This window comes from Panthera leo, chromosome D2, assembly GCF_018350215.1.
Source record: "Panthera leo isolate Ple1 chromosome D2, P.leo_Ple1_pat1.1, whole genome shotgun sequence".
NCBI classification, from domain to species: domain Eukaryota; kingdom Metazoa; phylum Chordata; class Mammalia; order Carnivora; family Felidae; genus Panthera; species Panthera leo.
In genome coordinates this window covers 78,321,086-78,391,524 of record NC_056689.1, presented here as the reverse complement: position 1 = coordinate 78,391,524, position 70,439 = coordinate 78,321,086, and the positions used below count along the sequence as shown (strand labels likewise).

General features: G+C 48.6%; 3 protein-coding genes across 7 annotated transcripts; all 3 read right to left on the bottom strand.

Moving 5' to 3' along the window:
• Positions 1–23,146: 23,146 nt before the first annotated feature.
• On the bottom strand, positions 23,147–34,359 carry BUB3 (BUB3 mitotic checkpoint protein). Of its 5 annotated transcripts, none has more exons than XM_042908590.1 (8): positions 34,180–34,274; positions 33,570–33,764; positions 32,890–32,959; positions 30,893–31,044; positions 28,113–28,271; positions 26,217–26,394; positions 25,716–25,932; positions 23,147–23,493 (listed from the first exon to the last, which is right to left on the bottom strand). In XM_042908590.1, exons 2-8 carry the CDS (start codon positions 33,762–33,764, stop codon positions 23,484–23,486), a joined length of 981 nt encoding a protein of 326 aa, XP_042764524.1. In that variant the 5' UTR covers positions 34,180–34,274; the 3' UTR covers positions 23,147–23,483. The 5 variants fall into 5 exon arrangements, with proteins under 5 accessions (XP_042764524.1, XP_042764526.1, XP_042764523.1 ...); XM_042908592.1 differs by lacking the exon at positions 23,147–23,493 and adding an exon at positions 24,663–24,737 and having other exon boundaries at positions 34,233–34,321; XM_042908589.1 differs by lacking the exon at positions 23,147–23,493 and adding an exon at positions 24,663–24,737.
• A 4,189-nt stretch (positions 34,360–38,548) lies between these two features.
• On the bottom strand, positions 38,549–40,300 carry HMX2 (H6 family homeobox 2). Its single transcript, XM_042909288.1, has 2 exons — positions 40,033–40,300; positions 38,549–39,102 (listed from the first exon to the last, which is right to left on the bottom strand). The coding sequence occupies exons 1-2, from the start codon at positions 40,298–40,300 to the stop codon at positions 38,549–38,551; spliced, it is 822 nt and encodes a 273-aa protein (XP_042765222.1).
• A 10,501-nt stretch (positions 40,301–50,801) lies between these two features.
• On the bottom strand, positions 50,802–52,502 carry HMX3 (H6 family homeobox 3). Its single transcript, XM_042909221.1, has 2 exons — positions 52,103–52,502; positions 50,802–51,475 (listed from the first exon to the last, which is right to left on the bottom strand). Exons 1-2 carry the CDS (start codon positions 52,500–52,502, stop codon positions 50,802–50,804), a joined length of 1,074 nt encoding a protein of 357 aa, XP_042765155.1.
• Positions 52,503–70,439: the final 17,937 nt, after the last annotated feature.

Sequence of the window (70,439 nt, the reverse complement as noted above, 5' to 3'; positions counted from 1 at the left end):
TGCTTTTCCTGGGAAGGGGTAATTATCCCCATGGAAAAAAAAAAAAGAGAAAAACTACGCCATCTCATATTAGGCTAAAGTCTCATCAAGAAGAGAAAAAGTGCCTCATTACACGTAATTACCAGGGAATTAGAAACATCATTTAACTAAATGAGCGAATAATGCTCAGGATATTGAAGAAACTTGCCTGCACTTCTGCAAAGCACTCTAAGTCCCATTACAAAAATTGCCCCTCTTTAATGGAATAATTTTAGGCCTTGTCTGCCTTGCTTTAAAAATAAAGAGGCTCCGAGAGGCAGAAAGAGGCCAAAGCTGCCATAAACAACTGTTGAAAGGGACTGAAGAGAAGGCGCTGTCTCTCTTGGAGACCGAGACTCAGAATGACTCATAATCTACCGTAATCATGAAAATTAAACCAGAGGGCTCAAAAAAAGGATTACCCCCTTTTTAATTGTGCTTCCTCCAGACTGCGACGTACTTGTGAGTGTGTATTAAGGGATGACGGATGAAAGATCTTCGGGTTCGGGTACAGCTTCCCTGCACCAATACAAAAGCAGTTACAGCCATTCCATGTTCTCTTAAAAAACAGAAAATTATAACATACCTGCAGATTGATGTCATTGTGGCTTAATACAGTGATTTTTCTAGGCTTTCAAAAGCCTCCAGGCTTGGGTTGGGGTCCCCTCCCCCTTTTCTGTTCACTTTTAATATTTGTCAAATTTTAGCATCGAAGCAGTGAATTTAGCGCAACTACAGCCCCCCCACACACCGCCGCCACTGCAATAACACCCGTTATTCACACAGGAACCAGGAGAGGAGGGGGCACTGATCCCGCTGCTTTGTCAGTTTCTTGACTTTAGAGCAAGTACAATCAGAAAGGAATCGGTACCGGTCAGATTCTTAGCAAATGGTCAGAAGAAGGAACTGGAAGAAGCCACTTTAAAGAAGAAACAGGAGTCAGGGCAGACTGCAGGATCATCCTGAGCGTCCTGCCCCAAGACCCATCCAGGGGCCATCCCCAACCTTGAGCGAGAACAAGTCCCCTTCCCTGGGAGAGGCACAGCCAGAGCAACAAAAGGTGCCATTCCCTTTGCCATGGACTTCCAGCCATTGGCAACTGCAACCCCCATTTCAGGGGTGAGGAAGCTAAACCCAGCCCAAGGCTACAGGGCTCCCTGTTCGGGTCCTTGGTGTCCAAGTCCAGGTTCTTACACATAAACCAGGTGCCTTTCAGTAGGGCAGGAACGCTGTTCCTGCTTACACACCATGTCTGAATTCCCTGTTGCCTCAGAGATCCTGTGGTCCACATGCATCCCTTCCTGGTGAACGACCTCAGAAGAGAACCGACAGAGGGCCGGCACTGTGGGTGTGCCCATCACAAGCGCCGGCCCTTGGAAAGCTTGCAGATGGCGAGCAAGGGAGGCAGGGGTGCTAGGGTGGGAAAGACCCAAGGCTGCTCTTCCCTCTACCTCCCAGAGCCCTTGGATATGGCCCTCTGGACCACTTTCAAGTTCTAGGTCCTGTACCCAAGAAATCAAAAAGTAATGAAAGGCAACCGGTTGGGGATGAGAAGAGTTTTGTACAGATAAAGCCCTGGAAAGAGAACCCACTTTGGGGGATGATAAAGGGCAAAATGCCCTGGGCTTCTTTAGTCCCCTCATTTAATTCCAACATGGAGCTTGGCACTACTGAAGTTTCCAGATGAGAGGAAACAAGAGAGAAGTTGGCCTCCCGTCCCAAGCCAATGGAGCAAAAGTCAAGGGGCACAGTGGTGACGGCTACTGCTTCTCTCGTGTAAGGAACAAGAGTCTGGTTAACTGATTCACCCACTAGGATCACACGGCTAATGAGGGTGGACCCGGAATCAGAACACAGATCCGTCCACCTGCTTCCAAAATCCTTCCCCTGGGCCACACCACACCATCTTCTCCAACGAGAACCGCCAAGGAGTATTAATAATACCACTCACTGTGGCAGAGGACTTCCCAATGTCTTTCGAAGGGCTTTCACACCTACGACCTCCAGTGAAGCAAGCCAGGACAGCGCAATATCCACGTCACGCCAAACCACAGGATGATCTGGAGAAAGTCATCTTGCCAGCAGGAACCAAGACAAGTGACACTTCCTCCTGACCTGGTGGTCGTATGGGTAGTGGTGGTAAAACGAATTCCAAGAGGAGATAACACCTGGCTTAAGATCTGTAAATCCAACTCCTTGGTTCAGCTCACCAACCAAAATTAACTCTCTCAAGGCAGACGATACCAGGAGACTGTAAACATCCGAACCACCACTTTTCTTTTTCTAATTGCTTCCAGTCAGTTCATCTATCGGGCGCAATCAAAGCAAAATGTTTAAAGCACACGAGCTAGCTGACTTGTCAAGAGGACACGTGCTGATTAGCCTCTGCTCCAGACATCCCAGAAACGATGGCTACATTATAAGACTCGAAAACATTTTGACTCTAAAACAAGAACTCCACATTCCTGTGGACGTGGACAACTGATCTCTGGGGCTGTGGCAGGGAGTTCGGTATCTGCTGGGTAAAAGGGGACTGCTGGCCAGCAAGAAGGAAGTGTCTAGAGAGAAAAACCCACGGTAACAACAAAGGACCAAAACTAAAGACCTGTACTCAGAATTCTGACGGGGGAAATCCTGTCACAATGTGTACATATACCAAATCATCTCATCATACGCTTTAAATATCTTACAATTTTATTTGCCAAGTATACCTCAATAGAGCTGGGGGAAAACAGGAAGCCTAAAAAGCAAAAGTTTAAGTCGGCCATCAAAATCAAATTGAAACATATATTTACACCAGATGACATTATTCTATAGCTCCATCAACCAAAGACTTTATTTAGGTCTAAAATGTCCAAGGAGGTAAAGGAAGGCGTGACTTCATTAAAAACACTTCAAGAGGGGCGCCTGGGTGGCTCAGCTGGTTAAGTGTCCGACTCTTGGTTTCAGCTCAGGTCATGATCTCACAGTTGGGGAGTTTAAGCCCCACATCAGACTCTGCGCTGACAGAGTGGAGCCTGCTTGGGATTCTCTGTCTCCCTCTTTCTCTGCCCCTTCCCTTCCCCTCAAAGATAAACATTTAAAAAAAATTTCAAGAAATTATGTCACAAAAATAGGCAACATATAAAACAAGAAGGGGCAGATATTTAAAAAAAATAGAAACCCTAGAAATAAAAAACATTTGCTGGGTGGAATAAATTCTCCACTAAATACAAAGAGAAAATTAGGATATTGGAAGAGAGTTCTGAGGAACTCACCCAGGACATAGCATGGAGAGAAAACACAACACCCATCATGCACAAGTGCCAGAACAAGGGACGTAACGGATTTGGGCAAGCAACAGTCACAAACATAAATGTTAAAAATCTTCAAGAATTTTAAATGTGCACACCTTGAGTACTAAGCAGGGATATATATGAAGATAAATTACAGTGAAACCACAGAATATAAACAGATGATCTTAACAGCTTCAGGAGTGTGACAGTTAATTTTATGTGTCACATTGGCTGGGCATGGTAGCCAGATACCTGGCCAAACATTTTCTGGATGTTTCTGTGAAGGTGTTTTTGGATGAGATTTACATTTAAATTGGTCGACATTCAGTAAAGCGGATTTCCCTCCATAAAGTGGGTGGACCTCACCCAATCAGTAGAAGGGCTGACTAGAACAAAAGGTTGACCTTCCCCAAGCAAGAGAGGATTCTACCAGCAGACCTCCTGCAGATTTCATGTGCAACATCAGCACTTTCTGACTCACCAGAAGACTGCCTTTGGATCTGAAGTGCATTCTCCTGAGCGTCCAGCCTGCCGGCCTCCCCTTACCGGATTTTACACTCACAAACCTCCACAAGCCCATGAGCCAATTCCTTAAAATAAGTCTCTTTATTTATACATATACACTTACTCTGTTTTTCTGGAGAACCCTGACTAACATACAGAAGAAAAAAAGATAATTCTATAAAGAAACAGTACTAAGACTCATAGCAGGCCTCTCAGCAGGAAAGTACACATGCTAACACAAAGAAGGCTAAGGGAAAAGTAACTGTCAACTTAGAATTTTATACACAGCTAAACCACACTTCAAGAGCAAGAACAAAATACAGACATTATCTATGAAACATTATCAAATACAGACATTTTCTAGAACACAAAGATATACTCGTTCTCACTATGGGCAAGGATTTTTTAAAAAGTTAATACACACTATTAACTGCTGAACTATAAAAACAAAATAACTAACTTTGATATTTTAAAACTGAATAAAACCAAAACTTAAACATCAGTTATAAGATAGTGGAAAGGAGTGTTCAGTGAACAGGTAATATGGGTGAGACCACTGTTGTTGGGAGGCGGCAGCATAACTATAGAGTTTTATACTTATTTATGAGTGTTTAAACTTTCGGGTTACCTATCAATCCATGGCGTTCATACCGGAAGTGAGGTGGGAGGGGGAGAGGAATACGAAAAACTTTATCAATCCAACAAAGAGCAGAGAAAGAGGAAAGAAAAAAACAAATAAATAAAAATAATCAATCAAATAATAGAAACTGTGGGAATGAACTCCTATAAATGCAATCATAATTTCAATCTTTTAATTGACGAGCTTAATCTATGATCATATAAACATCTAAATGGATTAAGCTCATCAATTAAAAGCCTGAAATTATAAGATTGCATTTGTAGTTTTTTAACATTTTTAAAATTTTTGTAATGTTTTACTTATTTTTGAGAGAGAGACAAAGTGTGAGTGGGGAAGGGGCAGCGAGAGAGGAGAGAAGACGACACAGAATCCAAAGCAGGCTCCAGGCTCCGAGCTGTCAGCACAGAGCCCGACGCGGGGCTTGAACTCACAAACTGTGAGATCATGACCTGAGCCGAAGTCTGATGCTTAACTGACGGGAGCCACCCAGGTACTCCTGTATTTGCATTTTTGATTTATTCAGTTTATGATGCTTACAATGAACATACATAAAACCCACAAGGCTGAAAATATTGAAATATAAATATATATCCCATGCAAATGCTAGCCAAAATAAGCCCACAGAGTAATCTTACATCAGATAAACTTAAAGGAAAAAAAAATGTATTCACAGGGATGAAGAGCCATGCTTTATAATAATCAAAGGGAAAAAATCCACCTAGAAAATATAAGAATTATAAACTTGTACATATATAATAACAAAGCCTCAAAATACTGTAATTCGTAAAACATATAAAAATATATAAAGAAAAAAATTACACAAAAGCAAAAACAGAATTACAAGCAGAACCTGACAAATCAACTTAGTGGGAGAGCTTAACACATCAGAAAATTGATAGCTAAAGTGGTTCAAAATTTAATAAGAACATAACAAATTCGAACAACAAAATTAACAATCTAATAAATATAAAAACTGAACTCTGCACCTGACAAACAGAACATTCTTTGCAGATGTACATGAGTCATTTATAAAACCAATTTGTGTCACAGTGGAAAACATAACAAATCACAAAACTGGTATCATTCAGACCACTCTCCTTGACTACACTGTCATTAACTAATAAATCAACAAATAGCCCACATGTTTGGAATTTAAAACATACATCTAAATAAGTCATGACTAGAAGAGGAAGTCTCAGTGGAAATTATAAAGTATGTGGAACAAAAAACTATGAAATAACTCCTTTCAAAACTGGTGAGATCTAGCCAAGATTGTACTTAACAGTAAATAGAATACAGCTTTATATTAATTTATTTTACAATCAGAAAGACTGCTTATTAGTGAGCTCTGTGTTCAACTCAAGGAGAAAGAAGGAGGACCAGGGAGAAAACCTACAGAAGATAGAAGAAAGGAGAAATTAATGGAAGAGGAGAGCAGCAGCGGGCAGGAGCAACGAAACCAAAAAATGTTCTTTGGTGAGAGGCAGGAATGAAACAGAGAATCTCCAATCAGGACTGGTCAATAAAAGTCACAACCAATATGAGGAATAATAAAATAGGCAGTAAAGATTTTTTACAAATCCTAAGAGAAGGCTGCAAATGATAAATGTGGAAATGTACACGAAACAAAGTGTGTGTGTATATATAACCAAAACTGACACAAGAAGAAACAGAAAACTGAATAAATCAAACTGAATTGCTAATCAAGTCTCCCCACCATCCCGAACACTTAAAACCGACAAGGTCCAGATGATTTTCTAGGCAGCTTTCACCAAATCTTTAGGGACCACGTAATCCTTATTTTACATTGTTTCAGAGACTAGAAAAACGGAAAGCTAGCCACTTTGTTTTTCAGGACGAACAATAAACTGCACGGTACAACTGGACAAGATCCGTGCGGAAAAGGAATCCCAGAGCACACAGGAACAGCACATTCTAGAATGGAGAGAAAGCACTGCCACCCAGCAGCACCAGAGCACCCCAACTCCAGGCCAGAGAGGCTACACCCTACCAGCTTCGAGAAAACTTCAAGTAGAAATCCGGCAGAGTGAAAATTCTTTTTTTTCCTCCCGTTCAATCTAGAAGCTGTGTTTTCTTGCTCTTCAGTACAACGGGGTGAATTCAGGTGGTTGTGAAATCAGCCAGACTCTACTCAGACACTACCTCTGGTCTCATGCACACCCAAAGGGCCTTTTTCATTTTCTAACAGCCAGCGTTTATTCAGACCTTGCGCTGGGCACTCAACAAAGACTTGTGTGTGGGGTGTGATTGTGGTAAAACACACATAAAATTTACTATTTTAGCCATCTGTAAGCATACAGGGCAGTGGCAGTAAGTACATTTTCCCGTAGTTGTGCAATCATCACCAGCATCTCCAGAACTCTTTTCATCTTCCCAAATTCAGCTTCCGGTAAACAACAGATCCCAAATGCCCCCTCCACCCAGCCCAGGCAACCGCCATTCTACTTTCTGTCTCTGTGTATCTGACCAGTCAAGGTGCTTCACATTAAGTAGAGTCACAGAGTACTTGTCCTTCTGTGCCTAGTATATTTCTCTTAGGATAAGTCTTCAAGCTTCATCCATGTTGAGCAGTGTCAGAACCTCCTTCCTTTTCGAGACGGAATAGTATTCCATTGTGTGAACTGACCACATTCTGTTTATCCTTTCACCCACTGATGGACGCTTAGCTGCTTCCACCTTCTGGCTGCTGTGAACACAAGTGTACAAATGTGTCTTCAAGTCTCTGCTCCCAACTCTTGTGGGTGGATACCCAGAAATCAGTTTGCTAGACCACGTGATAATGCTAGATTTCATTTTTTGAGGAACGAACCATACTGTTTCTCGCAGAGGCTGCACATTTTCCATTCTACTAGTAGTGCACGAGGGCTCCGACTTCTCCGCATCCTCATCAACACTTGTTATTTTCTGGGTCTTTTATAACTGCCATTCTACGGGCTGCGCAGCAGCATCGCACTGCGGTCAGAGAGATTTTAATTGCAACAGACAGCACGGCAGGCATCTGTGGAAGAGGGCTGCTGCTCCCCCAGTAACAGCTCAGACTTTAGAGCTCAATTTGTTTAAAAAAGACTGGGGAATAGGGCAGGGGTTGGGGGGGGGGGGGGCTGTAGTTATAAAATGCACTCCCTGAAATAAAAGTCCTTGTGGATCAGAAAGACTACTAGATTATTGAGTCCCATGAGAGTCTAACACTACAGAATGATACTCCTGTAGACCATAAACAAACGAATGAATGAATGAATGAATGAATGAATGGAATTTATTTTTGGCTTTGTTGGTCAAAGATCACCTTCAAAACATATATATTCTGGGAATGCAAGCTGGTGCAGCCATTCTGGAAAACAGTACGGAGGTTCCTCAAAAAACTAAAAATAGAACCGCCCTACGACCCAGCAATTGCACTACTAGGTATTTATCCACGGGATACAGGTGTGATCTTTCGAAGGGACACATGCACCCCCATATTTATAGCTATCAACAATACTATCAACTATCAACAATAGCCAAAGTATGGAAAGAGCCAAAAATGTTCATCGATGGATGAATGGATAAAGATGCGGTATCTATATACAATGGAGTATTACTCGGCAATCAAAAATAATGAAATCTTGCCATTTGCAACTACGTGGATGGAACTGGAGGGTATTATTATGCTAAGTGAAATTAGCCAGTCATAGAAAGACAAAGATCATAGGATTTCACTCACATGAGGACTTTAAGAGACAAAAGAGATGAACATAAGGGAAAAGAAACACAACTAATATAAAAACAGGGAGGGGGACAAAGCATAAGAGACTCACAAATATGGAGACCAAACTGAGGGTTACTAGAGGGAAGGTGGGAGGGGGGATGGGCTACATGGGTAAGGGGCATTAAGGAATCTACTCCTGAAATCATTGTTGCACTATTCGCTAACTAATTTGGATGTAAATTAAAAAAATAAAATAAAAAAACAAAAACAAAAAGCGTATACATTCAATCTAATAGCCAGTGTAACATAATATTTTCATTATCATATATTATGTAACAAATTAGCATATATAGCAAATATAGTTCTCACTATATTTCAGGCACTAGGCTAGGTAATTTTCCTACATTTTCATTTCATTCTCCTAACGACCACCTTTGCGGATGAGGCAGCTGAAGCCTGGGACCTAGGAAACTTACCCAGGATCACACAGCTAGTCATTTGCAAAGCCGGGATTTGAGTCACAGGCAGTCTGTTTAGAGTTTCCGAGTCCGTAAGTCATAAGACTTCAAGATCTTTTTCTACTGTTCCAATTTTCTCTCTTGTAAAATTTAAGTTGAAGCTCTGCTTTGCTCACCAAGTTAGCTCCCACGCACTTCAGAAAACGGGAGCTCCTCTGAAGAGGAAGGACTTCGATCCGCCACACTGCAGTTCTCACATGGCCTCGCTGCGCTTCCCAGTTATTGACAACGCTCTTTCCTCAGTGGACACTATGGACAGCAGGCACCCAACCGCTTCCCTTTGGATTGTGGCACACGTTAAACGCTGAAGGCTCAGGACTGGACTACCTTACAAACTCACAGGACAGCTGGATAGGGTCTGAAGCTCCAAAAGTAAAGCTCCCAATTTTGAAACGTAATAGCAGACATCTGGCAATCAATAGTCAACCGATTCACAACTACACTGCAGGACAGGAGAAAAGGCCTACATGTGGCCTTTGGAACTTCATCCCAGAGACCCCAACAAGAAAACCGAGAAATGCAACAGCAGACACAGCCTAGAGACCACTGCAAAAAAATACACCTAGACCCAATGTCTCAACGGAAGCCAGATCTCCATTTCTCAGGGGCTCCATGGTTCTGCTCCTCAACGTACATCTCTGCCTCTTTCTCCCCAACTTACTTGCCCGCTTGCACGTGCACCAGAAGGGGCTTTTTCCCAGCCATCAAACGAACAAGAGGCTCCATCCAGCTTCAGAGCCCACCACCAACTGGCCCGGTCTGGTTAGGGCCCCAGGAATGAATTCCAGTTGACCGGACTCCTCTTCCCTGAGCAGGACAATGGAAGTCTACGGTCGCCACCCTATCTCCAATCAGAAAACCTGATGCTCTTAGGTCAAGTAGCCTTCTCAAGCCCATTTAACTGTGCCAGGGAGGAGGGGGAGGCGGTGCATATAGTTCTGCGCCTTTAGATACCATCCTAAGGAAGGGGACTTGGTCCAGGACTGAAAGAGCAATTGTGCAGAAGATATGTTGGGGAGGTGGTAATTTGGGAGACTTTTTCTAACAATGATTATGACTATATATTTAAGTTTGTACGTATCCCCATGCTGCTTATCTACCTATACTACCGATATCTCTAGGCTTGAGAAAAAAAATACCTAATTCGTGCCTCCTTCCTCTTAGCCTCAAGCCACTTTGCTGGCTCAGGTGTCTGCCCCTGCCCCACCCCAGTAAACTGTAAGCTCCTTGAAGACAATGATTATATGTGATCCATATAATTGACTAATAATAGTTACATATCAATAAGGCTGGAAAAAATAACAGCAGTTGACAATGTGTACCATCAACATGCCATATACGGGTGGGAATCACTTTATACCCATTAGTTCATCTAATCCCTAGGCTGTTATCACCACATAGATTAAGGACACACAACTCAAGTTATTTAGCAACCATAGTTACTCATAGTTACTGAGGCCTAGCATCTGCATTCAAACCTGACAGGTCTACTGCAGAGCCCATCCTTCTAAACCCAATGCTATTTCCAAGGCAGGTCATTCAGAAGTGTTAAGATCGGGGATGGATGGATAGACGGATGAATGCACGCATGGATGGATAGATGGATGGATGAATAAGCAGGAGGGTGGGTGGATGAAAATGTTAGGAAAACAAAAACAGTGACCCACAAAGGGAATACTTTGGTGGCCAGTGGGCTTAGCAGCATTAAGGCATGTTCCCGAGTGAGGTTAAGGCCAGGGGCTTGCTGTATTCCTAGTCTTGCTAAAACCTAAAATCCCCACCACTGGTCCTAAAAGCGTAAGAGGTCATATGAGAAGGAAAGGATGAAGGACAGACATAAACATGTGAGTGTCTATTCTCTTTTATGAGCTTTCACAAATCTAAACTTGTCTGGATCAGCATGAACCCACCTTCACAAATGGTAGGGAGTCAGAAGGGTCATCTTCATATAAAAAAGGACATCTCATTATGTCCCAGAGACCATGGAAGCAAGGCAAAAAGGTTTTAGCACTTTTGTCCACCACTAAACACTTGCCCTGAACAACTTTAAAAGCAAGAGGCTTTGAAAGAATGAGAGCCCTTTTGAAAGAAAGATTTCACACTTGCTTCTAATTCTCTTACTTCTTGTGTTACTCAGGGTTCAGGCAGAGAGCAGAGACCCCACGAGAAAATGGAACGGGACTTTCTGGTAGGAATCGGACTGTATACATACAGTTAGGAGAGGAGCTGGGAGCGGGGTATGAAGATCCAAACGGGTGCTGGAAGATCAGCAGTCACCTGTCAATCAGAGAGGGCAGGCATGTCCAGCTACAAAAGGGACCACAAAGGGGAGCTGGACAAAGGCCTCTGCGTAGCTGCTGTCCTGTGGGTCTGCAGCCGCACAACTGGCGGTGGGTCTTGGGCTCTAGCTGGGCATCAGGGCTTCGGGGCTTCGGGTCAAGAAGAAACGCTGGATGCAGATGAGAAGACGGCAAGGATAAGCAGGGCACCCATTACACACTTCTGCAGCCATCCATCTCTGCACCTGACAGCCAACAAACCTTGAAGAATAATGGCCATGTTTCTGGTCTGTGTATATTCCTCTTTGGGCCAACTTTAACCCGGAACCATACAGGCAAGGGGATGCTGGGAAACGTAGTTCTCAGCTTAAGCAAGGCAACCCAGCCTAGTCCACCAGACTCCTTTAATTAAATATAGAATACTTAACGTTATTATTCATATCTTTGGGGAGACTGTACATTTTAATCATAATTACGTGATAAATATTTCATGGTATATATCTTTGTCATATAATTAGGAATAAAAAATGTAATCTCAAAAAGATTCTAAATAATTCAACTGGCTGAGGATGTGATTAAAGCCATGATTGAAATATGGTCAGAGGTAACTCAAGGTCTTCAAGCATGATCTCCCAAGAAACATGTCACAACTAGGTGTTTCAAAAAGGGCACTGAAATGGAAATGATGCAAAAGGAAAAAATCCGGGTGCTTGTAAGCGTGGGGTAAAAACCTAAAGAACATATCCAGCTCATGTTATAATCTGGCAAGAAATAATCTAGTCAGTTTTATGAAATCAATATCCATTCTTCTCTGGCCATTGTTTAGGCAGGGGCATTCATTTTACTCATTCATTTTGAAGATTATCTTCTTTTTTTTTCAAACCCCTTGAGGTTAGGGGCTGTGCTGTTACTTCTAAAGGCCCTCACAGCACCTAGTACCAGGACGACTGGCATTTAGAAAACATGTCTTGACAAATTTCAATCTAATTCCGTATTTACTGCATCGTACTTCATGCAAAGCACTATGTTTGGTGATGGGGAGCTGTGAACCAGTGGGGTTCCTGACCTCTAGGGGCTCATTAGCCAGTACAAGAGACAAGAGACTACTCGTGCACAAAATATACTCTGAAACAGAAATAAATTGGATTTTGAAAAGTACAAGGAAACATGCTTTGGGGAATACGGGAAGAGGTGAGATCCATGTGATGTGAGAAATCTGGGAAGGCTTCTTACAGGAGGTGGCAGGAGCAAGGCCTTGAAGATTAAAACTTCAAAAAAAGGTTGTACATGTGTATGAGAGACAGACTGGCAGAGAGACGAGAGGGAGAGGAGGTAAGGAGGGAGGAGGGAGACTGAAGAACCTGTCTGGGGGTAATTTGGGGCCTGACTTATCAGTGGATCACCTAAAACATTCTCCATGTGTCTCCCTTAACCTACAGCAAAGTGAGTGCCCATGGCTTCCCCCACTAGATCCCAAACATAGTAATAAACACTTCTATCAAGTGTTACACCCTGGGTTTAAAGAACTCATGCCCTATGGAGGAAACTAGAAACTCTTAGATGGGTCAAGCAAACTCTTGTACCATCCAATGACATCCACCCTTTCAGGCAGTCATTCATGCAGCATACATGTATTTACTGAGCACCTACTCTAGTCCAGGCACTATAGAAAAAATAAAAATCAAGACATAGTCCTCATCCCAAAAGAACTCACTACTTAGCAATCTGGAACTTAGTATGGGTCAATAGATATATAGAAAATGAATGAACGAGTGAGTGAATGAACAAATGAATGAAAGGGAAATAATACACATCATCAACTATTTAGATACAGAGAACCAAAATGGTGTAGTGGGTTAAGTGCTCAGGCTCCAGAGTGAGGCCAGGTATGAATCCTGGTCCTACAGACAGTAGCTGTATGACCCGGAAGATGTTAATTTCTTGTTGACTTGGGGGGTTAATAACATCATCCTCAGGGCGCTTGGGTGGCTAAGTCGGTTGAGCGTCCGACTTCAGCTCAGGTCATGATGTCTCGATTCATGAGTTCAAGCCCCATGTCAGGCTCTGTGCTGTCAGTGCAGAGCCCACTTTGGATCCTCTGTGCCCCTCTCTCTCAAAAATAAACATTTAAAAATATGTATTTGTTAAAAAAAATAGTAATAACAACATCATCCTCATTGTTTTGAGAGGTAACACTATGCAAGGAAAAAAATGATCCAGTGTCAGTTAGGAAAGATGGATAAAATCATTTAAGGGCTCTGAGCAGGTAGAGGTAAATCATTTCGGTTTTTAACTTTCAAGCTACTCAAACATTTAAGAAACATTACAAGTCCGTATTTGTAGAAGCTGAGAACCCCTGCCTTCCAAAGGCAAAGGGACAGCGTGTTAGGCCATGCCAGCATGGAGAGGAGCCTGAGAGAGCCAGAGAAAAAGCTACAGCCTCAGGTGCCCCCGGCACCCCAGGGCACCCAGCTGAGTGGGCCAGAAGCATGTTCTGTTCTATGTGAGCCATGCAGAGAAGCAGGGATGAGAGTATCTCCTAAGCGATTGCCTGGAAGAATCCTTCCACGATGCATGTTGTTTTTTGTGTTTTCGTGCACTGAAGATAAAATGTGCTATTTCACGGTTCCCTCAAATAGCCCAGTTATTTCATGGCATCACATATGCCAGACTGGATCCAACACTTGGTCTCATGGGCATACACTGGGCTGACTGTCCATTGCCACCCACCAGCGCCTGGACCAAATGGCACAGTGGGGTCTTGAGCACCTATTTCAGAAATCCACCAATGGCCTTACTTTCCTAAGCCAACTTTTACACAACTGCCGCTTTTTTTTTTAAATCTTATTTATTTTGAGAGAGAGCACAAGCAGGGGAGGGGCAGAGAGAGGGGGAGAGAAATCCCAAGCAGGCCACGCTGTCAGCGCAGACCGTGACACGGGGCTCAATCTCATGAACCGTGAGATCATGACCGAGCTGAAATCAAGAGTCACATAACCGACTGAGCCACCCAGGTGCCCCACAAATGCGTTTTATGATCTGCCCGTGGATTGAAGGGAAGGGAAAAAGAGGAGAGAGGAACAGAGGGAGAAAAAAAGAAAAGTGAAGGACTGTGACCCCTGAATTACAGATCTGCAAGATTAGCCCTAAGCAGTAGCCAAGAGACCTTGAATCCTGTGCCATGAATCATTCAGCCTGGCCCAGGCTTCTGATCTCTGAGGATGAGGAGGCTCTTGTGAAAGACCCCTGTTATTTTTTCCAGCAAGCACTTGGCAGTAATGGATAGTTCCATGAGAAAAATGGCCACGACTTCATGTTTTCTGTAAGGCCCTCAACATTCAGTAAGAGGCCAGGCCTTCAGAAGCTTTTCAGATCTCTGTTCTCCAGATGTCCAAGGCTTTGGGTACCCCTTGCTCAGCAAGTTCTGACAGAGGTTGAAGGCGGCTTGTTTCAAACTGACTTCTTCAGTTTCTAGTTCCCGACCTTTGTATTTCTGGAGGGCTAAGAAAAACAAAGAGGAATCCCCTTCTGCCAAAAGTAATGACAATTCCACCCACAAATATTATAGGCATAGGCTCTGGTACATGGTCGCCCCTTCCAACGTGCCCACTTCTCTCTCTTGCCAGGTTCGTCTCCCAAGTTGCCAAAACAGAACCTTTTACAGGCATTTTTGTCTCTTTAACTCCAAATCTACAATTAGGTGCTCAAGGCAACAAGAATTAAAAATAACTTTCCCTAATTTTATTTTTTCTTCTCCACTAAGAAGCTCTAGTCAAGGAAAAACCCTTAAAAAGATGAAGTCAACCAAGAAATTTGCTGAGCGAGATCTAAACACTGTCCAAAAGGAAACAGAAGTCATCTTCCCTTTTGGTGTTTACCTTTTCTAAAATAGTCACTGGTGGCCAAATTAAAATTTTGCTTACAGAGCCCAATTTAAATTTCAGGTTAGTCCTACTGTTTCCCAATTAATCCCAAGAAGTTAGTCTCTGCAAGTTTCCCAAGGTTAGTCCCCACTCACCAGCTGAGAGGTCTGGGGTAAATCAAACTGTTTCACTATTTTCACCCAAAAAGTGTTTCTTTAGAAATAATAAACATGCCCAGCCTCAGTAACAGAGATGGCTACCAAGTGTTTCCAGGCAGTAGCCCTGTTTGATGCACGGATCAAATTATTACTACTATTATCAATAATGTGTTAATCGCCATGAAGAATTCACCTTTCAAGAGTTTAGTATATCTCCTCTGATCTCATTTGCTTTTTCTCCTGTTGATTTACCACAAATTCTCTGTGAGTCCAACTGAGTGAGATTTCTCTTCCTCTTCAACAGCTTCAGATTTGAGTCAAAAGTAAACCTCCGGGGGTGCCTGGTGGCCCAGTTGGTTAAGCGTCCCACTCTTGATCTCGGCTCAGGTCATTTCACGGTTTGTGAGTTCGAGTCCCACATCCAGCTCTGCATTGAGAGCACAGAGCCTGCTTGGGATTCTCTCTTCCTCTCTGCCCCTCCCTCGCTCGCATGCACATGTATGTGTATTCTAAGTAAATAGACATTTTTTAAAAAATAAAAGTAAATAAGAGCGCCTGGGTGGCTCAGTTGGGCAGCCAACTTCAACTTCGGCTCAGGTCACGATCTCACGATTCAGGAGTTCGAGCCCCACATCTGGCTGGTTGCTCTCAACGCCAAGCCTGCTTCAGATCCTCTGTCTCCCCTCTCTTTACCCCTCCCCCATGTGCGCTCTCTCTCCCTCTCTCTCAAAATTAAATAAACCTTTAGCAGCACCTGAGTGGTTCAGTCGGTCAAGCCTCCAACTCTGGCTCAGGACATGATCTTGCAGTTTGTGAGTTCAAACCCTGTTTTGGGCTCTGTGCTAACATCTCAGAGCCTGGAGCCACTTCAGATTCTGCATCTCCCTCTCTCTCTGCCCCTCCCCCGCTCGCTCTCTCTCAAAAATAAACAAAAAACATTCCAAACAATTTTTAATAAAAAAAATTTTAAATAATAAACCTTTAAAAAAATGAAATAAAAATAAAGCAAATCCTGGATAATGAAGGACAGCACAAGCACAGGATGTTTTGAAATAGTACATATTACTGCAAAGCAAAGATGAAGTCCAGCATGGAACAGTACGCGTGCTTGTGACAAGCAGAAAGCCGAGCCGCCAAGGAAGGACCGAGCTCTCAATGAACAGTACCCATTCTAGGCTTCCGCTAGGAGCTGAGGTCAACGTTCAGCTGCCGGACTAGAGCGACAAAGGGCAACGTGCTGAGAGCCTACGTGTTAACACACTTGTCCTCCACGTGTAGGACCAGCTACGTCAGTCACATCCGGAAGGCTGTGTTCTCCATGATATCGCCAGCAATCTGGGTGAACTAAGAGTGAACCCGGCCACAGAGCTGCTTCCACATCCGAAGCCTGAAGGTGCACACTGCCATTACTCTGACCAAGGGTATTTCTGTAAATGGAGAATGCTAATAACTGACTGCCATGTTAAGCTGTGAAATAATGAAAGAATTGAGCGATTTTTGTCAGGTGATTCAGTAAGAATGCTAGGCCTTACCGGCTGAGGGGATATGGCTAATAAAACACCAAAGACAAATCGTCTGGGCTCTTTAAGAATACATGGCTGGTACTAAGAAAATCTTCGAGAGCCAAGTATTTTGAGAATTATAAAGTGATGTTATAACAAGGTCAGGAGTCTAGGTACATAGGTTTTAAATTACTGCAATAGACTGTAACACAGTCCTATAAACGGGATGAAAGGTACTTCATTACAACATTGGAAAAGCAAAGTTCGGTGCTTCTGTGACCACTAGGTATAATTTGTACGGCCTCTTCGGGTTTGTTGGCTAGGATGGTCAGAGGTCAAAGAATACTTCTTGGGAAATTAGCTAATGAAATAAACCACTGGAAATGAGCCTTCACGTACTCTGGTCCAACGCCCTGCTACATTAAAGCGAAGGAAGGCAAAACATCTCTCTTGCCATGTCTCTATTCAAGTCAGGGGATTCAGAAAGTCATTCCCCCAGCGGTGTATTCAAGGAAAGCAAAACAACAAAATAAAACCAATTGCTTTTCATTGAAAATAAGTTCTGAAAGCCAGCTGCCAAACCCTGAGTTACACTAAACGGCCAAGCTAACTTGTGTTGTATTCTCTCAATGACCACTCTCTGCCCAGTCACAGCACAGTCTAGTCTTTACCTGCAGATTTCTTTCCATCGGGATACAAAATTCTTCCCAGCTAAGAAGCCAACGCCCCACAACCCCACAAGTTCTATGGCTATCCTTCGAAAACGAAAGCATTGCTGCAACGCGCCTCTTCTCAGGGGAAAAGTGCCCCTGTGCTACCGGTCCGACGGGCATTTGTGGGCAGCGGGCTAAGCAGCTTTCGTTCCTCCTTGCGCTAGCTCCAAAGCAATATGGCCAGTAAGGTGCCATTGTTTTAAGGAAGCTGCTAGAAGTAGGCCTAACAGCTTAAATAAGTTCTTTCCCAGGTGAAAGATGGTGGCTGATCTCACTCATAGGAGAAAGTGGGCACTTAGCTCAGGCACTCCAGACTGTATAACCTGGCTCAGCTGTTTCCCTACCAATGATCCTGTCTTTGTCCCTTTCCTTCTACATAGTAACCACTTGATGTAGAATAGGGTTGGGCTCATTCCAGGATAGAAACAGTATATCATCTCTGCACCTTTTAAAAACAGGAGCATTACCACAGGAGCATGAAGGCATAAGTGAGTACACTTCAGAAGAATGGAAAATGGGAATGCGGTGAGAGAGGGCTACACATGAGGCCTCAAGTGTGTGCAAAGCTTTATTTTAAAGATAAGCAATTAAGTAAATATGGCAATATTAACATGGCAAAATCTGGATGGTAGACTTGTGTGATTCTGAGTATTTCTGAAGGCTTGAAAAAGCTTGTCAATGTTTTTAAAAAGATACATATACTGACAAACTTAAGAACTAGGAATCTTGCTCAACGTCACTCATCATCAGGGAAATACAAACCAAGGTCACACTGAGATACCACCTCACGCCGGTCAGAGTGACTAAAATGAACAACTCAGGAGACTACAGACGCTGGAGAGGATGTGGAGAAACAGGAACCCTCTTGCACTGTTGGTGGGAATGCAAACTGGTGCATCCGCTCTGGAAAACAGTGTGGGGGGGTCCTCAAAAAATTAAAAATAGAACCACCCTATGACCCAGCAACAGCACTGCTAGGAATTTACCCAAGGGATACAGGAGTGCTGATGCACAGGGGCACGTGTACCCCAATGTTTACAGCAGCACTTTCAACAATCGCCCAATTATGGAAAGAGCCTAAATGTCCATCAACTGACGAATGGGTAAAGATGTGGTTTATATATACAATGGAATACTCCTTGGCAGTGGGAAAGAATGAAATCTGGCCATTTGCAGCAACGTGGATGGAACTGGAAGGTATTATGCTAAGTAAAATAAGTCATCAGAGAAAGACAGATATCGTTATGTTTGCACTCATATGTGGATCTTGAGAAACTTAACAGAAGACCATGAGAGGAAGGGAAGGGGAGAAAATAGTTACAAACAGAGAGGGAGGGAGGCAAACCATAAGAGACTCTTAAATACAGAGAACTGAGGGTTGATGGGGAGGGTGGGGGAGAGGGGAAACTGAGGGATGGGTATTGAGGGGGGCACTTGTTGGGATGAGCACTGGGTGTTGTATGTAACCGATGAACCACGGGAATCTACCCCCAAAACCAAGAGCACGCTGTACACACTGTATGTTAGCCACTTTGACAATAAATTATATTTTAAAAAATAAAAAATAAAAAACTAAAAGCAAAACCAATATAAAATCCTTACTATACACACACACACACACACACACACACACACACACACAAAAGAACTAGGAATCTTATAGATAACCTGAGAACTACGTTAGTATATTAAAATGAAAAAAAAAAAACTTAAAAGTCAATTATTAAGACGTGAGAGCCATGAACTGAATATTTTTTATCCAAGGAGAGCAAGGATTTGCTATTCATGGACACTGTCAAGCGAACTTTCTGCTATATACTCATTTGTAACTCCATGAATTAGGTATTTTCTCCATTTTCTGGCTCAGAGATTACCTGACCACAGGGGCACCTGGGTGGCTCAGTCCGCTGAGGGTCCGACTTTGGCTCAGGTCATGATCTCACAGTTCGTGAGCCCAGCCCAGAGCCTGGAGCCTGCTTCAGATTCTGTGTGTCTCTCTCTGCCCCTCCCCACCTCATGCTCGGACTCTCTCAAAAATGAACAAACATTTAAAAAAAAAAAAAGGAAAAGAAAGGAAGAAATTGACCTCACCACTGTTACTCAAGGGGTCAAGCAGAAAAGTGAGGATTCAGAGTCAGGTTCGAAGGCTGGACTCAAGCTGTCTCATCACACTTCCCCCAAAAAAACAAGCAGGCACAATTCTGGAGGAATAACAGGCCAAACAGGTGAGGGGCTCTAAGACTACAGGAGCTCGCAACACTCTTTCCTCTTTAAAGTACTAACCAGAAAGTTCTTGAACAGGGGCTCTCTGTCCACACGGCTCTTCCTGGTGCCCAGGTTGTTACAGTGTCTGCGTTATTAATGAGTTCAGGTTTAAGAGCAATCACCAAACCTAACTGCCCCCTTCACTAACAGGATAGGTGTGAGGACCAAAGGTCAGCCAAGTGCTTGAAAGCAAAACTTGGTCACACTATGGAGTCATAGCACCTGCCAGCCAGAACTGCCTGCGTGCTCATCACTGCCCGCCACAAGCCCTGCCCCAGACTGGAAACCCAGCAAGAGCAGGTACTTTATCCTACTTCCCACCGGAGCCTCGACACATAGCAGTGCCTGGCATATAGCAGGCATTAAATATTTGTTCAATATTCCTACCAGGTGGCAATTAAAAATAAGGCAAGAAACAAACTATGAGAAAATTTCCCCCATTTAAGTGTAAAAAGCAGGTTTCTTCTATATGACCCAAGTTTTATCAAATGATATATACCAAAGCCCACCCCACCCCACCCCCGCCGTATCGCTCAGGAGCATCTTAGACGTAGGTAAAGTAGGCACCTGCAGCCTCTCTGGAAAAGCCGAAAGAGTGAGGCCATGTGAGAAGCAGCTCATTTACCAACCGTCACCAGCCATTTGGAACACCTGCCCAATATGACACTTGGGGGTGCAGATTTGAAATCCGTGTCTTGAGTTCGCCAGGGCCAGACTCCTCTCGGCCACCGCCGTAAGATCGCTCACACCCAGGCTTCAAATGCTCTAGGGGCTGACCAGCCACCGACGACTTCAAAGCACGCCTAGGACGCCTCCTCAAAGTAAATGTCACAAAGACGCATGGCACGTACCATAAATCAAACCATCTCAAAGAAAATCTCCAAACACGTTCACCCAGGCATTTTCATTTGATGTGGTTAACAAAAACGCTTATTTACAGGAAGATGTGCACAGAGAATTCTGAAGGATGGATATTCTGAGTAACCAAACTGTCATCTCCTATTGTAGGACCAGGTGATAGTACAATTCGTTTTTTGCATGCAGTTATCCAAATTTGTCTACCATAAACGTTAATTCTGTACCAGTTGTCAAGTGCTTATTGAATTAACAAAGCTAAAGATCACATGTCCAGCGTACTGGACACCGAAGGGCTATTCCAAAGTTACAACGAAAATTATTCTGAAAAAAGAGATCACCCCGATCATTCAACAACACCGAAGTGGTGCAGTGCTCATGTGCCAGAGCATACAAAACCGTGTGCTCCCCACTTCTGATGGAACGTAACAGGTGAGGTAAGGTGCAGACACACAAAACAGGTAAAATGCCAGGCAGCATATGCTAAAGGTATAGAGACAGGAGGTGCTTCCCGCAAGCTTCGAGGAATATACTCTCGCGAGCTGCAGTGACGAGAGTTTCATGGAAAACGGGATCTCGAACAGGACCTTACAGAAGGATTCAAATGAAAACTCAAAGAGCGATTCAGAAAAGGGAAAAGTGTGAGCAACACTGTGAAATCTGGAAGGTCAGCACGTGTATCTGAGTAACAGTAAAGCAAACAGCCCAGCACTGAGTACAAAATCCTGATCTTTTTTCTGGGGAACGGTAAAATGTACAGTGTTGGGGGGATGGGGAAGGGGGTGTGGGAACAGGGGACGAGGGGAAAGAACAGAGGCTCAGGGGCAAAGAAATTTGGGAAAACTAGGTTTAACAAAGTTAACAGGCACGTCTTCGTTGCTTCGTTCTCCAAGCTCTTAACAGGATAATGTGTATTGAGCTTCCGCTCCTGGAGAAGAAATCTAGTCTTATTTGACCACACAATCCTTTTTCACTGAAGAGATTAACGGACAGCAAAACACCTTGGGAAACACGTTTAACAGATAACAAACGCAAAACAATAAAGGGCTTGAATGCCAGAGGCCAAGTGTGTAGTGTGGCCTCGGTCCTTCCAACAGGGCCAGGATTTTCCCCAGAACAGAGGAGGAACTGATGTACCCCTAAGTTTCTACACAGAACTCAGAAGCAGGTGTCGCTGCCACCACATCTCCATCCACTTGTCAGAGTCCCCAGCGGTCAGCCCCCATTCTTCTGCGAGCACCAGGAGAGTCAGCAGTGGCTTCCTGGTGATCTGCGGGCCTCGGACACACACCTTCCCGTAAAGTGACGCAGGGACGTCTATGAGCAACGGGGAGCACTTGACAATCCCAAGCACAGCGTGAGAAAAAAAGCAAGTGTGTTTAAAGTCTTGAGTGGTATAGAGCAGCTTTTTCAAATTAGAGGTGGCAAGGCATTTGTTACACACACAGTTCAAGGGGCCGTAACCAGCATTTCTTTAGAAAAAGAGAAAAGACAAGCAGATGCGTCCCAGGCACAAAGGGCAAGTTTATGAAACTTGTGTCTGTTACACATACTGTATCGACCTCTGTGTTCCGGACTGCGGTTCAGACAGATTTCCTCCTGGGATCACAGCTAAGAGGTCTGAAAGTCACTGCTCCACAAGATGGGAGAACTTAGGACAGAGACCGAAGGCTGCTGCACGCCCCCAGATGGGCGGAAGGCCCTTTTAAGACAGCGGGAGAGCAGCAGCAGAAAGAATCATCAGAAGCGGGGCACCTGGGTGGCTCAGTCGGTTGAGCGCCCGACACCTGACTGTGTGCAGCTCAGGCCATGATCTCCCGGTCCGTGGGATCGAGCCCCAGGTCAAGCTCTGTGCAGAGCCTACTGGGGATTCTCTCGCTCCCTCTCTCTCTGCCCCTCCCCAGCTTGTGCACACACACTCTCTTTTCTCAAAATAAACAAATACACTTAAAAAAAAAAAAAAACAGAAGAGAAACTTAAAAACCATGACGAGACCGTGGAGAAGGGAAATCACTGAAAACACTAAGGAATCACACTGGGTCATTTGGGGGGAAAGCAGCTGTCATCATAAGCAGGCAAACCGCGAAGTGGCTAACGGTCCACAGGGGAGGCAAGGAGACACATTCAGGCTGAGACGAGTTTCAGGAGAGAGGAGAGGACATCCACACAGAAGTACCAAAAAAAGCTCTCCCACACCACCTACTTGAAACAGGTCCCAAACGTTGCTTTAATTTCAGTCACCTCTGACAATACCGTATTAATTCTCTTTCAGTTAAACAATGGTTTAAATTTATGCTCTGTCTGCGACCAAGTGGTTATGACTCTAAAAAGCACATAATCACACTAAAGAACCAATACCATCAGTTAGTCTCTGGCTGTTACATTATTGACCATCCCAAGGGCTTCACTTTGATTTAGCATCTGATGGATAAGTACAGCCGGGTCTGTCATCTGGCTCTGTGTGCGCGCGTACGGGGACCGCACCAGCCCAGGGATGTATGGGCCACATGTGCCCTCCCGCACCGGCACCAGGAGAGCGCCACGCCAAAGGGCGCCCGTCAGCTGTGCACGGTCCATGCCCCCCCCCCCCCGTGACGCAGCCCAGTCGGCTCAGGGGCCCCGCCGATCCAGAAGAGGGCACCAGGGAAATGGCACAACTCCAACAGATCACTTTAGCCAGGACTGAATCCCCAACGTACACCAGAATAGGCATAATTAAACGAGGCAGTGTGGACTTAAAGGTACAATGTCATCCCCACCAGGCCCTTGATGGAGGGAGTTTTGCTTTACAGAAGGCTTTTTATGAAGTAAATTACATTAATTACCAACGTTTAAAAACATCCAACATTTAAGGGTTCTGAATCTCCGATTTATTAGGCAGCACGGAAATAACAGGTTTAGATTATTTTACAAAAAAGAGCTCAAGCTGCTCATAAACAACCACGGGGCTTGCTGGGGTGGGGACAATTCTTCAGACCACCGCACGAGGACACAAAGACTCCTCACCCTACACAAAGTCAGCATGAAAGGGCACACAGACAAGTTGTTTTAAGACAGAAAACTGGGAAATCCACATACTAAATAAGGTGTCCACAATGACTATAACGCATCCCTTAGGGGATAAGTATGCATTTGTAGGAAGCAAAACAAAGCTTTCCACAGAGAAACCACTTTCACGAGATGATTACGTGGACCTGCAATGAAGAAAATACATTTCAAAAGATGGGTTCAGACTTGCACTAAGTTTCCACTGAAACACTTAAAATTAAGACCTTTCTGTTATCAAAAGAATTTTTTTAAAAACACGTCATAGATCAATTTCAGTAGACGTCCAAGTCCCATTCAAAAACGTACATGTGCAAAGAATACATATGAAACACCAAAAGTTTGACAACAGAAATACTATCTGGAACCAGCTAGAACAGGCCAAGCCAAGTTCGTGTTCTGCTTCAGGGCATTACATTAAAGTGAATCTCATTCTCACTATAATTTTTTTTCTTTTTAACCTTAATCACCAGCGGCTGGGCAACTGAAATGGACATGAGAACTATATAAATGTCAGAGAAATATGTAAACCTCATTAATGTTTCCAAAAATTCATTTAGAGATAGAAACAGGTCCAAATAGATGCCTGTCTAAATGTACTGCAATTACGTTACAATTATTTTTCCAAATACACAGATATGCTCTGTCTTTTCTCAGCTCATTACTGACTCAAACAATTTGCCCTTCTGGGATCAATTGTTTGCTAATAAATAATTGTTTACAGTCACAAAATGAAGTTAGGAGGTTTTCTTATTAGTTTTCCTTCTGCACCCTAATAAGATTGAAAACTAGCTGATTCCCAGGAGTCTAACCTTAACCTCGCTTTGTTGAACAGCCCAGGAAACGATGAACCATCTGCTTCGGAAAATAATGGACGGCCAAGAGGAAATACTGTTTAATTGTAGATTAACCTCCTCATGAGGCAGTCTGAAGCAGCTTTAGAATTAGCAACTACAACCAGCAAAAGAAACAAATGGCTCAAGAGCCTTTTCCTCCACCATTTAAGGTCCAGAAAGAATGCAAAGGGGTTTTTATTACCTGTATTTATTTACAAACATGTTATTTCCACAGTGGAAACAAAAATTATCAAGGTCAAAACTGATTCTCAAAAGTGCAATCACTGCCCTCCAATTTTGTTTGCCCGAATACCTTTAATGCAGCAAACCATCAACCGTCTCATGCACTTAAGAGTGTTCGGTTTAAAAGAAAAAAAAAAAAAAAAATCAACAAAAACCACTTTTCCATTATTTTCAGGTTCTTATAATATTAAGATTAATATATTTCCCTGGTTTCTTTGTTATTAGTAATAAATCCACCATTAGGCAGTACGAATTGTTTTATTATCATCAACATGGCACTTAAGTAAATGAAATCTTGTCAAGTACATGGTGACCTACAAGTTCAAAAGAAAAAAAGAACAGCATGAGATCAAAATGGCCGGCCAGGACAAGAAACACAAAAGTGAGAGATTAAATGCAAACACAGCCCTTTATCCAACAGGCTTCACATACTAAGTCTTTGCTAAAGTCAAATCTGTAAAAATATGCATCATATGAAATATTTAACACTCTGCCCCTTCTCTGGGACTCAACCAATTTAGCAAGGGTGTTAAACCATTTTAACTCAGAAAAGTAGAAGAATCTTGAAAACATTCAGTCATTCTATATTTACTGAGGCCTGGGTAGAGAGGGACAGGGAACAGGGACAAAGACCCGCAGGGGCAGGTATTTTATGGTTTAACAAGCGCCTAAGTATCAGTTTTCCCTTAGGCCTGGTACAGGTAATTAAGTAAAGAGCTTTGCCCTGTTGGTACCAAAAAAAATGTCAATTGTTCCTCTCTGTCAACAGTTACAACCAAGAGCCAAAGACAGCTATGAAAATTTCAAAACTACGGAAATCTGCTATTCCAGGCAAGGCCACATTATTCTGGGTTTCCAGTAAGACCTGAAGGTCATTCACTTTGTGTAAATATTAAAGGAACAACCTCGGTGGAGAGGAAAGATTTTTGGTGGTTCAAATTCTCAAATATCTTAAACAGATTCGCTAAAATAAATTATTCTTGAATTCCTCAACTTAATTTTGAAGCACTGTGCTAGTAATAACTCCAGAGGTTCAAATAATAGTGCCTATTCAAGAAGAATGAGAGTTTGACATTCTTCTCTACCCAACAACTGGGCACAATTTTATCCATCAGACGTCTATCAACCTACGGATATTGAAAGCTTGGGAGAACAAGATAAAATCAACTCCGACCCTACAGTCAGCTGTAATACCGAGCAGGCATCAACAATGCTATTCGTGAATTTAGAAAAATTAATAAATCCTGGGCTGAATGCAAGCAAAGGCTCACATACAGGTGAAGCATACTCACTTGGGTTTTGTTTCGGCATCTGTCACTTGGCGAATGAAGATACCATCTTCAGGATGTTCCGTGTCATCCATTTCATACATATACGATGATGCTATTGCGAGCGTGGTCCCATCATTACTGAAGGCAAGCGACGCGATGCTGGTGGGGTACCGGTGGAACTGGCACAGTCGCTTTTTGTTAAACGGATCCCAAATGTTGACAAATCCATCAGAGCCGCCTAGAAGGCATTTCAAGAGAGGTAAAACAAGGGTTCTTAAAAAGCAGACACAGGAAAAAAAAAACAAAAACAAAAAAAACCAGGACCTTTAACGGTTAATTTTTAAGGTCACATGAGTTACATTTTCCCCACAGAGGATCACATAAAATTTCTGCTCCCTACATATCAGAAAAAGCAAGCACAATTTTTTTTTAAACTCTGCCTAAGTATAAATGCCTCATGTTCAATTACAGCAAAATCTGTTATCTCAGTGATGCGATGCAGGTTCACCTGCCATCCCGTACCTGTAGCAAACGTATTATGGATGTTGTGAAAGGAAATGGCATTGACCGGGTAAATCTGCTCAATGTTATTCTCCTTTAGTCTGTGACACTTGAAGGCATACTTCTTCTTCTGCACTTCAGGGCTCGGGTCCAAGTACTCAACTGCCACTCGACCTTCGATGGAGCTTAATACATAACCCTGCCAAGAGGGAAGCACAGAAGGACAAAACTGGTGACTCCAGCTTCCCGAAACAAAGCACTGATTCCCAAATTCAACCTGTGCTAAAGACGGTTATTTCAGAAATGAAAGGTAAGTACAGCCAGGTTTTAACCAGGTGTAGGTTTTAAGCTGTACTAACAAAGCTATGACCATTCCAGAACTTAAAGAACACGAATACCTGTTCTATAGAAAAAGAACAATAAAGCTATCACATCTAGTAACTTTTTAAAATATAGACAAGAATCCTAAAGGGCTTCAGTATCATTTATTCATCCTGTCCAGAGGGGGCTCAAATGGGGCTCAAATGTGTTCCGTCAGTTGGATATAATTTGCTATGCCCCGGGCCTCTCTACCTCCAACAACTGTAAGAAGGGGGATTCCTCCAGTGGGGGGATCAAAGATCCAAATGAGCTAGAATGCCAGCCTTCCATCTCAGTCATCCTGCCCCTTGCATTGAACTACAGCAAGCTGAGCTCACACATAAACGACACAGATTTTCAACAATGTTCAAAAGTGGGTTACCATTTCAAACCTTTTCTCACCTTTCCTTGAAATGACAATATGTCAAAGAAACTAAAACATAAGATAAATGAGTCTGTATTTGATTTTTTTTTTTTTTTTTTAATTCTTCAAGGTATGAAAACAAATTATTCCTGAAGAACTACTTAGGGAGAAAAAAAAAAAAAAAAATCAGTGAAATCTGAAACTTCCATGACCCACTAGAGATAGTCTAACAAAGTTTTAGATGTGACCTAAAAATGAGATTGATAAATGCAAGGATATTTTAATCACATGCTTAGATCTAGAAAAGTTTCACATAACTGCCATTCCTTATCTTCAATGGAAATTTACAATTTCCTGAGAAAAAGAACAGGGATCACCATTTGAGGCACTAGCCTTTTGAGATAAAGGGCCAAGAGAATAACCAGCATAACTGCATCCAGCTCCTCAACCATGAAAGGACAGCAGAAGATTCCAAAGATAACTGCCGTTTTTAATGACTTTTCCTCTTGTAAAATTCTTACAGCAGCTGACCACACCACCCAACTGTCCTTCAAACTTTCAGGATCTGAGGGGAGAAGGGGCTCAGTAATAAACAGGGCAGTCTTGTTTAGCAGTGATGACAAGGGAGGAGAACCTGTATATCAAGAGTAAGTCATTATGTAAAGAGCATGGCCTCTCTAACTTCAGTGGCTTTTTTTTTTTTTTTTTTTTAAATCCAAGTGCTGCTGTCAGACCTGCTAAAGAACTCCATTCGTGTTAGGGTTACAAAGAGGCCAAAAAAAAAAAAAAAAAAAAAAAAAAAAAGAGAGAGAGAGAGAGAGAGAGAGAGAAGAGCCAATTCCATAATCCTGAGTTTCCAGATCTAAGTCTGAATTCATGGGTTTGGTGAATGGAAATGTCTGCAAAACCCTCTTGGATTACCATATACCTGTCAAGCATCCTGGACCAAGGAATCAGAAGACCTCTGTTCCAACCATGGTAGATGATTTGATTTCTCTGAACGTCAAGGTCTTCTCTGAAACTGGGTTAACACACTACTCTGTAACACAAGGCTGCTGAAAACGTAACAGCAAATTCTAAACCACTACTGATTACAAACAAAAGAGAAGCGAAGCTTTAAAAGGCAATGACCAATGAGATCCTCTTATTTTCAAACTGAAGGAAGGGGGGGGGGGGGGGGGACAGGTGCGCACCTGCTTGTTGGGAAAAGCCCGTATGCAGCGGGTCTGGTACTTGAGGCTGGACTCCCGGCGCTGCTGTACGTAGCCCATATTCCGCAAGTCCCACACCAACACCCTGCGGCCTGCAGTGCCCACAATCAGCCGGTCTCCAGACACTGAGAGGGTATACACCTTTCAAGAAAGACCAAAACTCACTAAAATCCACCTATTTGCCAGAAAATGATATTTGGTCCCCCAAAAGTCCACTAATCATAAAACCATAAAAAAGTTAGCCGATCAGGTTCTCAAACACCAGTATTAAATTCTAAATATTACAGCTTTACAAACCAAGTAATTTGCACAAAATCTTCAACCCAATATACCCTTAATACTTAGCGAAGTATTGTATGATGTACATTCTAACTCTGCAAAAACACTTTGGAAGATTTAATTCTCTTCGTGATAAAACAAATTATTTAACAATTTTTCCAGTCTTCTTGTTTCATTTAGTGACAATATAAAACCGTAAAAACTACTCAAAAAGGAAACAATAAAGCCATAAAACAATTCAAGAAACCTCTCCACGGGCATCTAACTTTTCATAAGATAATCATTTTCAAAGTTATTTTTCTATGACCACCTTTTGAAAAAAGATTTCATGTTTGACTCTAAAAATCTTGATTTTTCTCAGCTGTCACACTGAATAAAATTAGGCCTTTCTAAGAAGAATGAAGAAGCCATCGTTAATTAGCTGCTTAGTTGCTTTTTGTGGCATATGAACTCAAAAGACGAGGACAGTGGTCTGGCATGTGACAAAGCACATTCTTGTGCCCTGATGTCATACTAAACACTCAAGACAAAGTTCATCATTAGTGAAAATTTAAAAAGCATCTTCTCCCCTAAAAGCATCTATCCCCCGCCCCCATCATGCCCTTTTTGCAGTATTACAACGACTTTTCGCAAAAAATTCCTTTATAACAAGTTACGGAATTTCCTGCAAGCAAGCATTTCAAGTGGTTTATTTTCAAACATGCTATTTGGGGACCAAACAGACAGCAAACTGATGAAAAAGGTGGCACAATGTATTTTCCTGATCACGTTAAAGAATTTTTTTAAATCTAGACTTTAGATATATAATGGTACTCTGGTTATTACTTTCAACTAATAAGCAACTCTAATTGAACCTGATTTAGTATTTTAAAACCTGAAGAAACACTATTAAAAAATGAACAGAACCCAGGCCATGCAATGTAAGACACCTCTTTAACGTTCAGTGGTTAAAACACAAGGTTAGTAGCCACCAGTGTGTTAAATACATACCACCAACCAAAAATACCAAGTTAGGTTTAACAATTAACAATCAAATCATCTCCACAATCTGGCCTTCAAATTCAACCAACTAATCTGACTAAGGGAAATTACGAGGAATTAAAAAGATTCAAAACAGTAGATTTAGTTAAGCACATTTAAATAAGAAAGATGTAAAGCTTTACCAGTTTCTTCAAAAAACACATTTGCAGAAAACCAGAAATTAACCTAAGACATGTGAAATGCCAAACTTAAAGAACACAGAATCCAGAAAGAGATCGATTTATACTAGCACGATCAGATTGGGAATTTTATCTTAAATCTTTACTATACAGGTGACACACAAGCTTCTAATAGGGCTTTCTATCCCCACTGATCGTAAATCAAGTGAAACCACTGTCATGCCACTGACTAGGTCTATACATTTATCAAAGAAAGTATTAAAAAAAGTGACATAATGAACCTTGCTGAACCAATAAGCAGCTTGATTCAGTGTGGCTGTCCATTATACGATATTCTGTCTGCAATTTATCACAGCTCTTAACATGTTACATACAACCATAAATCAAAACTAGAAACAATGCAATTATTTTATTCTGAACAAAGGTCTTGCCAGGAGTAGATTCGACTGTGATGTGACAAAAATAATGGCTCTTTGGATGCACTACAGTATATAATGATGGCTAACGGGAACTGAATAGTATATTTACACTAAGGAAATAGATTCAAGTGAAGGATACCTTTAAACTGCTAAAACAATCAATCTTTAAAATCAACTACCACCTGATAAAGGCTGATGAGGATACAGCAAGAATGCTCAATTACTTTCACTGTCCAGATGAAAAGGTTAGAATACACAGAGTTTCAGTTTTAAAAAGCTTCCCTCAGTACAGCCTTCAAACTACATCTATCAATAATAAAAATAAATACACAAATGGCAGAAACCGAGGAATGCAGGACACCTTTCTCACCTCAAGTGATAACCCATTTCACCCTCTTAACAGTCCGCTCAAATGAAACCTCGGGTCCTAAGTGAAAACGAGTGACACTCCATCCTACTCCCTGGTTTGGGCATGTCAAACCCAACTGAAGGCAATCCAACGGTCTCTGCTAAATGACTTCTCTGAAAAGGCACGGAGTTGCTTCTCAGTCCTGGGATTTAAAGCATTAATAATACACAGCAGTGGGTTTATTTACTAGTGCCATCTGGCACAAAGAGGACAACAGAAAAAAAAAAAAGTTAACCCACACACCAAAATTCATTTCCTTTTGCTTCAAAACATCTGTGTTGTAAAACAGACTCAATCAAGTATTCTATATGCCCAGCATGGGGTTTGAACTCACGACCCTGAGATCAAGAGTCGCCTGCTCTACTCACTGAGCCAGCCAGGCGCTCCTCATCAACTGGTAGTTAACCTTCAAGTTCAACACCACCTTCAGCAAACATGTACCAAGTCAAATCACCCGTGAGACTAAAATTCGTGTTATAAAAGGAAAGAGCCTACCTTTTCAGGCTGAGAGAAGGTCCCTGCATTACAAGGAGTTCTGGGATCCCACAATTTAACTGTCTGATCCCAGCTCCCTGTAACCATCACATTCACTTCTGGACAGTATTCAACACATCTGATAGGGGCATCATGGGTTCCAACAAGATTTTCTACAGTGGGGGGGAGAAAAAGAAAAAAAAAAAAATCACCCACCTTTACTACCTCTCCTGAACAAAGATTCCTCAAGTGAATAGAAGGAAACATTCATTAAACTGTAATGAATCCGCTTCCACCAACTCGATGAAAACGTCCGCACACAGAAAAATGTCTCCATGACTACAGTCACCCATTCCTCTGTTCACCTTACAATGCATAGTTTGATTCACTGGCATGACACATACCAAAGGCTGACTTGAATTTCACATTGCATTAAATGGGTGGCATAGCTGTTATTTTCCTCACTTGATTCTAGATTCCTTAAAAATCAGAAACCTTGTCAAACTCTACAGTTCTGACTTTATCTACTGCAGGTTCTGGTACATGGAGGTACTCAAATATCTGCTGAATGAATGAATGAATGAATGAATGAGTGAGTAGAGACCTCTGGTCTTCTGGAACTGGATAAAACTTGCTGCATTAGATTAATATTTATAAGAAACTTATTTACGTGGTAACAGTATCATCTGAAAGCTAGGGGATAAGGAAGGCAGGGAGTCTCGGGATGAGTCCCCTCGGCTTTCAAATGGTGGATCAAGTTTCCAATACACAATTTCCTTCCTTTCAATTTCAACTCTTCACCCAGTCTCATTCATTCATTCAACTAACATGTGCTAAATGTCTGGTATGTGCCAAAATCTATACCACATGCTAAGGACACGACAAAGATTATGTGGTCCTGATCCTCAAACAGAAAAATCACCTATTTAAAAACATATCACTGACACACACACAAAAATTCCTCATGAAGTTCGGCAATGACCTCCTGCGAATAAACAGCTAATTCCCTTAATTATAGTCTCCAGATCAAAAATCTTTGTATTTCAGTGTGTTTTTTCTCCTAAGTTTTCCAACAAAGAGGACCCAAACCTGCAAGCTAACTTACTGTGTGGAATAAGCTGCTAACAAACAAAACCAAACATCTGCAGTTCTAAGTTACATGACAAGGGGACTTTCATGAAATTTCCTCTTCTGAGTTGTTTGGGTTTTTTTGACTCAATATTGTGTCCATCCTCTTTCCATCCTCCCACTGTCCAGCTCACCCTCATGTAGTCATATCTTTGTACCTCGCCAATTGCTTCAAGTACAACTCTACCTAATAGATGCATATACAAAAAAGACATTTTTTTAATGCTCCAAGAGCTCTGTGCATTTAAGTTCCATTGCACTTCTGCTCTGCTCCGAAGTTACCACAAAAAATTGAGTAAGTCATTTCCTATCTGCACCTTAATTAACTTCTTAATTTATTCAGTTAATTTCTTAAGTTAACTATAAGAAAATGTATCATTTTATTACTCATCCAATAAATGCAACTCAGGCATATTCTAGGCTAAATAATCACACAAGTGGAATTAATATAGAAGCTGGAGATGACTATTTTTATATCTAGTTTTTAAAAACCTATCTTCCTTCAGTCTGAACCAAAATAGCTTCAGAACAAAGAACACTCAAACATCACCACTTTCCTGGAAAATCCCAATGTACAGGACACTACTGTGGAATCCAGTCCCCTTCTGAGGACAGGTTAAAGTCATATCCTTAAGGGCAACTTCATGTAAAGACTTAGAATGGAGATCCTAATGGAACTGAATTTACTGAGAAAGTAAATGCACGGTATTTTGTGATCAGTAACTTACGGTGATCATTTTTTAAAAAAGTCCTAAATTCAAGCCACTTTTACTTGTACCTGAACAACTTGGGAACTAAGCAATTCAGAAGCCACTTTTCCTAAATAAACATTTACACTTTAGTACCTGAGCCGAGAAAACAATAAACTGGTAGAAATGTGGCCATATTACCTTGATCCGTGTTCAAATCATGCATTTTCAATTGATGGTCTAACCCCCCGCTCCAAGCATGCGTTGGATCCTATAAAATAAAAGTTTCAAGACATTTAAAAGTTATAGACATTTACACAGTATTTCAAAATTCTGGTTCCTACAGCCATCTGTTCACTTTATGTTGAGGATGTGAGCGCTCGCTCTCTCTCTCTCTCTCTCTCTCTCTCTCACACACACACACACACACACACACACACGCACACAAAACCCCAAGCGCACAAAAGAAAGCAAAAACCACATCAGCAAACTAAGAACTGTTTCAGCACATTGGCTGAGAGGAAAACAGGCATTTCATTTCTATCTCCTAGTGGAAAAAAAAAAAAAAAAAAAAAAACCTTTTTATAAAGCAACCAAATTTTACCGTCTTGGGGCAAATTTCAAATACAAGTGTCATGTATCCAAAAAGTTTGCAGGGTTACTCCACTGGAAAGGAGACCGAGTTTCCGACTTCTACATACCCCAACGCCAAAAGTTAAAGTAAAACACGGTATTGGGCTCAAGACGGGTGTTCAGGAAAACGTCAAGAGCTACCCGAATGCCTACGGACAAAAGCTTCCACCCGATGCTGTTAGAAGGACGCTCTGAACACAGGATACCCGAAAACAAAGAGGGCAGGTGCGCGAACGGAGAACACGTACGTAGAAGGCACAGTCCAGGACGGCGCCCGTGTGCTGGTACTTGAGCCGCATGGAGTTGGCCGGCACATCGTAGAGGCGCACCGACGTGTCCCAGGAGGAGACCAGCAGGAACTGGGACGTGTTGGGGCTGAACTTCACCGAGGAGATGCCGTCCTCGGGTGGCTGGTTCAGTTTGAACTCGTTGGAACCGGTCATCTACGGAACAAGCGACCAGTCAGTCCCCAAAGGTCCAGGACGGGGTGCTGGGCAGGCCGAGCACTGGGGGGAGGGGGGGTGGGGGGGGGGTCACGGTGAAGGGGTGCCTTGCCGGCAAGGGGCCGTCTCACCGGGGAGGGAACTAGCGAACGTAGGCTACCGGGCGTCTGCGCCTGCGCGGAGCGTGCGCGCCCACCGCGGTCGGGACTCCCCCGCTCCTCCCCCGCCGCCCCCGCTCAGCGCCCCAACCGGCCCGACCCCTACCGGCGCACCCCTAGCTCCAGCCCCCAGCATAGCCCGCCGCGGGCTCCCGCAACCCGGCCCCTCCGCCGGGCCTACCGCCCCAGACGCTCCGAAAATAAAGAGCGATGGAAGCGAAACGGGCTCCCTGCGGACGGCTCTGGCAGCTCCGGCCCTGGGGAGTCCCCGACGGGTCCGTCCCTGCGCCCAGTGGCCTCGCCCCGCTACCTTGGGCTCCCTTCAGAAGCAACTTGGCCGCCGCTCGCGGACGCGCCACCTCCTCGCTTCCCTCCGAGCACTCGCGGGCTGGGCGAAAGAGGCGGAGAGGAAGCTCCAGCGCATGGCTGCAATTGGCTAATTTCAAACGCCAACGTCTCATTCGAGGCCGCCAATTGGTCCGCTCCGAGGCCCGGCGTCGGTCAACCCAGTCATCTTGTTCCGGCTCAAAGGCAAACCACGGTTTTTCCGATCACGTGGTCTCCCTTTATCGCAAGGCTGAGCCCCCCGGCCCGTGAGGAAGGAGTGGAAACTACAATTCCCAAAGAGCATCGCGCCAAGGCTGAGCTCACGCTCTCTCCCGCCCTTGTGCGGCACGCTGGGAAATGTAGTTTCCCTGGGGCCGACGCCCTGCCGGTTTTCTGGATAGTAAATGGGATAGATGCTCTTTCCAGTTTGACCCTTAGGGTCCCCCCACCCCGACTCGGTCTCTCAGACAAAAAAAAAAAAATCCCATTTTGGTCAATACATCTATAGAAATAAATTATTCTCCCTTTCACTGGACATGCATATAGCCATGAAGTTAACCAAGAATTGGAGTGGAGAAGGAAATATTTGCCCTAATCATTTGCATTATTTTGCCCTGATTTGTTCCCATTTTCCTGGAGTTTCCACCTGTGAACGAGGGTCTCACATTTCCCATTGTCTTAAGATCTATCGATATCACAGAAATTCACCCTTATTTATACTAGGCTTTATCCCTCCATTCCATCTTTTTTGCAAACAATTATTGAGCAGGCCTGGTGAGGGACTCTGAGAAGATGCATCAATCAAACAGTCCTCGTTCTTGGGGGACTCTGTCCAGAAGGGTGGACAGACTGGAAAACAAACAATTACTCTGCAGTGCGTTAAAGCTCAAAAGCTTCTTATAGACATATGTTTCAGCAGAGTCTGAAAATGACAGCTACAATGACAGCTTCTCCCCATCCACCTCCACCCCAAAAACTCCCTAGAGTTTCTGTTTCTAGACTCCTCCAGAAATAGGAGAATCAAGAAGGTTGCTTCTGTAACTGACATAATATCCATGAAAGAAAAGTAATTCTTAATTTATACCTAGAATGCTGTGACTCGATTACTCTTGAATATCAAAAACTCACTGGCAATATTTACTTTAATCCATACTGCAACCGCTTTTTCACTGCCTTTTATGACACACAAAAAAACTTACTTTCTTGTGTGATTTTCTATGAAGTGGAAGCAAATTGTTGGAGTTAAAATGTTTAACTTTTAAGGTACACTAATAGAGAAAAAAATGTTGTTGGCCTTTACACATTCACATACACTATTCAGGTGCACTTCTTTTTATGATTCTCAGCACAATAAACACACTCACAGTAACCACCCTTCTGCCCACTGTGCTGATATTACTCCTAAAAGAACAGATTCTTGCCCTCCCTCCTCACCAGTCCTCATACTTGGTTCTCTATCTGTTCTCCCTCAACAAGTTAATGGTGAGGTTAAGAATTTTAAAATGCAGTGCCTTGCCCCCATTCTAACTTTGGCTAAATAATTTTATCTCCAAATAATTCTATTTGGTTCCCTCTTCCAGTTGTTTATTTAATTCTATTAGAGTTTCGAGATTCTGAACATGAATTATCTGCTAATAAAATCTAAGTGTATTTCATTATACGGTGTGTGTATGATTCAGGTCCCTCTGGGCAGGCAGTTGCAGCTGAACTCTATTTGAGTTTTAAGAACCGTCAATCTTTTAAATCCAGTTTACAGCCTGAAAGGAGGCTGATGATTTTGCTGATTATTCAAATGAATTGATAGTCTCGAGATAGGAGATCTGGCCACAATGGAGTCTTGAACATTTTAAATCCAAATCCAAGTCGTGTGTGTGTGTGTGTGTGTGTGTGTGTGTGTGTGTGTATTAACAATCAGTTACCTGTAAGAGAGAGGAATTCCTAGAAACTAATTACACTGTTGGATCATCTTGGACTGCTAATTTCTGGATTAGTAAAAAGATTGAAATATCCACTATACGACAAACTTGAAAAGTGTCATCCTTGATATTTTAAGGGCAAAATCACTGCCATTCAGAGACCAGAGTGGCTAGAGAAACCCACTTCCAATAAGAGTAGTAAGCATAAGGAGGATATAGTGAGCCAATGCTGTTAAAACCATCATTGCTTGACGAACACATAATCTATTGAAATGCAGACAATAATGATATGGATGGAATATTCCTATACAAGTAGTTCCTGGAGAAAAATGGGTTATTTCTCCATGGAATATTCAAATAACAACTTTAAAGGAAAAGAAGAATTTACAGCGGGTCATCTGGAAAGAAAAACTTCATGGAAATAAAATATGTGGACCAAATAAATTAGAAGAAAACGGATCCAGTGTCTCTTTTGTTTTCCCTCTCTGCCTATACAATAGTCAGCAGAGTTCTCAGCAAGTTCTAGGGCTCAGTAAATATTTACTGTATTTAACTAAGCTGAAATGAAATAAGTGGACTAGAACAAACAGAATAGGCGGATGTATTCTTGGATAACAGCCTTCTGACGTCATCTTGAAAGAGATTGTAATTTTCATGAGAGCTTAGGTGAGAGGAAAACAATGACCTCAAAATGTGGACGAGAGACCCAGCACTTCAGGCAGAATACTGCGGGTCACATAGACGGTTAATAGATATCCTATATTTTCATAAAACGCTGATTAATTTCGATGCCTCTCGGCTCAGAGACCAGTCTATCACGCAACTGTTTTCCTTCCAGAGGGTGAGGTCCTACTTCCGCGTTGCGCACTTCCAGCACCCTTGCACCGACTAAGAGGACCTCAGGACCAGAGGCTGGAGGGCCGGGGAGTTCTCCCCACGTGACACCGAGCCACCCTCCTCCTCTAAGGTCCAGCCATCTTTTCCGACGTTTTACAAGGAACAGGCGGCTGCGGTCAAACATTGCAAAACTCTGCGATTTACATGCCGCTCGCGCGGCTATTCTCTGAGCGCCTCGCCCTCCCATCCCGTGGCGCGAAAGCCTGTGGGCGTGCAGGCGGCGCGCCGCGTTCCCTTTCAGCGCGACCGGCCAAGTGCTCGCCCTTGACCCCGCCGTTCAGCCACGCACAATGAAAACTATAAACAACAACAATTTTTGAAAGTGCGGGGAAGCGCCTCTGCCTCCCGCGCTTTCTTTGCCGAGTCTCCAGCCTCAGATCCCTGCTCAGCCGAATCGTCTCTTTTCGGCGCCGGGTTCCCGCGCCGCGAGGGACGCTCAAGTGTGCCACCGGCTTCGGAACTGTGAGCGGCTGCAAGCCTGTCGCGCCAGGCTAAGGGACGAGCAAAGCGGGCTCTTTACCTGGTTCAGGCAGCGCCACCCCACCTGACCTTCGCCCTCGGAAGGAGGCTCGTGGCACGGGTTGCACGACGTCGCAGGGCGCCCTGTTGCGGACCAGCCCAAGGCGCTCCTAGTGCTGGGTAGATACTGGGTCCCGGGAGGCAGCGCTTCAGCAGTGAGGCTCCCGGCCTTTGTCCCTCTCCGCGCGGGCTCCGGAGCTGGATTCCCGTCCAGGTGCACCGTGGCCTGAGCCAGGACTCTGGGCATCAAGGGAGTGGAGGGGGGGTGCAGCTCCAGCCCACGTGCCGCCTCGGCGGCGCCAAGGTCGCCACCTTTAACCCCTGACCCCGGTCCCACCCTCCACGTGGGGAGAGCCGGCGTCTGCTGTCGCACGCTTCCACCAAAAACGAAGAAAAGCCGCGCGTCAGCACGCTGGGCAATCAATCTCACCAAAGTTGGCAACGATGCTTAAAATGTTTTATTTTTTTTCCCCTCTTTAAAAATATTTACAGATCTGAAATCTCCCCCTTTCGCCCCTACCCATCCTCGGGACGAGGGAAACGAAAAGAGGCGTTGAGCTCATTGTCCAAAGCCCCCCGCTGGCTTGGCCGGCTGCGTGTGCGTGTACCTACATACAGGTGTCTATATGGGGTGAGGAGTGTACCTGGCTTGGTTGGCGTTTTTCTGATATTTCTTTTCTACCGGTCACTGTCGATCTGGCCGAAACCCCCTTTCCCACCACCACCCGAGGACATCCCCTCCGACATGGTTTTCAAAGCGTACTGGTTGGGGGGGGGGGGGGGAGGCGAGAGCAGGCGATGTGGCTGGAGAAAAGGCCGATAAATACCCGAAACGCTCGAAACGAAAAGTAGGGCAGAGGCCATAAATAAGAGATAACGAATACACATGGTGTATTTCTTAATATTTCCGGCCGCAGCCCGCCCCGCGCCGGGGCCCCGGGGAGCGCGGCGCGGGGCCGGCGGCCGCTCAGTAGTCGAGCTTGTTGTAGAGGTTGTAGAGAGGTAAGGCCGAGAGGTTGCCGCCGGGGTAGTAGAGCGGCGCCGGGAAGGCGAGCGAGCGCGGCACCGGCACCCGCAGCAGCGAGCTGTCCCGGAACACCAGCGGCATCCCCACCAGAGTCTGCGCCGACGCGTGCGCCATGTTGGCCGCCTCCAGCTCGGCCGAGAGCTGCCGCTTCCACTTGTTGCGGCGGTTCTGGAACCAAGTCTTGACCTGGGTCTCGGTGAGCTGCAGGCTGGAGGCGAGGCAGGCGCGCTCCGAGCTGCTCAGGTAGCGCTTCATGTCGAAGGTGGACTCGAGCTGGTACACCTGGCTGCGCGAGAAGACCGTGCGCGTCTTCTTCTTGGCGGCGCCCGCCTGCCGCTCGGCGCCGCCGTCCCGCGGCCGCTCGGGCCCTGGCGACGGCGAGCCCGCGGGCAGGAGCCTCTCTTTCTCTTCCTTAAAGTCCGGGTGCGAAGGAGAGAGGAAAGGCGTGCGCTCCGAGCTCGCGGGCCCCGCGCCTCCGCTGCCCTTGGGGGTACCTGGGGAGTGAGAACAGACAGGAGGGCATGGAGTTGGGGAGCCTCAGAAAGCCCCAGCTCTGGCCAGGACCCGGGGTGGGAGGGCGGGGGTGGTGATGGGGGGGGGTGCGGCCGGCGGCTGCAGCCTTGGTCCCAACCCCTTTCTCTTCTCCCTCTCGCCGGAACCCGAAGCCCAGCACCCTGGCCTTGGAAAGCGGCGGGAGAGGGATCCAGCCGCTTCGAGTGCGGGGTCTCGGTGCCCCCAGCTTCGTGAAAGGACGTGTGGCAACAGGGGGGGGAGGTCTGGACGGTGGGGGGGGAGGGGGACATTAGCATCATTTTAAAAGGTGATTTTGCCTTGTAATAACTGAGCTGGCAGAGTTCCCCGAGCTTTATAGTATGGCATCGTTTCACAGGCCGTTTGTTCGGAAATCACGCTAAGGACTAACGCGGGGCTCCCCTCCGTCAGATGTTGTAAAGAGGAACCGTCTCTGAAAGGCACCATTGTCAATCATCTTGGAGTGGTAATCAGGCCCAGGGTGGGGGGCGGGGAGGGAAGGAGAGGAGAAAAAAGACGCTGGAAGAGATTGCGGTAGAGACAGACGGACCGCTGGCACCCGACTTCCAGACCTCTTGTTCGGAGAGTATCCGACCGATGTACGAGGGGGATATTGAGGGCAGAGCCGTGTGTGCGGCCGGCCCTGTACCCAGCCCGCTGTGGTACACTCTCCCTCCAACCCAACCTTCTCCAAGACCGGGCCGCGCGAGGTCTGTGTTCCCAGTCACCTCCCGGGCCCCCTCCGGGAGGAGGAGACAACAACGCGCGCGTCCCCTCCCCTCCTCCCTCGACCCTGGGTGGCCGGGGCTCTGGCCAGAGGGGGCCTGGACCCCGGCACAGCTTCCCGCCCCTAGAGCTTGCTCGCGGCCGACCCGGCGGCGTGAGATCCTTACCCAGGCAAGGAAAGGGGATGGGGGGGTGATGCTTGGAGCCCGGCTCCTTGGGGCCGTGCGGGTCTGGGCAGAAGCAGGCAGGTGCCTTCCAGCCGTCGTCCGGCTCCTCCTCCTCCGAGGACACGGACAGGCTGCGCTTCCTGGCCGGCCAGCCGGCGGGCTCCCGTGGCACCTCGGAGGGGCCCCCGCCCAGGATGGACTGAATGGTGAAGCTGGAGACGCCGCCGGCCGCCGGACACCCCTTGCCTGCATCTTCCTTGCTGCCCATCCTGGGTTCATAAGAAATCGGAGGAAACCAAGAACTCCCTTTAGAGACGATCTGGGTGGAAGGTGGTGCAGGCAGGCAGGCGGGGGGAGGGGCGGGGAGGGGAGCCAGGAGGAGGGGGCGGCGAAGCTGGTGAGGCGTCCCCTTTGCGCGGGGGACACGCGGGCACAGGATGGCTGCGCGGGGATCCTTGCCCGCCCGACTCTGGGTGCGCCCGCCCAGCCCCGGCGCGAATGCCCCTTCCTTGCCCGCCAGCTCCCGGGGTCTCCGCCGGCGCGGAGGTGGCGCGGCCTCATTTGCATAGAGGTTACCCCGACGCGGCCAATCGCAGCGCCGCCGAGCGGCCCCGGAAATTTTCAAAAAGCCCAGGCCCGGCACGCAGCGACTGTGCGCCCCGGAGCGCGCCGAGAACCCGGCGGGCATCAGCTGTGTGCATCCAGGGACAGCCGGGCGGAAAGCAGCATAGATTCCAGCCCCAGGTTCCTGGCCGCTGTGGCGACTCTGACCGCTCGGACTCCGGCCCTCTTGAGGGGCAGGGGCAGCGCGGGGCTCCGAGCTGGAGCGGCCCGACGCCTCCCTCAGGCGACGGTCCTCGCACCGCCGGAGGAGCTGGTACAGGCTGCTCCAAGATCCTCCCTACCCTCCCACCCCTCCGGCCCCGGACCGGCAGGCAGAGCCGGCGCCCCGCAGACCACTGCGCCCGGCGGGGGAGGGAGGGGGGTTAAGAGCATGCGCTTCCGAACTGATGCCCTCCCTGGGACCCTAACTGGCAGGCCTGGGGCAGACAACTTCTGACCATCCCAGCCTACAGGTCCCACCCCTGTCGCAGGCCCAACAGGGCTGCAAGATCCTTGGGGGTGTGGAAGAGAGACCTAGATCTTGTGGCAACACATCCTGGTTCACGTCCCAGCCCCACCATTTACAGGCTGTGAACCAGGACGAATCAGAGCCTCACTGCCCTCCCTGGCGGAATGAACTTCTCATTAGCATCTCCCCCTTTCTCCTGTTTTGAGGATGTCCTTAGATAGGGATGGAAAGCTGCAGAAAGCCCAGGAGACCTAGGAGCTCATAGTAGGGACTCAGTAAACTTTTGCTGAATAGCCCACAGCCCACTCTCTATTTCACAAGTTTCTGGGGTTTTTTGTTTGTTTGTTTGTTTGTTTGTTTGTTTGTTTGTTTGGCAAATTTGCAGGTCACAGAATTACTGCAGAAATAGAGGCGCTTTGATGCTGGGAAAAGGAGAAAGAGGTGAGAACGGGTCATGATTTTAGAATTGGGCAAAGTCCATTCAAATCTCCTCTGGGTGACCTTGAACATGACACTAAAACCTTGTGAGCCTGGATTTCCTCCTTTCCTAAACTTGGGGGAAGAAATGCCTACCTGGAAGAAGTTATAGTTAGGTCTGCATGGCCAACTCCGAGGCGGCGAGGGGTAAGTGCTCAATAAACCGTGGTTCCTTCCCTCCTCCTGGCGACCTCTGAGCCCTGGTTCTTGCCCCTTTAATTCCCTATCAGCTGTTATTGGACCTCGAAGCAGCCAGGCGCAGGCAAAACATTACAGGGGCACAGTTGTCTACACAAGCTGAGAGGAAAGGAAGGTGAAGTAAGGCCCTGAGGCACTCAGGCAACACCGGCTCGGTTTGCGACCCCAGGACCGCTCCACCAAGAGCTCTTGGGAGCCCCCTGCCCCTAAGATATTCCCCCAAATGCAACCAAGGTGATAGGAGACTCTGGAATTGGTCCCCACAAATGTCCAGACGCCGCACCATGACGGTGCAGTTCCCTCCTGGCCCGCGCCGCGCGGGGTTATTGAGTAAAGCGCTTATAATATCATTAGCCTCGGTGAGTTACCGACTGCAGCCCTACCCGTGGCAGAACCTCTCGCTACTTAACTCCTCGAAGGGCTCGTTAATGGGCTAATTGATTAGGAGTCGGCGGAGCAGCCGAGCAGGGGCAGGCGAGGGGGTGGAGGCTAGGGGCTGTGCGCCACGGCCCGGGAGGCCGGCGAGGGGCAGGTGCCGGCCTCCGTCACCGCATTAACCTCTTCAGGGCTCGGCGGCGGGGTCGAGACACATTACAAATGGTCAGCTTTAATCATGGTGTCAGCTCATTAACCCGGAAGGACCCGGCGCTGAAATACAATTTGTGCGTCCTCTGCGCGGCCGCGGCACAAGCTCCAGGGCCACGTCGCAGCCTGTCCCGCGCGCTCCCGCACGGCTGGGGGACAGAGGGGAGGTTCCTGGAAAGACACAGCCGACTCTCAGCCGCCTGCGGCCTTTCTGCCTCCTCAAACACCCTGAGTGGGCGTTATCTCCTGGCCTTAGCCAAGACTATCCCAAGGGAAATTGGCCAGCCCGAGGAGTAGAACCCACCACCCTCTGGGGAAGAAAGCAGAGTGGGGGGGAGGGGGGTGCGGGTGTTGATTGGACCCTTCCAAATTAGGAAATACCTGGTGCCAGCAACCTGGAACACGCTGGGAGCCTCGCATCATTCTTCACGTTAATCCTCATAGCCAACCTGTGGTGCAGATCTTTAACCCCATTGTACAGGCGGCGAAACTGAGGCTCCCGGGGAAAAAGTGACCAGCCCAGGCAGAGTAACCAAGATTGAAGCTCGAGGTTGTTCCACTGCCAATACCAGGCCCTTGGGAGGGGGCGAGGGGTGGAGCAGACGTTGGTATGGAGTTTGGCATGGAGTCCGTGAGGACCTCAGCTATCTTCCGAGCCCGGGTCAAGGGCCCACGGGGTTGGCCTCTGCCAGGGTGGGGACCCTAAGAGGTGGCGGCAGGGCTCTGAGGTAGGCTTCAGAGACGCAACTCCAAGACCGGAAGCAGCGAGGGACTGAGCTCAGGTGGGGAGGGGTGTGAGCTGACCCATGCAGCCTGGTTTGAGGACTCAAAACTAGGAAACCACGCAGCCCTGCGACCCCACAACTTTGCCCCCACCTCCACCCCCACCCCAGGCTAATTTGGGAGGTCAAAAGGAGCCATCTGGCCTCGTACTCTGCTTGCACCCCACTTTCTCTCGCATTGACCGTCTGGTCTACACAGAGGTGCGCTACAACTGAGTCCCGCGTAGCTTCTATCACCTGCACACCCCGCACTTCTTCACGCGCACGCGCTGAGCTGTATGCACGCGCTTGCATAAACGCTTACGCGTTCACACGCATTGAGGCAGCAAACGTTCTCTGAGCTCTGACTAGTGCGCGCGCACAGACGCGCGCGCGCACACTCACACTCCCCACTTAGCCAAGGAAGTGATGGTGGCAGCAGGACGGAGGCGGGGAGGCCGTGGCGGAGACCAGCGGACTCCCAGCTCTGCTACCCGAAGGACTCTCCTCTGGGCTCTCCTCTGCTATTCTGAACGGGTCACCTGCGTTGTCTTCCGCTCCCCTTCCCCCCCCCCCCCCCCCCCCCCCCCCCCGTGCACTGACCGCAGTCACACCGTAGGGGCCGGAAGGCCAAGACTAGATCTTCCCACCATCCCTTGGGGGCATCCGGGGGTCCCCGAGACATCACCCAGAGCTCAAAGGCCCAGACGCCCTCTCCTGGGCCCAGCACAGTTGTAAAACACACTCCCAGGAACCCTTAGCTCCAGGAACCAGCACCCACAGACACCCATTCTCTCTGCCCTCGAGTGTAGCAATCGTTCAACCCCGCACCACCTCCCACCCCACCCCTCGGAGTCTCGGGATAGCTCCGCCCCTCCCTGCTCCATTCAGATTAACCGCGGAAACTCTGGGCTCTGGCCCCTCCTCATTTGGGGGATCGCTCCCTCCCTAGGAATTAGACACAACCGGGTTCCAAGGAATGATAAACTTTCCGAGATTGAAAGGACGCTTAAAGTTTAGGTCTCGAGATTATGCCACTGCTCAATATTAAAGCGGCCCAGAGCAAACTTGCCGAGCCTAATAAAAATTGATCCTCTCTGCTCTGCAGCAGTTGGGAAATAGGCTGGCTGAGCCGAGTAATAGTGGAAGAAGGCTCCCTCCGAAATGACAGATGAAGTCATAAACAAGTTTGATCTTGGAATCAAGCTTCGATAAATATTAAACACAGTCTGCCCCCCCACCTTTACGGGACTGGATTATGATATATGGCGCGTCCAAACTTTAAAATAAGGAAATACCAGAGAAAATGATCTCAATAAATTTTCTAAGTATAAACGTTGATTATGTTTCGATTTTCATTCAAGGACCTCTGCTGTTCGTTCTTTGGTGCAAATGACATCTCGCAATAGGCTTTTGGGGAAAAGGGCTCCCTATTTGAAAAAGAGAGCCCCAGAGGTGTACAATTTATGTAATCTGCGGCTGGAAAATGAATTGTGTAATTTATTGGAAAACAGAAAGTCATGAAGATTGGATCAGCATAGCCGAGCCCCGACACCGCCCCCCCCCCACATCCATCAAGTTCCAATTAACAGCCTAACCAGAGAGCTTTAATGGGTTTCCAATCTAGTGGCCTGATAGACTCATCAATTCCTCTGGGAGAAATTAAGAAAATCGACCGCCCCTTGGCGACGCAGTGTCATTCCTTTCTGCAACTATATGTCAAATTAAAAACACAATTAAAATTTAAACTGTTTCAATCAAAGGGTGCCCTGCAACCTATGTTTCACTTAATAGAACTTTGATGAAAATCTGATGCGTGCACTCCATCACCACGGGGGGCGAGGGCGGCGGAGGAGCTCAGGAGAGAAGGGGATTCTTTCTATTTCTTTAAGACATTTGCGCTCGGGTGAGGCACACCAGGTGACTCCACCTGACCGCTCCTAAGTGATGGGCGCAACGCGCTCTCCGGGGCGCTCGCTCGGTCGCTCTACACCTCTACCCCAGCTCTTTTTCCTCTTCTTCCACCGCAGCCAGAAGGACTCCTTCTGGAACCCCGGTGACCCAGATTTTGGGCAGTTTCTCCCGGCAGATTCGTCTGGAGCAGCAGCCAAGGAAGGGTTTGGGCGAGTACAACCAGTGTCCTCCTGGGAACTCTCCAACGAGGCACGCAGCCTCCAGCTATCCCTTGCCTCAGGTCTCCGAAACTGCCCGACGCTCGCATGAAGGTCTACCGGATCGTAGAGGCACGACAAGGGTGGCAGGAAATCCCAGGCGGTTAAATGGACCCCGGGGAGAGCTAGGACTGCGCTGCCGTCTGAGACCAGATTCTCCAGAAGCTGCCGCTCCCCACCCGAGCAGCCTTTAGGGGACTTCCACAGGAGGGGCTCACATTCCGGGACAAGCGCACCCAAATCTCAACTCGAGATCCGGGTCCGAGCACCAGGCAGGGCTCCAAAGTACAGCCGGCCTAGCTATCTTTTGCGACCTTTTCCTCTCTTTCGTCACCCATCCAACCCCCAGTTGTTTATAGATCAAAGGGTCAACATCCGCCCGGCACACCTCGACCGGGGCACGTGCACCCTGGCGCGCCCACTTCCAGAGGCGTACGCCGGGACGCACGGATCGCTCGCACCCAGGAGCCTGGGAGAGCGGGCAGGCAGGGCGAGGTGGTGGGCAGAGAGTGGGCGGGAAGCCTGGAGGAGGAGCCTGGCGGATTGCCTCCTCGGGGCCACGTGTCCGCGCCCTGGCAGGAATAGTCCCCCGAGCTTGCCCAGCTGCGCTCCGGATCCCAAGAGGGGATTTCTATGGAGCTCAGGGTTCTTGCACCCTGACTCCATCTTGGCGACCCAGTGGAGGCATCTTTTCCTAGCTGCTTTGCAGAGTCTGGTTTTAGATAGCTAAGGGGAGAGGCCCTCTGGATGGGTCACTGGGCCGCGGGGCGTGGAAAACCGAGAGAGGTGGGGCAAAATGGAGTCTCGGAGGCGGGCAGTTAAGTCTGCACCCCGCAGCGCCCCTCGAGGGAAGTTGAGGTGCCCCGCGCACACGCAAGGGCGCGTCGCGCCGGCTTGGGAAGCCCAACAACGCGAGGCCTCGCCAAAGCTCCCAAAGGCCAAAGGCTGCGCAGCCCTCGGACCCCGCTCCCATCGCCCAGGCCCTAGCTGGCCCAGCGTGCGCCCGCCCGCAGAAGAGAAAGCAAATCTCACCGACCTTGCCTTCTCTTTCTTTCTTCGGGCTCTACCCTCCAGACGCGCGGTCTGGGAGCGAGGAGAGGACAGCGCTCTGGGGTTCTCGCGGCGGGGCCTCTGGCTCTGGCGTGCCGGGAGCCTGCCAGGAGGACGTCCCGGCTCAGAATGAGCGCCCAGTGGCGGGTGGGGGGGCAGTTTATATCTGTCCTGCCATTGTTTGATGTACACACACCCGCTCTATTTACTACCAAATAAAAGAAATACATCTGTGTTGCCAACAGAAACAGCTCGCGCGCTGGCTGTGCCGTCTCCCAGGGCCCGGAGGCGATCGAGGGCGCTCAGAGTGGCAGAGCCCCACATTGTGGGGACCTCGGCTCCGAGTTGGGTCCCAGCCCATAGGAGTATGGGAGTCCGTGGTGGGGTGTTGGCAGGCTCCGATAGTTTGTCCCAGATGGGAGAGGAGGAATGCACGAGGCATTCCTGCTGGAAGGATTTCAGGCTTGCCTTACTTAGCAAGGGATTCTACCCAGCTTGCCTTACTTAGCCTGAGGCTGTAGAGAAAACCAGCTGCCCAGGGTCCCCTCAAACAAGGTGTGCCTGACTTTGTGTGTTAGCGATAGCTGTGATGATGAACACATATGTGGGTGGGTGTACCGCAAGCACCTGGGTATGGTGTTCATTAGGGTCTATCTAATGTGTTCGTGTGTGGGGCGAGTGTTTATATCACACAGGAGTGTCCCCTATGTGTGGTTTGCTGGTGTGTCTATTTGGGTGATGAAGAAAGACAGTGTTATTTGCACTGATTTGAGGACTGACAGGGAGTGCAGATAGGGAAGGGTCTGAAGTTAGGGTAGGTGGAGAGAAGGCTAGGTTCTGTGATTGGGGGGGGGGGGCATCGAATGGATAAAATCCGGAGTGTTGGTTCAGTGTCCTAGGGTAGGGGACAGGGGCTGCCCTGGCATCCTGCAATGGAATGTCCTGGAGGAATTGGGTAGATGCCCGGTGGCTCCTTCAGACACCTCCCCCCTCTGCTGAGGGGTTCCAGCAACTCCCGGCAATCCCTGCGGAGGCAGGGGTGGGGAGGGTCATTCTTTGTAGGGGAGATGACCCCAACAAGCTCTTGGGGTGTGACAGTCCCACCAAGAGCTTTCTTGGACTCTGGGGTCACTAAAGCCTCAGAAAGCCCTGCAGTAGAGCCGAGGACGCTTCCTGTGTAGAGCGATGCATGGTGCCCCCACACTTTGGCACAATTCTTTCTCTTGCATTGTGAGAAATACTACCACTCCGACTTGACAGGAGGGAGGTGGAAGTTTCCCGCCTGGGCCAGCTTCAGGCTCACACAGCGGCCAGTCCCTAGAGGTGGCCAGATGACCCTTCTCCCTTAGGGCAGGCCCGGTGGCTGGGGGGGGGGGGGGGGGGGCGGGAACACGTGGGTGCAGGGCAGCTGAGCTCCCCATAGGAGGGAGAGAGAGAGACGGGGAGAGCAGGACAAAGGATAAACGCTGCGTGTGGGGAACCAGTTATTTCTCGACTTTGTAAAGACTGGGTCAGTCAAGAACCGTTTTCTAGAATCCAAACACAAATAAAGAAGTATTTTCTTGGCATTTGATAGCATCGTGTTCTGGCTGTAAAAATCTAAGGATGTGTTTGCTATTGCAACATTATTTTTAATGAGCTGTTATTGGCCTGTCCCACAGTTAGTATTGCCAACAGTAAAAGGCATCACTGTGTTTTCAGGTAACACAAGGAACAACATATTTTGACCCTGAATTTCTGTTTATTTTTCATTTACGACACATGCCCTCGTTTTTATTCCAAACCACAGGGAAATAAAGGGAGATCTATCTTCACTGAGGTTCAGGCTAAAATTGCGCCATAAATACGCATGCCAGTTTATTTGGGGGCAGTTTCCCATCAATAGAAAACGACACCCAACATTTCAGCCATAGCAGACTCCACTGTGTGGATTGGGTTTGAAGAACCCAGCAAAGCGTTGGGAGAGGGAAGGCGAGCGCGTGCAGGCGCTCCCCAGCGGACGCGCCGGGCGGTGTGCTCTTCGGCATCTTGACCGTCTACAGGTTCTTCATCTCCCCCTTCTGGCTCCCCAGCTTCAGACTTGCCCTGCCTGGAGTCGGGCGTACGGACCCCACGCTCTAAGGCAGGCAGCCGCGCGGTCGGCGAGGAGCGCGCAGGCACCTGCTTCCGCCCGCAGACACGCGCTGCGCTAGGGCTCCCCGCGCGCCGCGCCTCCGCTGGCCGCCCACAGAGCGCGTGGGAACCGCCAGCGCTGCGCTTTCGGGCATGGGCCGGGGTGGGGGCAGAAGACCAGAGAGGCCGCCGCTGAGGTGGACAGAAAAGGGTCTGGCCGGGAGGAGACAAGGTCCTTTCAGTGGCCGCGGCCACAGTTGGGTGGTCTCTGTTCCCCGACGGGACCGCGCGCATACCCGAGCCGCCCCGAGAGCCGCAGCTCCTCAAGGCTGGCGGAGGCCTCCCTGTCCAGGAGCTGGCAGCCGCCTTCTCTAGGGCCCTCTCGCGATCCGGCCTCTCCCAGCTGGACTTCGCGACCCGCCTCAGGCCACAGCTAAATTCTAAGTCCACTCCCTTCTTTCCTCCCCCGCCCCCCCCCCCCCGCCCCTGGCTGCAACCGAGCCCACCGCGTTGCAGGCCCGCTGACGAATGCCTAGGAATGTCCTCCCCAGAATCTCGGGGCTTCTGAAGGGACCGTGGCCTGGGAACGGAACACGAGGCTGTAGCACAGCGTTCAGAAATTTATCAGCCATCTCGGAGCTCGCGGCGGTCGCTTCGCTCAATTTCTCAAACTAGATAAGCCTAGGTCCTCTCCCCGCGTTACCCTCTGAGCGCAGGGCTCTGCAGGCTTCGAAAAGCACTGGGGAGAGCGCAGCCCTGGTCGGGAACAAAGCCGCCTCTGTCTCTGCCGCCTCCTGGATTACGGGGATGTGCGTCCAGCTCGGACTCCGCGAGCGCAGAGGCAGCCAGAGAGCGAGGGAGAAAAGGCTTCCAGAGACACCTGCCCTGCGGAAAATCGTCCGAAGTTTACACACTCTAGCGACACGAAACGCTTCGCTTTTCTTTTCTTTTTAATTAATTCGATTTCACGACAACAGTAAATGTAACAATATTTTGTGGGCTTTTTTTCTCTTTTTCTTAAAAAGGGACTGAACCCGGGTAGTGGCGAGGGAGATGGGCGGGTAGGGCGGGGAGAACACCAAGCTATCGCAGAACAACAGGTGTAGCCGACAAAAAGAAAACAGATTGGGGGGCAGAGCCAGGAGCCCTGTGGAATTGAGGGTGAACTTTACAAGAAATCTGTACATATATCAAATAAGTTAAAATTCTCCTAAGTTGATTGTCCTTCACTTAAAGCGCTCCAGTATGCGTATCTCACTCCTTTGAGCATTGCTACCTATCTCTGTTTCTTTCCTCCCCTCCCTTTCCCCTTCTTAATTTTCTCCTAAACCAATGACCAAGATTACACAGTGAAAACGTCTGCTTCTCTCCCTGGAGAAAGAGGCAGGGCTCTCAGGAAATTTTGTACAATATTGCACAGCTCAAAAGTACAACAGTTACTGAAGAACAAAAAGGCAGGGGGAGAGGCTAAAAGACAGATTTTTTTTTTTAAAATATTGGATGGACTTTCTCGAAACAGGGCACAAAGCAATACTAGTAATAATAATAATTTACCAACAAATGAAATCCCCAAAATAAATGCTACTAATAAATAAGACCACTCACACCGGGCCAGATGTGGAGCTGTTTCGATCATCAGAAGTCTGCTTGAGGCCTGTCTTATCTTTTCCCTTTAAACATTTAGAGAATTGTTCAGTCAGGAAGCGGGACAGATAAAGAGGTCACCTGTGACACACCTCTGCCGGAAAAGTGGCCTGAGTCGGGGTTCCTCCCAGAGGCTGCTCAGATTCTGAAAATTAGGGAGGCTAACTGGAGGTGGAGAGGAAGAACCACACCCAGAAATCCAGGAATAAAAGTACCACAAGTTGAATTCTCTCTCTCTCTCTCTCTCTCTGGACTTCTGAAAATAGTTCTATATATAAAAAAAAAAAAAAAAGAATAAGCTAAGGGGGTTACGTTTCTGGGGCTTATTTCTCTTCTCTAAAAATAAAACCAAAAAACCACAGCGCAATGCAAATTTGGGGAGAAGTGCTGCACCGTTTACATCTTCCAGCCAGCCGAAATCTTCGACCCGGGAATGTTGTCTTTTTCCTGCTCTTTCTTAATATAACCAAAACCAAAAGTAAGGGGAGAAGCGCCTCAAATCCATTAGGGGTGAATTGCACGAAAATGCATTGCAAATACTTACAAAACGCTACCGATTGGGGGAGGGGAGGCCGGGGCCGCGCGCCCAAGCCCCGGTTCCCGAAGGCCGCTGGACGTCTCGGCGCCCTCGGCCCGGCCCAGTCTCCTCCGGGATCTGGGAAGGCGGCCGGGCGCTCCCTCCCCCTCCCCTGTCGGGCCTCAGACTGGCCTTAGCAGCGGCACGGACGAGACCACCGGGTGCGAGTAGTATACGGGGTGCGGGAAGGTGAGCAGCGGCTGGCTGACGGGCACCGGGGCCCCCGCGGCCGCGGCCGCCGCGCCGTCGGCCGCCGAGTTCTCGTGGTAGAGGATGGGCACCCGCACGATGCGCTGCGCCGCCGCGTGGCTCAGGTTGGCCGCCTCCAGCTCGGCCGCCAGCTGCCGCTTCCACTTGTTGCGGCGGTTCTGGAACCAGATCTTGACCTGCGTCTCGGTGAGGTGCAGCGACGCGGCCAGGCCGGCGCGCTCCGAGCTGCTCAGGTAGCGCTTCATGTCGAAGGTGGACTCGAGCTGGAAGACCTGGCTGCGCGAGAAGACCGTGCGCGTCTTCTTTTTGCGGCACGCGGGCTTCTTCTCGGGGCTGTCGGCGCCCTTCTTCCAGTCCTCCGCGCCCGGCGTCGCTGCCGCCGCCCCCACGCTCGCCCCGGCCGCTCCCGGAGCGGCCTCGCCTTCCTTCTTGCCTTCCTCCGAGTCGCTCTCCTCCAAAATGATCTCGTCCGGGCTCTTGGAGTCTAGCTCCTTGTGGTCGGGGTCGGCCTTGAGCAGTGGCTCCGGGGAGTCGCGATCGGTTCCCGAGGCGGGGGAGGAGTCTCGCAGGAGGGCCTTCTCCGAAGCTGGGGAGAGACAGACAGACGGACGCGCACACACGCACACCGAAACAGCCTTCAGAGAGGCCTGGCGCCTGGGGGCCGCAGGCTCGATCCGCGGTAGCCTCTGGGCCCCGGGCCTCGAGGCCTCTCCGTTCCCATGGGCCTCCTTCCCGGCTGGGCCAGGGCAGGGGCTCCGCGCCCTGGGATCCCCTTCCTCCCGAGGGCAGGCGACAGACCCGGACAGACCCGGTGGCGGCGCAGCCACTTCCTTTCTTTCCCTCAGCTCCCCCGCCGGGGGCCCACGGAGAGATTCTCCTCTGGCTTGGGCCCCACCGGCTCACTCCCTCCATCCAGGCCCTGTCCCCAGTCGCAGCCGGCTGAAGCCTCCGCGTTCAGACCCCAGGCCACTTGTCCCGGGAAGCGCCGCGCCCCCGGCTCCAATTCCACCTCTTTTCTCACCAAGTGGGATTGGATTCCCTGGCAGCGCAACAGAGCGCGCGGGCGGTAGGTGCGAGCCAGGGGCCGGAGGAAGTTGGCCGAACAGCGGGTTGGAGGGTGCAGGGGTCCCAGGGTTGCGGTGGGAGGCAGCGCGGGGCGGGGACGGTACTGGCGCACGGGGAGGACAACGAAAGTTCAAAGAGAGGTCGGTACCTTCAGGTCTCGAGAGGTGGCCGCCGGCGGGGGTCAGGGTGTAGGGGTACCACCAGGCCGGGGAGCGCTCCAGGTAGTGCGCGGGCAGGGCAAACCTCTGCGCCGGGATCTCAAAGCGGGGGAAAGCCAGGTCGCCCACCTGCGAGAGCGCGAAGCCCGCGGCGCCCTCCAGGGCCCCCTTGGCCGCAGCGGCGGCGGCGGCGGCCGCGGCGGCGGCGGCGGAGGCCGGCGCGAAGAGCGTCCGTGGGGGCGGCTGCGGCTTAGGGGGTGGCCGGTGGTGGTCTCCGTTGAGCAGGTTCTTGATGGAGAACGGGGACTCCTTGGGCGCGGGAGGTGGGGGCGGCGGCGGCGGGGGCTGCGCGCTAGCCGTGCCAGGGGCGTCCGGCCCGGGCTCCGGCATGGTCCCCTCTCCTCCGGGTCCCGGGGAGGGAGGGATCGGGACGGGCGGGCGGCCGGGCGAGCAGGCGGGCGGCCGGAAATCAGACCATAAACGGAACTCAACTACGGGGCGCAAAGTCGGGGGCCGCCCCAGGCGCAAATCCAGCGGCGGGAGGGCGGGGTGAGGACCCGGCCGGGGCGGGCTCGCATGTGGGAGGGGTGCTGAGGGGCGGGGAGCGGCCCAGCCGCGGCACAGAGGGAGCGAGGCGGCTCGGCGGCGGCTGCAGCTCCCGGGGAGGAGGCGGCGGGAGCAGTCCCCGGCTCGGGGCTGCGTCAATCCGGCGCCGGATGCTAATGATGAAATCAAAATGTCATCCAAGTTAAATGCGGGGAGTATACGGCGATTGGGCGCGTACAATGGCAAATGGGATTAGGCAGGCGAAGGCGCAGCCGAGCCCGGGCCCCGCAGCCGCCTCCACCGCCGCCCCCTCCTCGCCTTCGCTCGGATTTTGGCGCTTTGGCTTCGGGCTATAAGAGCCTGCCTGTTATTGGCTTTATATAGTCCAATTAGGCAGCAAATGAGGACAAGCCTATTAGCACAAAAGGATATTGGCTCCCGCTAAAGAGGCACTCGGAGCGCTCGGGCGAGCGCAGGAGGCGAGCGAGGGACGCAGAGCCGGCGGCGCCCCCCGGCCCGGAGCGCACTGACAGCCAAGGCGCCGGGAGCCCGAGCCTTCCTCTGCCCCCTGCAGTTCGGGGACCCGCTTCCAGCCGCCAGGCCTGCGGGAGGGGGAAGGGGCGGGCCCGGCCCGCCCGGGTCACCTCGGGGTTATCCGCGCTCGCAGCTGTGGATCCCCCCTCCCCCAGGGGATTGACAGGGTCCCGCCGCCCCCACGCAGCTGGAGAGCCACGCAGCCCCGACCTGGGAGGCAGGACACGACCTCCCGCCCTCGGCAAAGTCAGCACTTTCCTACCCTTTGGGGTCCGGCGGCCTCAGCATACTCCCCAAAGCCTGCTAAGGGCGCGGCCACGAAGAGGGTGATTTGGGTTCCCGTCTAATCGTTAGGGAAGGAATCAGGGTGTAAGTCCTTGGACTGCATCAGCGGGCTCAGGAATCAGCGTGGCCTTGGCCTTTGGCCCTGGGAAACCGAAGAGTGAGCCTTTCCTCTGGAGCAGGAGTGGGTGTGAGTGTCTGTGCATCTGCGGGTGCGCGCAAAACGGGCTGACACCCGCGCGTCACTTGGTGGGGCTACTGGGGCAGCAGCGTCGCGGCACCGACGGCTACGCTCCGAAGGGCGCTCCTCTTCTCTGGCCCGGGGCCCGGAAGACAGCACTTTCTCCCGGGAAGTCTCTCCCGCCGGCGCTGAACAGCGGCAATGCTAACCGAAGGCACAGCGGCGCACCTTGCTCAGCCCTGGCGGTGGCAGCGGCACCGCAGCGTGTCCCCCAGGGCCGCCGAGTCCCTAGAGAACCCTGCTGGGCCTCTGAGGGACAGCTGGGCGGAAGATCACTCTACTCCATCGGTTTAAAAAGCAACTCCCCAGGTTGCACAAGAAGCCCGTAAGACAGGCATTTAAGACTCTAGATTTAAGCATCAAATAAAGTAGAATATTGCTTGTGGGGTCCCTTCCCGAGAGACAGCTCTCTGGTCAGAGAAAGGCGGCGAAGTGGCCATCAGTCCCCTCCAACCATCCTGAGCTTTCATGCACCCAAGGTGTTTTCATGGCCCCTTCGCTTCCCCATTGCCTTATGGGCAGATGCATTGGCCAGATGCAACCGCTTTGGTTCCGCTGTTGAGAACTGGGTTTGTATTATTATTTTCTGATCCGGGGCTTCAGACCCCGCCCCCCCCCCAAATCTCGATGAAAGAAGCATTAAATGCGCCCCCCCCAAATCTCGATGGGCGCATTTAATGCTTCTTTCAGCAAACATTCGTCTACCGTAGCGAACCCAATTTTTGCTTTGGGAACCTGGAAGCATTGTAAATGGTACTTCCGTAAACAATCATTATTCTCATTATTATTACTCCCTTGAGTTGGTACAGAGCGTTAATGGAATGCAAAACGCCATACCGTCCAAAATCTGAGTTTGAAGGCAATCACCGCCCTGATTGCCCGCCAAGCAGGGTGGGTCTCACACTTGGGTTTTACAGATGGAACAGGGCTCCCGGAGAGACTGGGTCAAGGTCACCCAACTGGTGCCGGACACCCAGAAGTCCCTTTTTCCCCAGCTGCAGAAAAAGCTCGTTGCGCGCAGCGCCTACGCAGGTTGGGTGGGCTGGGCTGGGATCGGCCCGCCACGCGGCGGAGCCTGTGACAGAAAGGCCCCTGCGTGTCCTCGCGAGTGTCGTGGGAGCTCTCCTATCCAAAGCGAACGCGTGCAAAGTTGGCTAAAGTTCTGACTCGCGGAAGCCGCCTTTAAACTGAGACGAACAGAAAAGCTGCTCATCCCCCGGGGAAAAAAAAGAAGCGACCGGCAGACATCGCTGAGAAGTTCTGGCGGGGGGAAGGGGGAGAGTGGGCTCTTGGCTGATGGCAACTTGAAGACTAGACCCAGATGGGAAGGGGTCCAGGCTGGCAGGAGAAGAGTCTGGACAGCCGCCCCCGCACTCAGTGAGGCCGCTACCGGATCCTCACTCCCTCTAGTCCTCCCAAGTTCTCCCGGTGTCTCCCTCCCAGGGGGCGCGCAGGTGCGCGGGTGTGCGTGCGTGTGTGTGTGCGTGCGTGTGTGTGTGTGTGTGTGTGTGTGTGTGTGTTCACCCGGAAAGAGGAGTTTCTTGGGTATCAGCACCTTCGGCCCATACTCTGAATTTCAGGGATGCTGGGCTTGAATAGCCTGTTGCAGAGAGTAAATCTTTCTTTCCTTTCCGCTTCCAGAAAGCTCTTGGATGTGGGGCCGCTGGCGCGGACACAGCCCTTCACTCGCTCCCTGGCGAGGGGTGTGGCCTCTGCTTACTCGCGCGCAGGACTCCATTCAATGGCAGGCGAACAGCGCCCTCTATGGGACATCCTCTAGGCCAAACGGCAGGCTCGGCGGGAGAAACCTCAGTCCCTGCGAAAAGGAAAAGCGTTTAAAAGCCATCGCTGTCTAAACCTTCCGGGCCAAGGCTAGAGAACAAAAGCATCCCCCACCCCCGCGCCGGATTCCTGAAAAAGCAGAGAGTGTAATCGCCTGATCTTTACCCGGCCACCATAAGAAGTGGTCTCACCTTCATCCCACCCTCCTTCCCTCCTTTCCTGCCCCTGTTTTGGGGCCCATTTTCTGTTCCTGCTAGTAACTGATCGCTGAGGTGCCCATCCTGACTGCAGGCTAGATGTGACCCCCTGGGAGGGCCAGTGGTGTTCGGTAAGCGCTTGTGTTCCTATCTGAATGCCTGAGTGAATGAATGAATTCATAGTTCCCATTTCAGAGGATTTGTCCAGTTGATTATAGTTCTTCCAGGAGCCTGATCATATCCAATAGCATTTTTCAAAAAGTTTAGTGAGAACCTGAGGTCCTTTGATGACACGTTTTACAACATCTAAAGAGCCCCAGCAATAGGACTATTGGAGGGGTCTTTCCCGGACTGATCAAAGGTGGGTGAACGTTTAGAACAGGGTCTCTGCAGCCCAGTGGGACAAGGGCAGAAGGGGCCTGGAGAATGCTAGTGATTAGCACCCAACTTTCACAAAAAAGAATGAGGCCTGGCAAAGGAGTGTTTAGAATGGTGTTCTCACCTGCCTCCCCCCACTCCCACCACACATACAAAGCATAGCTATACATATGCACACTTAGAAGTCAGTTAAGTACTGAGCTCCCAAGGGAACATTTCCATATTCTTCAAAACTTCACCTGCTTTCTCCAAGGGTACTCCTTGGAACAGTTTCCTAGGATAGCCCACCTGCTTACCCATGGAGTGGGGTGGGACCGCTCAGGCCTTTCGCCAAGGCGGCCAAGCTCACAGGCACGGAGTCTCCCCACCGAACGGGCACGGATCCTGCTGACCGCATGAGCACTTAGCTCTTCTGGACTGGCAGGTCCTTGATTTGTAGGCAGAATGGATAATAGCTTGGAGTTATGATCCTGGGGAAACTGTGCCCCAGCCAGCATGTGCTTTGGCCCTCTTTACTGGAAAGTTCCCTTATCTGTTCCAACACTGCCAGGAATGCTACCAAAGACCCCTCCCTTTGGCTCCTGATTGTGACTCTGAGACGCATCCTGAGTCAAAATAGAATTTCCTTATAGTGGCCGAAGGTCTAGCCCTTTCCTGAGAGTTAAGGGTGATAATTACTGGAGGTAATGTCTGCTAGCAGTTTTGGGGTCCCCACTATATGCCAGGCACTATAATCTGGTGAGGAAGATGCTGTTATTATCCCTGTTTGACAGACGAGGAAACTGAGGCACAGGGGGTGTGACAAAGGGAAGGTAGTCTCAGAGCATTGTTACAAGGACCGTGCAGGCATTCAGGAAGTGCTACGTAAGCAGTGTCTCTTACTGTTCTTATTCTCTATTCAGTTTTTCGGATGAGCCCGGAACGGGCCAGAAATCCATTCTTACAGGGTTTCTCCAAGAAAGCTAGCAGTCTTACCAGGGAAAGATGCCCCAGGAATTGTTGCCTTGCCCCAAGGAGGTCTTACTCAGTATCAAGGAGCAAGCTAGCTCTCCCATCCCTGACACCTGTTCTCTTCCTGGTTCCCTCTTTGTCTTCTCAAAAAAGCCTTTCTTCCCAAAAAGAATCTCTCACCTGTTCTCACTGGGGGAAAACAAATGCTTTTTTTTTTTTTTTTTTTTTTTTTTTTTTTGCATTTTGCTTTACCATATCTTACCATTTTTAAGTGTCTGGATACCCTGTGGGCTCTGGCTAATAATTTACTATGACTTTTTTTTTTAAGTTTTTTAAAAATTTATTTATATTGAGAGAGAGGGAGAGAGAGAATCCCAAGCAGGCTCCACACCATCGGCACAGAGCCCCATTTGGGGCTCGAACTCACCAACCGTGAGATCGTGACCTGCATCGAAATCCAGAGTCAGACGCTTAACCAACTGAGCCACCCAGGTGCCCCAATTTGCTCTGACCTCTGATGAGACTCTGAACTTCTCTGTGTCCCAGCCTCTCCATATGAAATACAATGGGGGGTGCACCAAAACCACTCTGTTAGGCATGCAAGGCACCCGTCAAGTCTTGGAAGAAGATACTCTTTGTAGGGGCACCTGGGTGGCTCAGTCGCTTAAGCTTGTGACTCCGGCTCAGGTCATGATCTCGCAGTTGGTGAGTTTGAGCCCTGTGTCGGGCTCTGTGCTGACGGCTCACAGCCTGGAGCCTGCTTCAAAATCCGTGTCTCCCTCTCTCTCTGCCCCTTCCTTGCTCACACTCTGTCTCTCTCTCTCCAAAATAAATAAACATTAAAAATTTTTTTTTTAAAAAAGGAGCTACTCATGGTAGAAAAGGCTTCACAAGCTGTTAGACTTCACCCCTGGGTCTTCACTCCTGGGTCCGGCCCTTTGAGAACTGTTGTGCTCTCCACCCCTCTGCTCAGGGGTGGCTTCTATCCCTGAAGTGCATTAAGCCCCACTGTGGACACAGACACTCTTCTTTGCTTTCTCATACACTGCTGAGACAGGCTGGGATTTCCAAAGCAAGGCTTTCTAGATATCAAGAATATCACCATAATGTATCCAATAAATCTTGAGCACCTAATATGTGCCAGACTCTGTTCTGGACACTCGAGATGCCTCAGGGAAGGCATTGTATTGAGATGTCTCAGGGAAGGCTGACTATTACTCAGCAATCTTTATTACTACCTCTCAGAAAACAAAACAAAAATTCAAAGTCTTGGGAAAGTGGACACCTTGCTTTCCTCTTCCTCGTGCAACACAAAGTTCCCCGCCCTCCTTGGGAGGCTTACATTCTGGCGGAGGGAGCAAATAAATGATAAGGTACGTTAGAGGGTGTTAAGTATAATAGGTAAAACTTAAAGGGGGACAGAGCACTGAGGTTGGGGGGGTGTTATAACATCACATCAGGTGGTCAAGTGAGGCTGCATGAGAAGAAGGTGAGGTTTAAGCAAAGACTCTGAGCAGGTGCATTAGGCTGAGTGTTCCAGGCAGAAGGAAGTGCTTAAGGGCTCAAGGCAGAAGGGTGTCTGGTGTGTCGAAGGAGCTATAAGGAGGTGCGACCAAAGGGAACGTAGCAGGAGAGATGGGAAAGGTGGGAGTGCAGCACACGGGACTCTGGAGACCTTGATAGGAATTTGTCTTTATTCTGAGCAAAATGGAGGATCACGGCAGAGTTGTAAGTTTTACAAAATCAGCTTTTTTTGAGGATAGCTTTTTTTGAGGAACTGCACAAAAGAAATGCACACAGTCTGCACCCCAGTGTTTATAGCAGCACTATCAACAATAGCCAAAGTATGGCAAGAGCCCAAATGTCCATGGATGGATGAATGGATAAAGAAGATGTGGTATATATATACAATGGGGTATTACTCGGCCATCAAAAAGAATGAAATCTTGCCATTTGCAACTGGATGGAACCGGAGGGTATTATGCTAAGTGAAATTAGTCAATCAGAGAAAGACAAAAATCATAGGACTTCACTCATATGAGGACTGTAAGAGACAAAACAGATGAACATGAGGGAAGGGAAACAAAAATAATATAAAAACAGGGAGGGGGACAAAACAGAAGAGACTCTTAAATATGGAGAACAAACACAGGGTTACTGGAGGGGGTGTGGGAGGTGGGATGGGCTAAAGGGGTCAGGGGCACTGAGGAATCTACTCCTGAAATCATTGTTGCTCTATATGCTAACTAACTTGGATATAAATTTTAAAAAGAAATTAAAAAAAAAAAAGAAGTGTGCACATTCTGAGAGTATGGTTAGATGGGCTTTGACAAACGAATTCAGTCTGGTGGTATGCTATGGTCAGTGGAGGCTTCCTGGAGGAGGTGTTCAGCTAGAGTCTTGATGAGGACGTCATCAGGTAGAGCAGAGAGAAGGACAAAGAGACAGAGGAAAGAGCCGGGATGTGGCCGCAGAGGTTGGAAAAGGGCTTCGCATGGTGGGGAGGATGCACAGGAGGCTAGAGGAACAAGCTGAAACCTGGCCAGAGAAGCTGTTTCCCTTGCGTGGGCCCTTGACTTCCTGCATCAAAACCAACATGACTCCGCCAAACCCACCGAGTCACATGGTGGTGGTGGCGGTGGTGAGTCACGGGCTCAGGAATCTGCCATTTCTGTCACCTGGGATCGGCAGCCTTCCAGCCGTGTACTCGTCTGCTACGGCTGCTGGAACAAAGCGCAACAGAGTTGGGGGCTTAAAATAATGGAGATCTCTTCTTCCACAGTTCTGGAGGCTATACATCTGAAGTCAGGGGGTTGGCAGGACCATGCTGTGAGGTTCTAGAGAAGAATCTGTTCTAGGGAAGGATGCCTCTCTCCTGGTGTCTGCTGGCATCTCGAAGTCCTGGTCATTCCTTGGCCTGTGGCTTTATCACTCCCCTTTCTGCCTCTGTCCTTACATGGCCATTCTTCCCTCTATGTGTGTCCCCGGGTCTTTACAGGGCTTTCTTATTAGCACCCCAGTCATTGGATTGGGGCCTCCTCTAACCCAACATAATCTGGTGTAACCTGACTCATATCTTACATCTGCAAAGACCTTAGTTCCAAATGAGGTCACATTCACAAGTGCGCGGAATTAGGACCCTAACGTATCTTTTTGGGGGACACAGTTCAGCTCACAGCGCCCAGTGATCCCTCCTCCCCTTGAGTATGGGCTGGGCCTAGTAACTTGATTCTAACCAATAGAATAGAACAAAGGGGACGGATGTCACTTCCATGGTTAGGTGACAGAAGACTCGAACATCTGTCTTATTCACTGATTAACTCTTTCACCTTCTCAGCTTGCCTGCTTTCAGGAACTAAGGGCAGCCTCTTGAAGATGTAGGCAATGGGGAGCGATGGAAGGATCTTTCAATCAGAAGCAAGAGGGTGTGCTTGGGTTTAAGTTCTGGAAAGGTCACTTGAATGAGTTGAAGGATTTGTCAGAGGAGGGAGGAACAGAGAGCTGGGAAGGCCAAGGTCAAAGTACCAAGATCAAGAGCCCTCTTTCTGGTTGGCAGAAGGCTGCCTTCTCGCTGTGTCCTCACATGGAAGAGAGAGGTCTCGTGTCCATTATGAGGGCTCCATTCTAAGGGGCCCAAAGGCCCCCATCTCCAAATATAATCACACTGGGGACTGGGGCTTCAACATATGACTTTGGGGGTGGGGGAGAAGGACACTATTCAGTCCACAGTAATAAGGAAGCAAGGATCCAGGTAGGGTCAGAGTTGAGGTACCACAGAGCTCCTGGTGCACCCAGAGATCTCCAGATCACCCTGGCCAGGCCTCACATGTGCTGCACTTTAAAAAGCACGTTTTGGGGCACCTGGGTGGCTCAGTCGGTTGAATATCCGACTCTCGATTTCACCTCAGGTCATGATCCCAAGGTCATGGGCCTGCAAACCTTCATCAGGCTCTGAGCTGAGCATGGAGTCTGCTTAAGATTCTCTTCTCTCTCTCTCTCTCTCTCTCTCTCTCTCTCTCTCTCTCATCTCTCCCTCTGCCCCCCTCCCCACTCGTGCTCTCTCTGTAAAAATAAAAAAATAGAAAAACATAGAAAAGCACTTTCTCACCCAACCTTCCACATCTTCCTCATGACTCTGTGGCCAGGGGTCTTTATTACTGCCTCTCAGAAAACAAAACAAAAATTCGAAGTCTCGGGAAAAAGTGGACAACTTGCTTTCCTCTTCCTCGTGCAATTTGCTGAGCCTTTACCCTCCCTGGTCCCCTGGTGCAAATCTGTTCATTAGAAGTCAACACCGGGCCCTCAGCTGCTAAGAGTTACACCAGGTTGAACCAAAGGTCTTCACGCAGGGCTCAGAGTTTTCCCCTGAGGTCACAAAAGAAAGTTCTCTCTTCTTGTTTTGGTTATAACGGGCCTGACAGGAACTGGGAATCCGTTTGGGAAGTGGAGCGCTTTAGAATGTAGAGCCAGGCAGGCCTTGCCTCTGATCCCAACCTGGCTGTTTCCGGGCTGCATGGATTTTGGCGAGCCGTGTGCGGCCCCGACACGTTGGTCTCCTCATCTGGATGACGGCCACGACAGTGCCCGCTTCTTGGCCAGCTGTGAGGCTGACACGAGGTCACGAGTGAGGAGTGCTCTGCATGGCACCTGGCTCGGTAGATGGTGGCCGACGAAATGTTGGGAGTGTGGACAGAGGGCAGGAGGGAGGTGACAGGGGGTGCGAGTCCATGCAGGCTGCTAGAACAAACATACCGTAGACTGGGGGGAGCTTAGCAAATATTTCTCTCTCATGGTTCTGGAGGCCGGAAGTTTGAGATCACCGTGTCAGCATGGCCGGGGTCTAGCGAGACCTGGGTTACAGATGGCTGTCTCTCTGTTGTATCCTCACGTGGCAGAAAGGGAAATCTTCTCTCTCATGTTGTGCCTCTTCTGAGGGCACTCGTTCCAGTCATGAGGGCTCCTCCCTAATGACCTGGTCACCTCCCCGAGGCCCTGCCTCCAGAGGCCATCACCTTGGGGGTCAGGGCTTTGACAGATGGATTTGGGCGGGAAGGGACACAAATAGGAAGTCCTATTTGGGGGGACTAAGTCCTATTTGAGGGGTCAGTTTAAAAACATTAAAATAATTTTTTTTAATTTTAATTTTATTTTTTATTACTTTTTATTTCTTTTTAATTTTTTTTAACGTGTATTTATTTTTGAAACAGAGAGAGACAGAGCATGAACGGGGGAGGGTCAGAGAAAGAGGGAGACACAGAATCCGAAACAGGCTCCAAGATGTCAGCACAGAGCCCGACGCGGGGCTCGAACTCACAGACCGCGAGATCATGACCTGAGCCGAAGTCGGACGCCTAACCAACTGAGCCACCCAGGCACCCCCCCCCCAAAAAAAAATTTTTTTTAAAAAGAAGTTCTTGTGGTGAAGGGGAGAAGAGGACGGTGGTATGGAAACCAGGTCTTTAAAGGAGGCGGGATTTCAACAAGCAGGGGTGAGAGGGGGTAGAGGGCACTCCAGGGAGAGAGGACAGCACGTGCAGAGACCCAGGGACCTGCAGATAGAGGGTAGGGTGGACCCATCCGCAGGGCATGTGAGCAGGGCAGCCGTGGGAGTGAGGGTTAGCTGTAAAGGCAGATTGGGTCCGGGTATGAGAATCCTAACACTCAGCCAGGGGAGCTGGGATACTCTTGTGGCAGTGAGGAGCCAGAGAAGGTGTAGGAGCAAGAGCATGGCAGGATTAGAGCTGTGGTTCATACAGATAAACCTGTCATCAGAGTGAGGCTGGGTGGGAACAGAGTCTGGTGGCTGGGAGACCAGGCAGGAGTTGCACCTACAGTTCAGGAGAGAGATTACGAGGGTCCAAACAGGGAGATGGCCATGGGGATGGAAGGAAGGGCTTGATTTGAAGTTTTTCAAAAAGGCAGGGCCACAGAACCCAATAACTACTTACAAGTCAAAGTCGGGGAGAGGAAAGAGCTGAACGCGCTCAAGATTGCCGTGTCTGGCAGGACAGTCATAAATTACTGAATTTCCATGATTCTTTTTTTTAATTTTTTTTTTAACGTTTATTTATTTTTGGGACAGAGAGAGACAAAGCACAAACGGGGGAGGGGCAGAGAGAGAGGGAGACACAGAATCGGAAACAGGCTCCAGGCTCTGAGCCATCAGCCCAGGGCTCGAACTCACAGACCGCGAGATCGTGACCTGAGCTGAAGTCGGACGCTTAACCGACTGAGCCACCCAGGTGCCCCTGAATTTCCACGATTCTTAGACACTATCAATCTCAAAGTACACCAGCAGTTTAGTAACAAGATATTTAGGTAAAAGAAAAAGCATGAAATCACTACAATAAATATACACAGTAATTGTCGTCCATTATCTCAATTTCAGAAATATTAAATATAAAAGCACATCTACTTTAGAATCAAGGAAATCTCATCATTTGGGGAACATAGAAGAAAACCTGGTTCGAGGAGGGGGCGTATGAAATTGATGTTCAAAATAGCCTGTCTACAGGAGGGTCGCTCCTCCTACTCCGATGGTATCAAGCTGGGGCCACAGATTTACTTTGGCCTCATGATGATGCGTGTACTTGCCTGTCCCTTGACTTCAGGCGTGGCCATCTGACTTGCTTCGGGCATGTTGCAAGCAGGGGGTTGAAATGTACTTGTACAGTGAGTCTTGCCCTCTTAGGCCATAGAGTTGGAGAGAATTTCCCCGGGGGCCGCTGCCTCTCTTTTAGGCTGGGCCCCAGATTAAACAGACCAGAGCCGAGGCTCTGGTGAGGCACCAAGCCCGACTGCACACTCAGCTTGAAGTAAAGTTTCTCAGCCAAACGGAGGCTCCATCAGCCAGCTCACATAATGAAGAGCGGTTGATTGGGGTGCCTGGGTGGCTCAGTTGGTAAGCGTCAGTCTTCGGCTCAGGTCATGATCTCACTGTTCGCGAGTTCGAGCCCCGCGTCGGGCTCTGTGCTGACAGCTCAGAGCCCGGAGCCTGCTTCAGATTCTGTGTCTCCCTCTTTCTGCCCCTCCCCCCTCTCAAAAATCCCCATTAAAGTAAATAAAACAATTTTTAAACAGATTACTATTTCTTGAGTACTTTCTCCATGCCAGGTGCCAGCCTGTGCTCTGGGGAGTCAGGGATGAATAGGACAAAAGAGAGATCTGATCTCCCCGGGTTCACACTCTGGTGGGGGAGACAGACTAGTAAATGAAGTAAACAAGACTTGAGACTGAAAAAAATAAGCAGGATAACGATATGAATTTTCTTGACGGCCGACCGTAAAAATACTACCATAGAGCAATTTCTTGTTTGATAATGCTGGCGTATAGCCTCCCACATAATTTGACTTTAACTGCAGATTTAATTTCCAGATTGTCAAACCTAGAGATTAAGCCCAGAGATCAGGGTTCAACCCTTTCGCGGGAGTGACATTTTTCTCCGTCACCCTCTCATCAAAATGTCCTGGGTATCCATTCCAGGGCAGGCGCTGGCTAGGCACATGTTGGATGAATGTTATCGCGTTCAATTCTCTCCCACCTGCAAGATTACGCCTGAGGAAACAGAAGCTGGCCAACGTGCCCAGGACCCCAAAGCTGGGAGGGGTGGGACTGAGACACGAATTCCAAGCCCAGCATTTTACCCACAGAGCCCTGCTGCCTTCCCCTGTCCCCATGGCCTTCTACTCTCACTCCTGGCATGCGATGGATGTCAGGTTATTGAGACACCTCCTGGCCCAGAGATTGCCCCTTCCCTTCCCTTCCCTCCCCTCCCTGCATTCCCAGTAGCCAAGTTTGTGACACACGGCCACGCCCACTGACTGGAAGTATTTGGACACGTTTTTCTAGCCACATGCACGACCAAGTGAAGGAAGAAGGTCTGGAGAAAGAGAAGCAAGCAGTTGCCCGGCAGAGACGAGCTGGCCCTATCCCTGATGACTTTCTTGTCGCTGGTTGCACCCACTTCCTGAGGCCTGGCTGCATTTCTATCTTTAGGCTCCGTGTGTCCTTACACTAAATGTCCCTTTTCTGCTTAGGCTAGCTTGAGAACTTATTCTCACCTGTCAATTTGGAAAGAATTAGACTGATTCTTACTAAAGTGTGCATGACTAAAAAAAGTGTGTGTGTGTATGGGGGGGGGGGTGTCTTCGAGCTATGCAGGAGCCTCTTGAGGCAGGAGAAGCTTCGGGATTTGGCGGGGGGGAGGCATGCTTCTGCCTCCCCCGGTGAGACTGTGAGGTCTGCACAGAGGCAGTAGTGACACGGCCATGCCTGTGACCTGGACAAGCTCCCCTCTCTTCCTGGGGACGGTGGCGAGACGAAGCGCTGGGGTGAGCATCCAGGGCCCCTGCACTGCACCCACTGCTTCCATCGTCCTGTCTGGACCAGGCTCTGCTGGGTGGGCTGGGCTGTGCATGAGGATAGGGCGAAGGGGGGGGGGGGGTGCCCTGGAGCCGGACTGCCTGGGTTTGAGTCCTGTCCCTGCCACTTACCAGCTGGGGGAATACAAAGTGCTTAACTGCTCTGCACCCCAATTACCCATCTGTAAAATACGGATAATATGAGTATCTTCGTCCTAGAGCCGCTGAGAGGATCAGACGAGAGAACGTGTGGAAAGTGCCTCACGGAAGGTTCCTGGCACAGACTCCCTAAATGCCAGCCTGATAACAGGTGGGATCAGTGTTACTATTTTCTCTGCTTCACAGGTGATGGCTCTGAGGCCCAGAGAGGCAAGAGGCCTGCTAAGGTCACCCGGCTACATAGCGATTGCCCTAGATTGGGGTCCCCCAAAGTGGATCCTGAGGTAAGGGTTTGCTTGATTCTGGCAGTTGCCAAGGGGGACTGGGTAGGGATGGGGAGAGCTAGGCAGGAAAGACAAGGAGGCTGAGTCAGGTGCGACTTCAGGCCAGGTTCTGCAGTGGGTGGGCTCACTGTGATCTCCTGGGGGAGCCCTGATGAGTCAGGTATGCCCCCGAGTGCCTGTGTCAGAGCCAGAGATGCTGCACCTGTCATGTTCCCGCTTCCCGGAAGGCCACCCGCACAAAGTCCCAGGTGTTCACCCGCAGCAGCCTTATCATTGGGCGGAGTGGCTCCAGTAGCCCCAAGGCAGGCCTCCCGGTCACAGGTGCTTGCAGAGAGAAGCAGGGGCAGCTAAGGCCGTCTGGGGACCCAGCCGGGGCACCGGCACTGACCTCTTCCATGGTGGAATTAGGACCCCAGTCTCTGGCTTCCGGATCTAGGTTTCGTCTGCACCAGGCCCTTCCATCCCTCAAACAACCTAACCAGCAAGACGTGCGCACCAAGACAGACGCGATCCTTCCGCGTTTGCCCTTTGGGGGCTATCCGCTGGCTTGCCCCCATTTTCGCAGCAGTATTGAAGCAGTGGGGAACCACCCCCCTCGGAGGACAAAAGAAGGCCACCTCCTCGGTCCCGTGGAGGTGCCTTGTCTCGGCAAATTTGTGGCAACCATTTCAGTTTAAACATATGACAATTAAATCGTTAAGAGTTCCGATGCCGAATTAATTACCCAGTAGAAAAGGGATCAATTGTGTAAATATATCATTTATGTAATGAGTCCTGGCTGTGATTTAGATGTCCAGATTGTTTTTTTTCTTCCCACTTCTGTCCTGAAAACAAGTCTAGCCTCCGGGCCAGGGCCAAACAAACAGCCTCTATCAGGGCCCAATCCAGAGCATTAAGTGGCCCAAATAGACAGGTGGGGGCAGGTGATACAGGAGGCCGAGAAGGTGGGAAAATTGGAGCTATTTGCCAAAATGAGCCAAGTTCCTCCTATTATTCTCCATGTCTCTGCAGAAAATTACTCTTCAGAAACAGGGAGTGGAAGTTAAACACTCCTTTCAACGGCCCTTCAGGTGCGTTTCACTTCACACCGCCTCCGTTCCCTCCGCCGGTCCCCACCTCCCGTCCAATTGTGGCAACCTTTGCTGAGAACAGGGGCCACTGCTGGGGGCTCCAAGAGGTGGCAGGGCACCCCCCCTACCCCCCCCCCCCCCCCCCCCCCGCCCCAAACATTGAACATTCTTGGGATCATCACAGCTGACCTTCTCTGCCTGCCCAGCCCAGGGGCCAGGGAGCAAATTCCCTCCTATGCTGCTTCCAGACAAGGCATTAGGCGGGCTCCCCCGGGTGAAGCAATCCCGCTTCAAATATTTTTAATCCGTTGAACACTCTTTACTGAGCCCTCATTTTGTGTTATTGTGTCCCTCCCTCCCTCTACTCCCCCCAGGCGGGGAGGATCCTCCCCCCAAACCCCATGCTCTCCCCTGCGCACAGCCCCACACCCGCCCCCAGGATGTCTGAGAGCCAAACCGCCCAGGGGCCATCAGTCTTCAGGGTCTGCATGGAGCCCAGCACCTAGGGGACCGGCACGCAGTTGCAAAATGTCAGCCAGCCTCAGGGGGCTTGGAGTGGAGAGAGGGCCTCCTCAGCCAAGTGCCCATCACCCCCTGCATCTCCCTTCTCTGAGCCTCCCTTCTCTGAGATCCAAGCCCATGCGTTCTGGCCTTTCTCTGGTTGTTTCCCTCCCTCTGCCTGGGGGCCTACCCTGCCCTGCAGTCATGAATCAGTGCAGCGGAAATGAGCTCGCTTGAGTTCCAACCCCAGCTCTGATCCAGGGAGGTGGGGGTAGAGGGGACCCCAGACAGGACTTGCAAGGCTTTTGCCTCCCTGAGACTCAGTTTCCCGATCTGAATGACAAGACCACAACTCTGTGATTATAAGATCCTCACCAGCTCAGCTCCTTCTGGGTGGGATGTTTTGAAGGAAGATACCCATCCTGCGGGGGGCACGGGGTAGGAAGCCCAGGTTTGATTTCAGAGGGGGAAACACAGAGCATAAATGGTCCAGGAAGCCTTGGCCTTGGGGAAAACGAGCTTGGAGGGGGCAATTATACATCAAATGCCATGTATTTGTCACGATTTCATTGCTTAATTGATGTTTTATTGCTCTCACTGACACGTGTGATCGAAATGAAATTGCATCTACAGGAGGGGAAGTGAAATTTATTTCTGCTTGTATCTTAATGGGGGGAATAAAGCGTCAATTAAACAATGAAGATGACATATATTTGATGTATGATCTGAAGAAGGAAAATTACTCACTAAAATGTTATTTTACAATTTACAGTAATGGAGCACCTGGCAATAAGGAGAAGCACAGTTCACACATTTTTCCATTATTTAAAAATACCAAAAAAAACACATCATTATTAAATAATACAAGAAAATTTCACTTTTAATAGCATAGTATAAGAATTGTACCAGCAGGTGCCCTGCTGAGTTTCCCAGCTAATGAGTAATAGGTCTGGGGCAGAGGAATGGGACAGGCAATCTTGAAATACGAGACGGTGGGGTGCCTGGGTGGCTCAGTCCATTGCGAATCCGCCTTCGGCTCAGGTCATGATCTCTCGAAGTTCATGAGTTTGAGCCCCACGTCGGGCTCTGTGCTGACAGCTCGGAGCCTGGAACCTGCTTCCGATTCTGTGTCTCCCCCTCTCTGTCTCTTGCTCACTCACGCGCTCTCTCTTTCTCTCTCTCAAAAATAAGTAAACATAATTTTTTTTTTTAAATAAAGGAAAGAAAAGAAAAGGAAATGAGATGGACATAAGCTCGGGAAGCCACAGTCATAACGGGAGCTGCCTACTGAGTTCCTGTGTGCCAGGCCCTGTGCTGAACTTGACCTTGATCCTAAAGTTCACAGTAACCCTGCTTTACAGACAAGGAAGCTGAAGCTCAGACACCTTAACTGAGGTCAGAAGGCAAATATGCAGCAAATTCAGGATTTGAACCAGGTCAGTCTGACTCCAAGGGTCACCTCTGGTCTTAATGCCAGCAGATACTTAGCAGACACCTGAGGAGAACATTCCTGGAATGTGGAGACAAAGGTGAGAGGAAGGAATTTAGGTGAGATCAAAGGCCATTGGAGGGAGTAGAGAGGGAGGAAATGGGAACCACAGGGGAGCACATGGAAAGTTCTGAAAAAAAGGAGAACCAGCGTGGACATATATCTGAGTTATGTGCCTTTCTTAAAAGATCACCTTTAGTTCAGAACTTAAGTTTATGAAGAAGAAACCATGGCCCATTAAGGCTGTACCTACTTCAGGAAAGAAAGAGATTCTGTAAACTGAGTGTCTGTATATCAAGCCCAGGAATTTTGCATTTATTTTGATTATCAAATTGGAAGTTGAGTCCTTCTGAAAAGATATATGAGGTCAATATGCAACCACAACATGCCTATGACTATAGAAAAACAATCAGAAAACTTTCTGGCCTTAATAGGATAAAGAATTAATATCCTCAATGTTTAAAAAGCATTTACGCATTGTTACAAAAATATTTACCAGATACAGAACTCTAGGCCAAGAATGTAATCTGTGAGTCACAGACACAACAGATATACTCTCTATCAGTCAAATAAATGCAAATGAAAACATCAGTGAAATACCTTTTTATTGGTAAGTTAGCAAAACTAAGGGAAAGATAATGCTTGATGCTGATAAGGATGAAGAGAAATACTTTTGTGTCTCTATTGGGAATTGGCATCAGTGTGAGTTTTCCAGAAAAAAAAAAAAAAGAGTTGGTGTGGATTTCTATTTGTTTTGAAATCTAAGGACAAAATGATTGTCAAAGAAATTCAAATAAGTTTATTTGAACAAATAATAGCACATAGGGAATTCATTTAGTGGCAAAGCCGACAGTAAAGAATAAATTAAACTGGCCGGGCCCTGACAGGACCAGCCAGCTCACTCAAATAGGGGGTGCAGGTTCCATCTGAATATCAGCAGGGAGTTACATGCGAGCAGAATATTTATTTTTATTTTGGTAGGCATGGTGGTTCCTGGTAAACGTGCAACTGTATTTGGGATTTGGCTCATTTTTAAAGTATTCTTTATTTTAAGTTGTTTTTTTTTTTTAATCTATTTTGAGAGTTAGAGAGACTCGGGGTGGAGGGGCAGAGAGAGAGGTAGAGAGAGAGAATCCCAAGCACTGTCAGCACAGAGCCCAATGTGGGGCTTGAACCCACACACCGTGAGATCGTGACCTGAGCCTAAACCGAGAGTCAGACGTTTAACCGACTGAGCCACCCAGGCGCCTGGGATTTGGCTCATTTTTAAACCTTATGGTGACCTTATGGTCTCTTTTTTGGTAAATTAATGTGGATGAAGTTGGGCTTTTTGGTTTTGGTTGTGTCCCGTTTGGGGCGGAGGGAAGAGCAAGAATTTGGTTTTATTTCCATTTTATTTAACTTGAAAGAACAATGAGAAAAGAGGCAAAGAATGCCATGGCGTCTGTCCCCTTCTTCCCCACCTGGTGAACTGGACTGGAGCCCTGAAGGGGAGAGAGGCTGGGAACAGAAAGCGAAAGAGTCTTTTCCACGCAGACTTTGAGAGTCCGGGC

Bases quoted from the DNA above. Each gene is read 5' to 3' on its own strand.
- BUB3 (XM_042908592.1), bottom strand. From the start codon at position 33,764: ATGACCGGTTCCAACGAGTTCAAACTGAACCAGCCACCCGAGGACGGC. The intron at 32,960-33,569 runs GTACGTGTTCTC...TTTATTTTATAG, and splicing joins TCCTGGACTGTGCCTTCTAC to GATCCAACGCATGCTTGGAG. The intron at 28,272-30,892 runs GTAGGCTCTTTC...CTTTCTTGAAAG, and splicing joins CCTTCTCTCAGCCTGAAAAG to GTGTATACCCTCTCAGTGTC.
- HMX2 (XM_042909288.1), bottom strand. From the start codon at position 40,300: ATGGGCAGCAAGGAAGATGCAGGCAAGGGGTGTCCGGCGGCCGGCGGC. The intron at 39,103-40,032 runs GTAAGGATCTCA...CTCACTCCCCAG, and splicing joins CATCCCCTTTCCTTGCCTGG to GTACCCCCAAGGGCAGCGGA.
- HMX3 (XM_042909221.1), bottom strand. From the start codon at position 52,502: ATGCCGGAGCCCGGGCCGGACGCCCCTGGCACGGCTAGCGCGCAGCCC. The intron at 51,476-52,102 runs GTACCGACCTCT...GTCTCTCCCCAG, and splicing joins CCACCTCTCGAGACCTGAAG to CTTCGGAGAAGGCCCTCCTG.